Source organism: Sitophilus oryzae, unplaced genomic scaffold, assembly GCF_002938485.1.
Source record: "Sitophilus oryzae breed Bouriz unplaced genomic scaffold, Soryzae_2.0 scaffold_1246_pilon_pilon, whole genome shotgun sequence".
Classification (NCBI taxonomy): domain Eukaryota; kingdom Metazoa; phylum Arthropoda; class Insecta; order Coleoptera; family Curculionidae; genus Sitophilus; species Sitophilus oryzae.
The window spans coordinates 431,021-499,578 of NW_022145889.1; the positions used below are offsets into that span (position 1 = coordinate 431,021).

The following is a 68,558-nucleotide window of genomic DNA, read 5'->3' on the forward strand; positions in this document are numbered from 1 at the left end:
ATTTATCATCACTATCACGCATACAAAATTAGATCATAATTATACAAGTCCACCTGGTGTGGTGAAAAGCCATGGTTCAACGTTTGTCTTTGCTGAGCATCCTCCAAGTTTAAATTAATTTCTTGAAATTATTAGCTGTTTTGTTTTCCACTTCCTCTTGATAACACATTCTGGCATGTCAGTTCTAGAACACATCACATTTTCGGTGTATATAATGTATGTACATTATTTATCAAACTAACTGTGATATACATTAATTTACACCTAATTATACACGTACACATCACATCCTAGTTCACTTTAAATTAGACGAAGGTAACATAGAAAGAATCTTTTCTATTTCCGCCATACTGCAACGTTTGTCTTTGCTGAGTTTTCTCTGATTTTGAATGAACTGCCTTAAATTTTTCGTGGTAATCCAAATCCTCTTGAGCACGCACTTTCGCAGGTCGATACTAGAACGCACTTTAAAACAGGTGTCCGAAATGACTTCGTCATATTCTTCACATTTTGATTTTACACTATCATTCTGTTCTACCGTGCGAGATGTTGGAGCCATTTTCGATAACTTTTAAGAACTATATGTTTCTTTTAACGCTGACTGCTCTAAACTGCATTAAATTTTCATGTTAAGCTTACTTTATGCGTACCTAAGACTGTCTGTCCCACCCACAGGTGATTAATTTTATTATTATTTAATATTTATAAAAGATATATAAATAACATTTTACCACCTTTATTATTGCCTAAAGGGAGGGCAAGTTTATTGCAGTAATAAATTTAGACTTCAGGGCTGACCGGCAAAATATAGAGATAATTGAATTACTTTGGAAAAGTAAATATCGTAAAAATAAAACCATTCGTGTATTTAAAGAAAAAAGTGTATGCCTAAAAAGTTTATTTAAAAGTTTTTATTATTTTTCACTAATACGCTTCAATACGTATAAAATCTATTCGATACTTTTTTTATAAGAAATTTTGGGTAAAAGCTGGGTAAAAGCTTCGGTTAGAAGTTTCTATGGAACTATACTGTATCTAGATATTTGTTTTATTCTTTGAATAAGAAGACTAAGGAAGGAGCATTATGCTATCCATGTATTCATGCATGGTGGGCGAAAAAGCCACCATAAAAGGGGCTCTCTAGGGTGGGGATCCTTGACAGTTCTGTTTGACGATTCATTTGACACATTTGAATTTGATTTGAAATTTTGTGGATTTGTCAGTCTTTATGGAGCTTATTTTATGTTATTTATTATTCTACTACTGATAGTTGTATAAAGGTAGTAAATCTAGATGGAAATTGTGGCAGAACTTAAATTAACAGTGACACTATCGCGATTTATCGAAAAAGACTCTAAAATAGTTGGTTGTGTAGCGTGCGGTAGATCTCGGCAAAAATTGAGTGAAATAATGGAACAACTTTTCGCTAGTAAGTGACTATAAAATATACATACGTGTAGTAAACCGATCATTTATGAAATTCAGTTAAATTAACTAAATTATATATTTTTCTTGCATTTTAGCTTTTATTTATTGCTTGTCAAAGATTAGATGTCAAAGAATTTAGATACGTTAATTTGACTTACCTGCTTCAGTAGCGTATCGGATGTTATACCAACATTTATTCACAACGTAAAATAAAACTACAAATTATTGAGTCTACCCCACGTCTACCCTACATCATAGTTTTACATTTTTTAAATAAAATTAGAAGGACACTGATAAACCGGAATTTAAGTCGGCCATATTTGAGGCCCATCGCGGTGTACCTAAGATTTTTGATATGCTCCTTCCTTAGTCTTCTTATTCAAAGATCCTCCGCTTCAAAATATAGTTAGTGATTAACTTTTCAGATTATTCGATAAAATGTTAGTTAGTGACTTTGGGCAGCAATAGGACGATATGTTGTTTGTAGGCATCCGGTTTTTTAAATAATTTTAGTTATTCCAAAAAAATATACGCCAAATGTACCTGATATGGCTTACAACATTTTTTAAAAAAGGAATAAGTGAATTTTATGACTAAGAAGTCACATTGACTAGTGCTCTATATTCCTTTTAAGAGAAAACTTCATTCTTAAGTGTCTTTTTGTATTAAAAAAAATATTTTCAATTTTGACTAGGAAAACTGAACAAATTACTATTTTAGTAGATATTGTAAAGTGGTGATAAATCAATACTAGATTTTATTTCAAAAACCAAAAATAGTGACTATTGAAATTAGCAACATTTAGTACGAGTCAATAATACAACGACCTTTCCTAAGTAAATACGCATAGGAAATGTGTTGTAAATTATGTGGTATTTCGGTTGAGGTCGGCATAGGGTTGTTTGGAATGCTCGTCATCCTGTGTTTGATTGTTGCCAATTTGGTATGTCGGAAACACCTCAACGCTTTGTTATATCGTTTAGGGCGAATTAGGGCAAACAATGTGCGAATTATTAAATTATAAACTTGAAACTGAAAAAAATAAAAAACAGTATACTGGGTGACCAAGAAATCGTTGCACAAACCTCGATTTAATTTAACGCCTTTTTTATCGAATAAATTTGAATAGGTTATAGAGTCTGTTTCAATGGGCGATATGACGTAATTTCATAATTCCGGCATATCAAATTCCTAAAATAAAGCTCCACGATGCCAATTTTGAAAAATAACGCCAACAGGTGATTCTAATATCGTTTAAAATAATATACAGGGTTGTTCACCACATACGACACGGAGTATTGTGGCTAAACGATGATATTTTTACAAATTGTAAGTTTGGGGTTAAAAATTATTTTATATTTAATTACAAGATACAGAGTGTCCCAAACAAATAAAAAATATCAAAGTTGTATTTTTTTAAATGGAACACCCTGTATATTATTACATTTTTAGTTTCTACGATTAAAATAAAGTTAAATTTGATTAAGGTTTATTATACTTAAACCTTACCGTTTTTGAAATATTTTCAATTTTGTGAAATTGCAGTAAAAATGTTAAAGCTTCTTCATTTCTCCAAGGGTATCAATGGTTTTAATACTAAATATTTAATGAAGTTTATTTATTGATCAGTTATTGTGTTGCAATAATTAAAATAATACTACCTTATACAGAGTGTCTAAAAAATTATTTTAAATAATTATTAGCTTCAAACGGCAATAACTTCTTTAATTTAAATAGAATGCCCTGTATATTTTAGGAGAATCAGATGTACAATTAAATTGTCTATCAAATTGTATTATACCATTTCTTACCTATTCCTTCAAGTTTTCGTAGAAAATGCATTTTCTTATAATTTAGACCTCATTTATCAATATATCCATGGAATATTGACATTTTAGATTGTTTTTAAAGCAACAAATGTACAAAATATACAAACTAGTAATATTATCGTTTTTAGCAAAACGATAATATTACTAGCCCATTTGTATGCAAAAAGAAAACTATTTAAATCTTTATAAAAGAGTATACCATTAATTAAATATAACACCATTATTTCCGCCCATATACTAATTAATTACATACTTAATTGTGTTCGTTAATAAATTATTATAAATAAATGTGGATTTGAGTCAGAAATCAATATAATAATAAGTTATCAAATTAAAGTCTCTGTTGTTATAAATAAGCATTTATTAAAAAATGAAATATCATTTTTAAGGTGTTACTTTTTATCACACTGTCTAATGCCCATACAAAATTCAGTTTTTTAGTATTTGAAGCAATTATTATTAATCAACGCAAACAGTCAGTTAATGTAGTTTGAATACTGGAATCATATTAATTGGTCCTCTTTAACAAACAATATTTAAACAGTTTTTTTTTATTTTTTAATGAAATAAGCGAACTATATCGACAGTAGTAGTATCTGTACTCTTTAAAAATTTGGTACATCTTTAAAAATAATCTAAAATGTCAATAGTCCATGGGTATATTGATAAATAAGTTCTAAATTACAAGAAAATGCATTTTCTACGGAAACTTAAAGAGGTAGGTAAAAAATGGTATAATATAATTTGATAGACAATTAAATTGTGCATCTGATTCTCGTAAAATATAGAGGGTGTTCCATTTAAATTAAACAAGTTATTGCCGTTTGAAGCTAATAATTATTTAAAATAAATTTTTAGACACTCTGTATAAGGTAGTATTATTTTTATTATTGCAACACAATAACTGATCAGTAAATAAACTTCAGTAAATATTTAGTATTAAAACTTTGATACCCTTGGAGAAATGAAGCCTTAAAATTTTTACTGCAATTTCACAAAATTGAAAATATTTCACAAACGGTAAGGTTTAAGTATAATAAATCTTAATCAAATTTACCTTTATTTTAATCGTAGAAACTAAAAATGTAATAATATACAGGGTGTTCCATTTAAAAAAATACAACTTTGATATTTTTTACTTATTTGGGACACTCTGGTATCTTGTAAAATTATTTTTAAATTGTACCTCTAATAGTCCTTCATCGAACCCAAAACTTACAATTTGTAAAAATCTCATCGTTTAGCTACAATACTCCGTGTCGTATGTGGTGAACAACCCTGTATATTTTTATAAAATGCTTTCAGTTAACCTACATATGCCGCCAAAATTTCATTTCGATATAAACTACCGTTCTCCTTGGAGCTTCCACGGCGTATGAGAGGCGCCACCCTGTATAGTGTAAATCAGTCCGCAAGTTATAGCCAAATCTTGCTTCATAACCATGCAAATTTGTTTTGCTATCACTCAACCTGCAATGTTTTCTAATATATAGAATACAAGCACATATATATATCGAAGGAAACGTCAAAATGTCATACTTCTGGAAATGTATCATGCACGTTTGCATTGGTTTTTAAATCAAATATTAATCTTAAAATCTTTTTCTGGGGCACAAAAACCCGATTTGTGCCAGTTGAATTGCCCCAAAGAATAACGTTATAAGACAAAGCAGAATTAATAAAAGCGTAGTATACATTTAATAAACTTGGAATTTCTATTGTCTTGAGCACCATTGTCTGGAACTGCAAGATTGCATAAAAACCTGAATTTTTTTTACAGACATATTCAATATGAATTTAAAATTCCAGTAAAATGTCTTTGTTATAATGAAATAAATAACTCTGGAAGCCTTGAATCCAACTTTTCGACAAGTAATATTAGATACTTGAATATTAATAAAGGTCAGTATTGGAACAATGAAAGTTTATGCAACTAAAACCACTATAAACTCAAAAGCGTCCGTAACCACTGTAGTTTCATATTACCCACTGCTATTTCGTTACCTGCCTATTGTTTTCTTTATATAGGAAATCCCTTTGTTACTATAAGTATCCTCGTTTTACAAATACGCATGTAAAATAATTCATACTACAACCCATCGTATTGGATTTCACCTGTGGAAACAGTAAAGTTTCAGGATAGATATTCCTACAAGAATTTACTCAATTATTAACATATCGCAGAGGCAACAGGCACATTGGATCCAAATTGTTTCTCGAAAAAGGGAAATTTACAATGCATGCTATAAATCCACGCGATAATAAATTTTCTAAAAAAAGAACTAAGAAAAGATAAACGAACTCAAAATAAACTGTGTCGTTCATTTAAGATCTGAAAAAAAATGAGAGTATAATACACAGACTAATCAGCTGCTATGCATCCTGTAACACACCAATTTAAAATATACTTCCTTTCTTTTCTGATATCTTTGTCCCAAATTATATAAAAAATGACGCTTAATATAGAGACTTGAATGTTTTGTATGAATAAGTATAGTTTAGTCTTAAGGTACTTTTATAATCTCAATGTAATGTAGGAAAATAGACTGTATGTAAAAAAGTTATAGAATAATTAACTATGATGACAGAAATATTTGTTTATATAACAATTTGCCCTAAAAAATTATACTAATAACAAATATACTTGGTGTTTATGTAAAGAAGTCATTATACATAATATAAATTAAGAATTTATTTATTTATTGTACAGAAACAATATCTATGTTATTATCTTTCAATTTATGAGCCCATCTTGAAAGAAAATAACACACATTGCACAATGTAGTTAGGTGTTTAAATATTTATTAAAATTTATAATAATTATTTTCGTTATACTGGATATTATGTACGCTTGGCTATACCTATTTTGAAGCATGCTATATGTTACAATAATTAAAATGTTATGAAACTCTATATATTAAACATTTTCAAGACGACTAAAAATGGAAAATATTTAATATAGGAATATTTTGTAATTATTAAAAATGTTAACCTTTTGTATATATACTATACTGTTTAAATGTTAGCTTTCATGTCATATGTATGCAAACTGTCAATAACTTATTTAATAAAATATTATGCGTGTTAAGTGTACTTTGGTTGTTTTATTTTTTTTTGTTTTTGTGTCTTCAGAAAGCTTTGTTTTAATGACTGTATGTTCAAAATGGTACCCGGTGGCGTAGAGGTATATCAATCTCTCTGATCTCTGATTATTATTGATGGCACACTAGTTGTACCTTCAAGCTGTGAAAAAAACTTAGGCATATTGTTGGATAACCAACTTAAATTTGAAAATCATGTGTCCAGCGTTCTACAAAAAGCTTATTATAAATTAAAAGTACTTTACATGCATGCAAATATTCTATCTACTGATATTAAGTTAAAGTTAACTAATTCTTTGGTGTTATCTATGATCTCGTATAGTGATGTTTTATTCTGGCCAGCCATTACACAAAGAAATAGACATAGCCTACAAAAGCTTCAAAATGCCTGCTTAAAGTTTAGTTTTGGCAAAAGAAAATTTGACCATGTCACCCCATTGTTAGAGGCGTCCAACTGGTTAACACTGAACGAACGATTCAATGTCCACTTAGCTACTCTTGTTTATAAAGTTCGTCACAGTCAACTCCCTAAATATTTGTATGACAAATTAATTACTAATAATAATATGCACAGTCGGGCAACACGTAACTTCCGAAATTTTGTTGTACCTAAACATAGAACTTCCAAGTTTCGAGGCTCATTTAGTTATTCTGCTGTAAAAGTATTTAATGGTTTACCAAATAGTGTATTATGCAGGCCCTCTGTTGGCTCATTCAGGAAAGCTGTCAAGCGTCATTATATGAATGAGAGAAGTATTTAATTTCGTCGAGAATATGATTTTAAAATAACTTATAATTATTTCAGTTTTTAGTTTGTTCATTTAATGCTCGCCTTTGCTATCATATTATTGTTTTCTATAATCTCTTAGTATCATTAATTACTGCTCACGAAAAAACTTAGACTTAGAATTTAGTTGTTAAGCTTATTAGCGTTTTATTAAAATCATGGGGTATCTACTAGATACACTACACGAGAAGATATACTTACTATATTGGAGAGCTCGGAAAATTTGCCTGAAGGTAAACTAATTTAAATATACACAGGAATGCCTACATATATTTAGTTAATTATTTTTAGTTTACTAATTTAAATATACACAGTAATACCTACATATTATATTTAGTTAATTACGAGTATTTTCACTATTTATTAAATCAGAATCTTTTTTTCCCTCGTTATTTTAAAAAATTTACTGATTTACTGTTTAAAGTTAATAAATATATTTTTTAATACTTTAGTATAATTTACATTATTAAAAAATATGTCTATTAACTTTACACAGCAAATCAATGATTACAGTTGAGGGTTGGAACCTTTGGTGTTACACAGCAAAATAAAACACTAAATCACCACAATACACCAAAACACTTAAATTAATTAATTATATATATACTTACATTAATTAATTAAGTGTTTTGGTATATTGTGGAAATCAATGATATTAAGAAAAACTTATTATTTTCAGAGAAAATTCATAGTAAATAAATTACACATTTAGTAAACAATACCATTTATTTTTTAGAGCTGCGATTTATATTACAATAATATTGAAATATAATATTTTTTAACAGTGAAAAAGAATATTTTGGAACCTAAAAAAGAAAGATGATCAATTAATGACAAATTAGTTCAAAATACATTTTGCAAATAACTAGTGAATTGGAAAGATAAACATGCTATTAAAATAACATTTTAACAGTATATCTATTTACTGATAATACATAATACATAAGTATATAATAAATAACATGCATAAGGCACTATGATACAACTACCTAGTAGTTGTACCTAGTAGTTATATTATATAGTTTATTCCAAAAGCAAAAAAACTAGTACACCAAATAAATATAAGCTGAATAAAACAAACTAAACCAACGTGCATAAACAACCAAAAAATGCATCAAAAAATACTTTTATCAAATCATACCCTTGAATATATTATGTATTTTATATATCGCACATCCCGTTCAAAAGTTTACTAACTCAAAATAGGGAACATTGTCAAGAGAAGTAAAAGAAAATTTAAGTTAAGACAATATGCTCCTTTTAGCATATTAATGGCCAAATAATGTTGATTTAATAAAATTTTATTGACAACCTTCTGAGGTATAAATCAGATTAAAAGGACATTGTTTTTGTAATAATTGTTTGTTTTGTAAACATTTTTTGGAAACATTACAGTTTTTAACAGGCTGTGCAATATAAACAAGGATCTTTCTAATATTTGAGGTTAGATAGTATTTAAATAATATAAAACATAATCGAAATCATTTTTCACCTTAAATTAAAGAGGTACTTACGTGTTTTGATATTATTATCAGGAAATTTTACGTTTAGTTGAACAGGTACGTTGCCAGGCAAGTTCTATCGGTGGGTCTTTGCAAAAGTTGAAATCTAAAATGAAATTTCAAACTTAGTTAACTGAATAATCGCATTAAATACATCCAAATGGTAATTTAATATTCTAAAAAAGCAAAATTGTTTTAAATCACTTGCCAGGATAGCCGGCCAGCTTCCAAGTTGGCAAAATGACCGCGGTATCATGATTTAAGCAATGCGAGTGACAAAGAAAGCGAATGCCTGGCAGATGTTGCTTTCTTTGTCGTTTATCCTGGCACGTTTAAATTCACTGTTGCCTGTTTTCCCATACAAGTGACACCCCCGTGATCCAATCGTTCAAAAATTTCATTGTCGAATGTCAAATGTCATTTGTGACAATTGACACGTAGTACGTACGTACGTCATTCATCATATGTCGTAAACATTAAACTCAATAAAATGTTATTATTTATTTGTTTTTCGTGTTTTGTGGTTTAGTCCATTGGCATTGGTCTGTTCTTTGGAATTTGGATTTGTTTGTTTGGGGTTCAATTTCGAGGTTATTTTTACTGTTTTTATTTTAAATTTGTGTTTTTAGATCCATGATTTGGGCAGACTTTTTTTGAAATGCCGCAAAAATTTCGAAGAGTGGTTGCAGGAGCCGAAATTTAAATCATGGTTAACACCAATACAAAGTTCTACTGGTATTTTACCAAAGTGTAAATCATGCCAAAAACTTTTGTCTAATAAACATTCAAGTTTAGTGAGACATGTTGAATCGAAAAAGCATAAGGAGATGTCTAAAGTAATTCTTTCACAAAGCCAACCAAAAATAAATTCTGTCATCAGGGACAATTTCAAAGAAAACATTGCTGAAGCCAGATCGTGCCTATTTATTTCGGTCCATTCTTCTATACAAAATATAGATCATCATCCACAAAACCACGGCAATTATTAATAATGTAATGGGACCATACTTCAAAAATTAGCTGCAGCCTACCGATGTGCCCTATAGCATATTAATAGACGAATCCACTGACATATCGACAAAAAAAAGTTCTGGGCTTTATCATCATGTATTTTAGTAAAAAGAGAACAAAGTTTGACACTACATACTTAGGAATATCCCAATTAAGTGAATTTAATGCATCAGCAATAGTCCAATAAATAAAAGATGTATTGAAAGAATATAATTTAAATTTGATGAAGATGATTGGTATTGGGTCTGACAATGCATCTGTAATGGTGAGAATCGTTTATTGTTGTGTTCATCTTTCATCTATGCATTGTGTTTTTTTAGGTTGCTGTTAATAATAGTGTTTATGCCAAGCTCAAAGTAGAAATTGCCCATCTTTTATCAGTGCGTTGTGTCTGTCACTCCTTACAATTAGTAGTCTCCAGTGCTGCCACAAAATGGCTACCAAGAAGTGTTGAATTTTTAATCAGAGAAAGCTACAGTTGGTTCTCACATTCAAGCTCAAGACAAAACATTATATCAAACAATAAATGATGGTCATGAACCATTGAAAATAGTGAGATCCTGTGAAACCAGATGGCTTTCAATTGAAAGTGCTGTGAAAAGGATTTTAGATCAGTGGATAGAACTAAAGACACATTTTGAAACTGCACAATCAGCAGAGAGATGCTATACATCCCAACAGCTTTTCATGCTATATTCAGATGAAAAAATCCATGCATTTTTGAATTTTCTTCAAAGCATACCGTGTGAGGTGCAGCATGTGAATAAGTTATTTGAATCAAATTTGGTTGATCCCACAAAACTTATAAATGAAATGCAGAACTCAGAGATATTCTTGTCTCAAAAATCTGTGATCCAAGATTCAATAAATACAATATTTTTAAAGAGAATATCCGAAATTTTATTAACGAGAAAGCTTATTTGGGGTACAATGTTGAAAACACATTAGATACAATAAGAGAAAATGGCAAAATTCCACCATTTGAAGAAAAAGAGTTTAGAGAGAGATGTATCAATTTTACATTGCATTTAATTGAAGAGATCAAGAACAGATTTCCAGAAAATATGGATGTTTTGAGTAAAGTGACTCACATTGGAGTAAATAATACTCTTAGTCAGTGGCGTCGCCAGATATTTTTTTCAGGATGGGCCAGTACTGGGGCCAGGTTTTATTCGGGTGGGCCAGATAATTTACCATATCATTGTTGTTGAGTAGTTTTCATGAAAAGCTAAAAAAAAAGTGTAAATACCCTTCAATAAAAAAACGACGTCAGGGGTGATGTGGAGGTGAAGATTGCTGTTATTTTATAAGTAAACTTATATCGGGAATATTATCGATCGTCATTTCTAAGCCAAATGGGCGCAATTTTTTTTCGATCAGACGGTATAATTACAATCAAAAGTTATTTATGCTGATTTAGATTTTTTCAGAAAGTAGTATTTTTTTTTTAATTTCATTGTATTTAGAAAATTCGACTTGAGAAATCATGTTGAATTTTCTTTATTTCTATAACTTCTTGGATCTCTACTTACAACTGTCTTTTTCGAACTTTTTAGATTAACCTACTGCTTTGTAACTTTTTTGAAAACAAATATCTCCTATTTTTTAAGGATTCGATTAACTACGATTGACTAGAACCTTCAACAAACCATAAAAAGTAAACAATAAACTGAGAAAATTAAAGTTATTTTTAGTTATTTTACATTAGTTGACCACAGATAAGGAAATTGATTAAGGCTGACTTGTCTCAGCCTAAATATTTACCGCTGAGAATTTTGCACAGCGGCTTACTGTTGCTGTTCGTCAGAATAGACCGTTTAGGGAAATCGCTTACTCAGCCACTCAGCCGCTGGCCGTCCCTGAACGCGCCTAATTAAAAATAATCATAGAGAAAGTTTAGGGCTTTTTGGTTTTACCTTATTAAGTACTTGTTATCAGGTAGAAATTGTTTATTTTGAAGTTTAACTTGATATAATGTCATTTTAACAAAACGTCAACGATTTTTGTAGACGTATCTGTGTTTTAAAAAACTAAAGTGTTCTCGAACAGTTGAATTTAAATATTTTAAATAATGTTTTCTTTATTTTTTGTATTTTTTTGCTTCTGACGACGGAAAGGGATAAACTTTCCGAAACTTTAAGCGTTTTTTTGTTCATTAGGCAAATTTGTATATCTGTAAACCTAACTTCTGACAAGTAGTTTCCGTTTGGGATTAACGCAGAAGTGTTTACAAAAAATAACTATTCTATTTTGTAGATTTTTTTGTAGATAGGTATTGCATTATATAATTTTATTACAAATCGATGAAAGTTGACGGTATATTTTCCGGACATTGCGCGGGTGGGCCACTAGTGGGCCCAAGCTAATCCAGGGTGGGCCACGGCCCACCCGGCCCCCCCTCTGGCGACGCCACTGCTCTTAGTCCGGTTTACAAAACTTCTTTAACAAGTTTGTTGATGCATTTCAATTATTCTACTCAGGAGATTGAGAGACAGAATTGAACAAAAATGAAACCAAATTCATCTCCTGTCGTGGAAAAATATCAACAGCACTAAAGATTTCTGGATAGAGGTATATAAATTTAAAGATGCATCAGAAGAGAATCCATTTCAAGAGTTGGCAAGCTTTGCGATGCTTTTACTAATTGTGCCTTGTTCAAATGCAGATGTTGAACGCCTATTTAGTCAGATGACTCTAGTCAACAGTAAACTCAGAAATAGATTGCTTCTTCCAACAGTAAATAATATTCTCCATATTAAATATGGTGTGAAGCTAAATGACCTATGCTGCCATAATTTTCCATTTGATAGTGAAATTCTTTCAAAAATTAAAACCAAAGCCTCTTATTCTGAATTCAATACAATAGCTGAACATGTTTTAGAAGAAAATGTATTTGATCTCATAACATAACTTGTGGATTTATTTTTATATGTACCTACTTTGTTGCACTTTTGTTTCATTTTTATATGTACTTGTTTTTAGTTTTCTAGATTTTAAGAATAATTTATTTCTACGTTTTTCGACGGTTTTGAAATGTGTATTTTTATATTATATCCCCCCCCCACATACTTAATATTTTGTTAATATTATTAATAGGTATTTCAGTTTTCTTAAGTTCCTATATCATGAGTTCCTATTTGTATTTTGAATTATTAATTATTTATATTGAATTAGTATTAACTTATTCAAAATGCACATGAAGTTTGAGGTTAGTATTTAAAAACATAATAGAAAATAGCTTTGTAAGCCTTCAACGATGTTGCCAAACTGATTAGTCAATTATTTATGACGTCAATAAAAGATGGCGCTTCAAGTTATGAATTCGCGCGTTTTATTGGCTGCTATGGCGCGCTCGATGGTCAAAAATTCGTAGTGACCAGTGAACACGTTAAGCCGGAGTCTCATGCATCCGAAATCCGATGGTACGACATCCGAAATTTGAAGTTATCCTGTGAAATAAAAAAAGCCTGTCCCATCCGAAAGTTCGTTCCGATATTTGACACTTTTGACATTTAGACCTGTCATTCCTATCAACAGTATCAACATAAAAAGATCAACATTAATTTTTGGTTATAGCAGAGACAATCCTGGTTATTGTTATGTTTCTGTTTATACAAAACATAATAATTTCCATTTTCAATTTGTATTTAAGATAAATAGTTAGCTAGCTAATTTACCTGCGATTTAAGTATATGGAAATTCGTAATATAAGTATATGGAAATGGACTCTCAAACTGAGGAAGTAGAAAGTGAGTCCTTAGAGGAATCCGAGGTAATTCTTAAACAATCATATGATGGATACATCCATACGATCCATACATACATACGATGGAAGAGCTTCTAATTAATTGTGCGTCACTTTGCATGCTGGATTCAGAGAGAAAAAACTTGGAGCGGATAGTGGCCGACAGATTGGAGCAATACATCGATCCTCAACTTTCTGAATTCCAATTCGGATTCAGGAAGGGGAGATCGGCCATCGACGCACTGGAACTCGTCACGAACATCGCAAAGGAAGCCATCTCAGGAAAGAGATGGAAAGGCGGTTCCAAAAAGTACTGCCTCATCGTCACCTTGGACATCAAGAACGCGTTCAACTCAGCCCGCTGGGATCGCATTTTGGAGGCTCTCGAGCACATGGGTGTACCCTACTACCTACGAAGGATGGTCAGATCATATTTCAGCGATCGACTTCTGCTTTACGAGACGGTGCATGGGGTCACGGGAGGGGTACCTCAGGGCTCTGTCCTGGGGCCACTCTTGTGGAATGTTATGTACGACGGTCTGCTCCACCTTGAATTACCGGCCAACACAACACTCGGGGCTTTCGCGGACGACGTGGCGGTTGTCCTTGTGGCGAAATACTTGGAGGAGCTGGAAGCTGCATTATCCATCACCATCAGGAGGACAAGACAGTGGATGCAATCGGCAGACCTGTCACTGGCGGGGCATAAAACAGAAGCACTCCTAGTGAGTAGCCGGAGGAAAATGGAGACCATCACCATCAGAGTAGGCGACCATGATATCCAGTCGCAACCCCATATACGGTACCTTGGAGTGGTCTTGGATGAGAGGCTCAACTACAAGGAGCATATCTCCAGCGTTAGCAAGAAGGCGGGAGCAGTTCAGGGCGCACTCTCACGGATAATGCCCAATATCGGAGGCCCCAGGCAATGCCGGAGACGATTACTTGCAACAGTAGTTACCTCCGTTCTGCTATACGGAGCAACGGTGTGGTCAGAATCGCTGGAACTAAAAACATATCGCAGGACAATGACATCAGTCCACCGACTCTCAGCGATCAGAGTGCGTCAGCATACCGGACGGTATCACAGGATGCCGTGAGTGTTGTGGGATCATGCCTGCCTATCGACATCTTGGCGGGAGAACGCCAGCGACAACACCGTAAGAAGAAAGCCGAGCAGCGACAGGTCTTCTGTGAAGAAGAGGGGCCTGAAAGTCATCGTCTCTGGCAAGTGAGACGAAAGGTCGGTGGACACATCGACTAATCCCGGATGTCACCAAATGGATCACCCGTGTGCACGGGGAGGTTGGATTCTACATCACCCAACTCTTGACTGGGCATGGATGCTTTCGAGCATACTTGCACAGATTCAAGAGAAGTGACTCCCCGAACTGTCACCATTACTGCGTGGTGACTGAAGATGCGGAGCACGTGTTCTTCCGATGCCCTCTATATGAGGAGATAAGGACGGAACTCGAAAGAAATCTAGGCTTGTCCATCAGCCCAGAAAATATATAATTAACTGCATGCTGAAGAGCCAATCTGCATGGAACAAGGTAGCGGAATATGCTGAGACCATACTCAAGGATCTTCGCACCACATACAAAAAATAGACAGCAGTAACACCAAATAAGAACGCCCCGGCGAAGTAGTATTTACAAAGAGTGCCGCCGGGGAAAGAACGTTCCTGGAGAGAGGACAGAGGTGTAGGTTAGGTTTTAGTGAGGTAAAAATCCCACATAACTCGTCTGGCACATAGTAGGTTTTACCAGGCGCCAGAGGTGAAGGGGGAAACCTGTGTGTAACCTCTTAAATCTAATTAATTCTGTGTAACCCCACTTTGGGACTCTCGTCTGCCTTTATTAGAAGGAAACAAATCTATCAGGGATAAGCTGTGGTTAGGGATATATACAGAATTTGGTGAGAACCCCGAATTTTCCGTTAATTTTTTTATGAAAAAAATGGCGTAATTTGCGAGATACTTACGTCAGAATTAAGAATGAATATGTTCCTAGTGGTTCAGGTGCAGGTTGCACCAAAAAAACAGAATGGGGATATTTTGACGCTATTTTGACGATATATGTCCTTTTAAAATAATAGCATAGCTTACCGACCTATAGTCTCTAATGTTGTTTCTCCAGGACTAAGTAATAAGACTAATAAGTCTCACATCACCATCCATGTCACCCCAGCCCCAGATCTTTTTAAGTGACAGTGAACTACAGAAAAATGGAAGAGAAAAAAAATGAAACCAAAGAAAATAGAAGGAGGTATAATTGCCTTAAATTTTGATGTATTGAGTTGAGGTAGTAGCGGCAACGGTGTAAGACGTATGATCGGTTTTGCTGTTGTTTAGAAAGGAATTAAAGAAATGATTGAATGTTTTAATATACTCGATAAAATAAAAATTCCTGCTAAAATGAAAACACGTGGTACGAGGTCGGCTTACCTTGGAGGGTTGTAGTCTTCTCCTGGGTGGCCACCCTGTATCTGGATCAGGAACACTACTCGTACGAGTAAACGGTACCGAATTGGTAGGAACTTTTGAAGAATTAAAACAAAAGTTATTTGCGGCGGCGATTAGCACGTTGTCAATCGATATCTCGTTCGATGCGGCTCATGCAGGATCTTTCGATCAACTATTAGCTGGAGATGATGTTAAGATACAGGAACTGGATAAAGCTGGTAAACAGGACATAGTAAACTGGACCTGTATACGGGTGGGGAAACAAAATATGAAGATTAGTGCTATTTACAGACCACCATCATACAGTGACATTGACTTCATGATAGTGTTGAAATCACGTATTTTTCTTTATTTTAATACTATATTTAATTAAAATTATGTAAATGTAAATCTAAAGAAATATCAATTGACCATACAATTCAAAAAGGTTTTTTTATATTTTTTATTTGTTCGACAATGTTTCCTTTGAAGCAACCCTTAAGTCGAATTGAGATTTATGGCCGTCAGAAGTAACTAGTTGGCCTGAGGCCTGTTTTGGGACGACCAGGAAAAGAAGCTTTTAAGCGCTCTAGTAGAGAGCATCGTTAAAACACAAAAAATTATGCAGCACCTTAAACGTAAAATTATACATTACTTTTATGAATCAAGTAATAGTTTTATAATTCAAGTGAATGTTTTTCAATCAACCATTGTCTATTTACTGTAAATACGTGTAAATATTATACGGATTAATTATTCGAGTTTTATTATTCAACATCAACATCAACAAGTCAAAAAATAATCCGAGGAATTATTTCTATACGTCTTCAAACAAGTGTCAAAACATGGTCCTTCGAGCCGGATATTAGGCAAAAGGTGAAGTTCATCGCAAACCAAGGCTTCAAAGAACGAGTACCACACAACCAAAAGGCTGCAAAAGTAACAAGGGTGAGTGAATCTCTATTTTAATTCCTCAACTAATCCCAACTTTATCCTCCTGTGGTTTAAAGTGTGAAATAGTTCGTAAACGTTTAAGGTGAATTTACATATCATATTATTTAAATATTATTGTATAATTATATTTCAACATCCAATCATTACTTATGACACATTACTTATTAATCGCAATGTAGTTTCGCTGTTCTTGTGTTTTACCACGAGTGTTTAAAGTAGAAAAAACAACGTTCTCCGCCACTGTCTACCTCTACTCGGTATTAGCAGCTATATAGTGTGACCAACGGATCTGTAGCTACGGGGTATCGGCAGGGGAACGCAGTTGTAAACTAAACACGCCCAATTTCATTCATAAAATAGGCATGGGCGTACGGTGTTATATGAAAATAATGTGTATCATAAATATAATACTCAGATTAATAATTTTTTTCAAAAAACTTTATGCTGTTTGAATCGTTACTGTTGAGTTAGCAGATAAACACTAAAAGCTTTTATTAAAGCTCCCTTAAATATTTTGAATCATTTTATTATTGTGTTGTTAATATAATAGAAGAAATAATTACAGCTGGGGGTTGGAACCTTTGGTGTTACACAGCAAAATAAAACACTAAATCAGTACAATACACCAAAACACTTTTAATTTTACACTGGACGCACGTTTCGCTAACCATGTCTGCCATCAGCAGATGATCAAGACTGAGTCTTGAGGTATATTTATTTATATATCTGTACTAACTATATTTTTTTCTATAATACATAATTTTAGATATAACTATTTCCAGCAAAAAAAAATCTTGAAAATAGTTAACTTTGGAAGCGCAAACAAAACATAATTTTACTCATCAGTAGATCTGATATTGCCTATTACACCAGATATGGTATCGCTCCGCCAGCAGTTTTTAAAGGTTAGGTCATTGTCTACCCATATGTTACATCCAAATAGATAATACTTGGCTATATTTTCGAATTTCGCGTATATATATTTATATCTCTCTCTGCAATATAATGGGCCGCTCCATTAATATTTATCTGTTATTTTAACATTTACGCCAAAAAAATTCATTTGATTTTAATAACCCCCTAAGCGTTTCCCTGCAAAAGGAAAATTCGATTCTTCCTGCAATTTTTGCAAAAGCTTTCTAATTGTGGGGACGAGTTTGAATTCGAGATAAAATCTATTTATCAAATTCCTGACCACTTCGAAAAAGTCGTTGAGCTTTTCGACAGCAGTCTCACGTGGTCGTTTCTTTCCAGAGAGGATATCATTTTATCGGGGTTAGTTTTCAGCCTTTTTTTTATCTTCTGTGTGAATTTTTTTATAGCCGATACGCTAACTCCGGTATAAAGAAATATCCGCTCAAGTTTACGTTTAAGCGGCAACTCAAGCGAACTCTCTGTAGCTTCTTCATCGCAAACCCTATTATGAACACAAGGAAATACACCAAATGAGATTTCATCCACGTTATTATTAACTTACCTATATAAATTAGCTATTATTTCTCTTGTCTGACTATGTAGCGTCTTACCCTTAACAAATTTATTCGTTTTAAAACACAAATATACGATCAAACTTGATATTAATAATTAAAAACTACGAACGAAAAACATTATAACAAGATAACAAAACAATAAAACACAACTTAACTATCAAATATACTAAAAATATAGGAATAAAGTTTAGGATAACCGGTATAAAATAATGAAATAAAGTAATAATGATCAAAAAAATGACACCGCCACTGGATATTTCAATAGTATTCAATATTCCTACTCTTTTCAGAAGAGACCGTGAAGTTGGGGATAAAGCAAGCGAATAGGAAAGGCGTAAAAGCCATGGCAACCGCGTGGTAACAAATCCTGTGACGTACTGCCAATCATGTTCGATGAATAGGCGGCCATGCGCGGCGATGCCGGTTTGCCAATGATATCGTTGAAAATCTTCAACTTTCATAATAGGCAGATTATACAGAATGAAAGAAATAAGTTATTAAATAAAACATATCGAACAATATGAACTACGTTAAAATTCCTTAGTAATATACGTCAGAATATATGCTAAACACATTATATATAATAAAAATATATTAAATTTATAGTTCATGTCTGGCAATTTTGCAATTTTATAGATAAACGTGGCAATATCGATTTTTTTTTCTCGCATTCCTTCCGTAGCTACAGATCCGCTGGTCAAACAGTATCTGTTGTCATTCGCTTTCTCGTGCTCGCCGCGTGTGGTTCGGTGAAGACTTTCTCACCGGTAAGTACAATAATAATCAAATAATATTATTTATTAGATATGGGAAACAATAGAAAAGAAGACAACGTTCTTGGAGTAGATCTAGAAATAGCTCTCCTAAAAATGAGCTATTAAAGCACATAAAATATTTGGAAACTATAATTGTCGAGCGGTCGAGGTCACCGTAGTTACGGCGACGTCGCCGTTCTCGCTCACGCTCCATGCACCGGCGTAGTGGGGACAAGGATAGAAACATACGTAGCCGGACACGTCGGCGCGACTCCTCCCACTCGCCCATCGCCCGGTACGGCATTCCGTATGCACAGTGGCGGCGTGCATAATAATCGCGCTTCTTTAAGCGACGAAAATAATTTGAGACATAAATATTCTTTGTCGATCTCTTTAGATCAGCCCATACAATCCTCTTTAGGACAGCAATCCCCTTTAGAACGGCAATCCCCCTCTTTAGGACAAGAAGCTTCTTTAGAACGGCAGTCTCCTTTACGACAACAATCCGAGGTTTCTTTAAACCTCACGCGAAAGAATTCTTTCTCTTAGGATGCTAATAATGAAAATGACTTGGCTTGAAATACACGATGACTCCGTCTTAGCGGAGGAATTAAGAGAGGTTTTAGAGGCGAAGGTTTAGATAAACCTATGCCTAGAGATAAATTACATGACGAAGTAGCTAGGTATTCGATGGAACCATGTTTGCTCGAATGGTTTTAGCAAAGAAACACAGGATTCTTTGCTTAAAAAATACCATATATAGAAAATTGTTTAGGTATCCGGACACCTTGTTTATTGGCCTGATATTAATATAATAAAAGAGATTGAAAGTTTGATTAAAATATGTGAGTGTTGTCAATTAATGACAAGTAATATACCTGACGCACCAGCAACATCATGGTCATGGTGTCCTAAAAAGTGGTAACGTTTACATTTAGACCTGGCTGTAAAAGACGGTGTAAAGTTCCTTGTATTAATCGATTCTAGTAGTAAATGGGTTGATGCTTGGATTTTGAAATCAACTACAGTTAGCGATGTTATTACCTGTCTGAGACAAACTTTTTCAGTATTTGGGTTACCTGATGAAATTCAATCAGACAGTGGCCCGCCGTTTAGTTCTGAGGAATGTATGTCATTTTGTAAATTTAAGGGCATAAACGTTATAAAGTAACCACCAATACATCCAAAATCTAATGGAATTACTGAAAGATGTATTCAGATATTTAAAAACAATCTGTTAAAACAAAGTTTTAATAAAAATACAAACAAAAAATCTATTCCTGTAAGTCCTGTAACATATATTATTATGGTAGTTTAAGGTTGTGCAAGATATGTGCATGTGGACGATTTAAGGAAATGCCATATAATTAATAGTGAAATTCCGTCTCAAGAAGCTCGTTTTCCAGTTGTTTTAGGGCCATTGAATGGTACACGTGAACATGCTATGCTAGATGCTCTATCAAATTTAAATGTATCAAATTCACTGAATATGTCAAATTTACCTATTGTAACAGAAAGTTTAGCACTGGATCAAAGTTTTATTGATAAAACCAGTGATTCTGTAAGTTCTGAAGAAATGTGTTCACCGGGTAACAAAAGTGCTAGTGAAGTGAATGCGTTACGTAGATCGAATCGTGTTATTAAAAAGCCAGCAAGATTTTTAGATTGAATGTGTGGTGATATGACATTCAACTTTAAGGGAAAAGGAATGTTGTATCATTGCCTATTGCCTATAACTCTAGCTGGTGTTGGTACTCCACATTATCCTAGAAAAGGCGGTACGGCGTATCGGCGTAACGACCTTAAAACGATTTCCAGTAATTCTATTTAGTTAGTGTCTCATTGTTCCCCAAACTGCATAAATATAGAAACGATTTAAAGTTTTATATTTAATTTGAAAAGCTCTTCTTAAAAAAAAAAATTGGTGACATTTGAGTTCTTAAAAATAATCTACTCAATTATTAAAAAGTATTGTAAATGAGGAACCTTCTACAAATATTAATACCGATGATAAGAATGACGATTGCAATAATTATGATCCAAATGATAATTTTATTGGCGAGGAGACACTTAATTCTGAGGAGACAGGAGTGAAACACAGGTTCAGTTTGAAACTCAAGAAAATGAAGGATGTTAATTATATATGTGCATATTTTAGCCTCTTTATATAGAGTCCACCCTGTGTATTATTGCTATTAGAGACTTATAGGTCGATGGAAGGAACCCTTAAAAGTGGGAAATGATCCAAAAAAAAAGTGTGGGAGTCAATAGCTCAAAAGCTTATTGAAAAAGGGTATCATGTAACTGGAGGACAATGCTCATATAAACTGCGAAGCCTAAAAAAACATAAAAATCTATAAAGGATTATCATAACAAATCAGGGAATGATAAAAGGAGTTGGCAATTTTTTGAAGTTAGAATATAGTTTTTAATATCCATAGTTTTTAGATATAATTAACTTTTCTATAAATTGCAAATAAATACAGTTTAAATAAATAAAATAAAGTATCTAATTAATATGCCATATTGAATATAATGTATTGTATACTTTTTCTAGATAATGGAAGAAATCTTTGCCAAAAAGGCATGGTGCAATCCAGTGGCAGTTGCATCTTCTACTAGTCTTTCATCAAAACAATCAGAAAGTAACAATTAATGTTGGGGCTGGTCAATTGACCACTTCTTATTTGACCAGTCAAATTCGCTCAATGTCTTAAATAACATCTTACAATCATTGTAGAATGTTATCTATTATTATTTAATAATAATATGGTATTTTATAATTATTATGCGTTTGTAATGTTCAATTTACCTATAACCGTCTTCAAGGAATACGATACTTTGCGATTCATCAAGCCATCTAAATATACGAACTTTATGCAAAAAAATGTGATAGTTTTTTATAACATTCCCCCCACATTGTAGCCACAAGCTACAGCGCTTGGATGTTTCAATTTTTGGACGGCCAATGAAAATAGATAGAAACGGCCAATGAAAATAATTCTGGTATCTGTGAGAGTGACACAAGCCACGTAAATGTTACTAATGCTGTTGAAATTGAAACAGACGGTGATGGAATAAACAAAAAAGGAAGATACAAGAAAGAAACGAGTGAGTGGTTTGCCATATTCAGGTTACAAACGTTCCAAAGATAAGGTTTTGAACAACATAGTAATAACAACATCCTAGGCCTGCACGAACTATAAAAGCAAAAAAATCTTCTCACAAGTTGAACAAAAAAATACTGCTTTCATTTTCTTGTGCTTCTTTCATTGACGAAGATCGTACTGAAGCCTTTTCTCACTTTTGGAAAATTAAAAGTTGAAAAGAAAAACGAGCTTTTATCAAACGGTTAGTCACCACGAGAGGTATCAGAAGAAGGCGCAAAATATTAGATGAAGGTGGTGTTACAATGCGTAAGAATGAAGGACATGTTACTTTCTTACAAAAAAAAGAATGGGGAGAAATTAAGAGTATGCCGATTTTTTTTCTTAGCACTCTTAGCCCCGGTGAAGACACTTTTAAGAGATGGATGAAAGGTGTTGATAGACCGAACAGTCATTCAAATCCGAAAGAATCAGAATCCGAAACAAATACTTCAGAAAATAAAGATGGGACAAATAAGAGCGTAAATGAAATGAACAATGAAGGTACATCGAGAAAAAAATTACGAGACAATATTAAATTATGGCTAGGACAACTACCGAAGGTGCCTAGCCATTATTGTCGTGCTTCTTCGAAGAAAACTTATGTTGAATAAACCTTCAGATCGAAACTCTATATGTTCAGCATTTACAAGGACTGGTGTATTGCTCATGAGATAAAACCATCCGGTAGAATACTGTTCACCAAAGTAATAGACGATGAAAACAATGCAATACATATGTTGTGGTTTTAAAGTCGGAACGATTAGTCAAGACACTTATGATAAACATATAAGAAATAAAGACAGTTCTAGGGAAGCAAAACACTTGGCAAAATCACAAGCTTCAGTGGAAAAAATAGTTTTAACTATTGTAACAGTCAAATCTCCTCGTTACGACCTCTGTGTGCTGACTCATAAATTATCGCAAATAACTATTATTTTTGCATCATGTTTACTATAATTTTATTGTTCAATATTATTTTATTTAGTATTTTACCATTATGCAACCGAATATACACCGCGATATTATCCAAGCTACAGCTCAACTACCTCTACACTCCATAAGCTCAACAATATTGTCACTAGAAACGGCTGACCCGCAGTAGGCTTTTTGTCCATCTCTCTATATCTTTGATCATCACTTTTGTCCGTCACTTGTCACTGTCAAATCAAATCAGATGTTTTTGGATTTATTTATCCTTTGTTTTGGTTATTGAAATTTTATAATTATCAGATAAAATTTCGTAGTTAAATTGGTTATTTTTGATGTGGATCGCAGTGTGCAATTCGTTCTTTTAATTGTGGAATTTCTGAGTTTAGTTCGTTCATTGACCGGATATGGAATATGGCTGAGGAGAAAACATCATTTTTTATTTATGCCTTTTTGTGAGTTGGACTAGTTAAGATATATAGTTCTCTATCTATATCCTGGAGGGAGATTTCCGGTTGAAATCTGATTTTGTGAAGGAAATCGAATCCTTGCATCACTTCTTGTGTACTCCCCGGCTGAAGAGTGTCGTCGTGAAGAACTGGCTGCCGTTCCGTGAAGCATTCCCTGTTAGTGATTAGCAGGTCTTCCTAGTGAAGGATTAAGTCTTCCGGAACACATTTGGTCAGAAACGTGGTTGGATTTTGTTGAATTTCCATGGACCACCGACCAGTTTCCATAATGGGATTAAAATAGCCTTTTTCCGACCGATATTCCGATTCCACGTGCCCAAGAAGTCCCCGAATAGTTCCAAGAGCAAGAAGACCGATCCAGACCGTACAGCACAGAACAGTCCAGAATTCCATCCGTTCCTGTTGCCCGTGTGTAGAGTTACCCGTTGGACATCATAAACCCTCGTTGAGGGTTATGTTCACCTTTTGAAGTCCTACACCTGGCCGGCATCCGTACGTCTGCTGACATCCGTGGGCTCCAGTGACAGTACACCGAGTTGCTGTACACCGTCGTAGCCACCCATAGCTATACACCGTAGCTCAGCCAAACGGAAAAGCGGATGTCAAACACCTCCAAAGAAGAACAAGCTGCAATTAGAGAACTACGGAAGGACGACACAATTAAGATTTTACCAGCGGACAAATGTAAGGCCACAGTTATATTGGACGCCCATGAGTACGATAGTAAAATCGTGGAGACTCTAGCTAAGGACAAATATAGCTTAATATCTAATGATCCTACTAAGACAATTGAAGAAAAATCTACCCAGCTTTATAGAAACATAAGAATTGTATACCTGATAATTTAAGAACATCGCTTACACCACATCAGAGTAAACCACCACATCTTTGTGGGTTACCAAAAATTCACAAAGATGGTGTGCCACTGAGACAAGAGTTCAAGAGATTCAGCAACTAGCAATTTAAGTAGATTTCTCCTTCAAATAGTCCAACCATTGGTAGGAAAAACATCTTCATTTGTTAAGAACTCTAAACATTTTATAGATATACTTAAGAAAGTAGAATTAGGTCCTTCAGACAAATTTGTCAGTTTTGACGTAGAGAATTTATACACCAACGTCCCTTTAGAGGAATCGTTAGACATCGTCGAGGCTAGATGGAGGGATGACGTAACATTTTCCGAAAGGACTTCGCTGCCTTTTGGGGTAGTGATGGAGCTCTTGAAGTGCTGTCTGCATAATTCGTATTTTCAAGTTAAAGAAAAATTTTATGCTCAAAATGATGGTTTACCATCATTGCAGATCATGCGTGGTCCAAGCACCACAATATGAAATGGTCGGAAGCCCGGGTTGTCCACAAAGAACCCCATTGGAAAAAGCGCAAATTTAAAGAGGCCGTATTCATTTCTAACAATAATAAAATCTTAGTCAAAGACAAGATTTGAGTTGCTAGAGATAGAAGACACATACACTGTCAGATTAGAATTGCGTTGGCGCAACTAAGTTCAAGTTGGCCGAATGTAAAACTTGGAAAATAAGTTTGTTATAATAATGCTTCTATTCACTATTCTAATAAAGAATAGGCATTTCTTCGGAAACTCTCTATTTATTTATCTAGTAATGCTAAAACACTCTATTTGGAAGACGATTGGAGAAAATAGTAAGATTCATTGGCAAGCAATATAAATATTTGTGATCAGGTAAAATTGTGATGTAAGAGGAGGCTTAGCTTGCCGGCGGCGGGTCAGTAGTAGACAGACCGGCCGGCTGTAGTGTTTTGTTTTGTCATAGAGCTGACATTTGGGGGTTGCGAGTCTTTTGACTATAAACGTTGCATGTACTGTAAGGCAACGGGTCGTTTGACCATTGAGAAGAAAACCTCTTGTGACGTCTTGCCTTCGAGGTTGGTCTTGAGAGTTTGAGGTCTTCCTTGTCTTCTCGATTGACACGATGCGGCGTTGGGGTAGTGAAGTACCCCAATTAGCCTATTCGATTGGGATGCGAATCTGTCTAGCGGCAGATTTGCGTCCGGGGGAAGCCCCTATACTATTTCAGGTGACACTAGCTAGTTGTTGAAGATTATTAACCAATAGATCCGAATAATATTTGAATTAGATGGAAGATATGGAATGGGATATATCAAATAGAATGTCAGTGATGGCAGTGGCTAGGAGCGGACTAACCGCCCGGGGGTACGTATTTAACTATCAATTTTATCCAGATCAGTAAATGTTTGTTTTGTTATTTTTATGTACAATGACAGAGTGCTTGCCAATGACCAACTAAATGGATATTTGAGGTGAATTTGCATTGTGAGACCCGGTTGAGTAAACCCAAGAAACAAGCGATTTTACAGTATAATATGAGTATTTTACAGTATAATATAATAAACTTCCAACTTCGCTTTGGGCGACCCCAAATTGACGTTTGTTCGATTTGTGAGGAACTAGAAACTAAACTAAGAAATACAAATCTAAATGACAACGCTAAGCGGGTAGTGGCAGCTGAATTAGTAGTTCATAAAAGGCGAGCCAAAAAATTCTATAAGTTACAAGAGATTACAAGAGATTACAAGAGAACTTATGTAATGATAACCCGCCTATAGTGGCTATAGAATCACATTCCATCACATTCGATTACATGCAAAACCTACCACTTCCTAATATCCCTGTACAAGAGATTTTTTACTACAGGCAGCTACGGGTATACTTATTTGAGATCCACGATCTAACGGACTCCAGTGGATACTTTTATACCTATTATAAAGGAGAGGCCAAAATGACGCCAAATGAAGTGTGTACTTTTCTACACGCTTATATACAAAATCACATACCAGAAGAAATTCAAGAACTGCATATTTTTTCGGACCGTTGCCCTGGACAGAACCGAAATAATATTATGGTTCGATTTTTGTTGGCCCTTCAGGAAACCGGACGCTTTTCAAAGATTTATCATTATTTCCCAATTCGAGGACACTCCTTTCTTCCCTGTGACCGGGACTTCGGTACATTAAAAAGGGCAGCAAAAAGCATGACAGAGCTTATCTCCCAGAAGAATACGAGAGCATGATTTTGAGAAGTAGGATCACCAATCCATTTCAGTTTAAAAGGGTCTCTTACCAGGATGTTATTGATTACAAAAACTGGTGGCCACAGTATTACAAAAAAAGCTGTAAGCCTGTCGAAAAGGGTAACAACAATGTTTTTAGTGTTTCAAAATATCGCGAATTCTTTTTTGACGCTTCAATTCCCGGGCATGTAACAGCTTCAGAGTTCATTGGTGCGATCTCCTCCATATTTAAACTGATTAAACCAAACGTAAGGCCAGAGCTATCAAATGGCAGAGTCTATTCCGAAACTGTCCCAATCAACGATAAACAAATCCAGGATTTAGAGTTTTATTACCATATAGTTTCATGGAATGTATCCACTGCCGTTGTTGAATAAAACTTTTTTGTAACACCTTGTATATATTCTTTTATTATCCGTTATATTTTATAGACTGAAAAAAAAATTAAAAAAATAAACAAAAAAAGAACATTTAAAAAAATCTGAGTGGAAGAAGGGTCCAAAATCATCAGATATTTTTGGCAAAAAGTCCTATTTCAGATAGGATAATAAATCTTATGTTTCTATGAGATAACTCCAAGTAGCATAATAAACAAGTTTCCTGTGCAGACCACGCAACACAAAATTATCATTCCTTTTTGAAATAATTGTTTTTTTTTCGTTTCCTGTAAAATATGTGTTTCTCCACTTGGACCATTCTGTACCGTATTGACAAAAGGGACAAACGGTACAACATCCAACCAGCATGCGGCGCACGCATCCACACGGACGTAGAGCGCACGACACCGAAACGAAGGAGAGTCTGCAACCGCCCGCCAACGTAGAAGTACTGCTCATACCCATGTTGTACCTTTAATCATTTAAATACCTAATTAATAATGTAAAAGTATTCAGATCAGTATTAAACCCATTCAATGTGAAAGTTGTTTAATTAATATAACCACCGGACATCACAATTGGCGACGAGGAAAAACAGGAAACGCGAACTCGGGTCGGCGGCAAATTCCTTCACCTTCAAAATGGCGTCCAGCATGCATTTCAAAGAATATAATCCAGCAACGGATTGTTGGAATATCTACTCAGAACGTTTGCAGGAGTGTTTCAAAGCAAATGAAACGAAAACGGAAAACCAACTGGCATTTCTCCTGAGTTTATTACCGAGTGAAACCTTCAAACTACTACGAGATCTTTGCTTCCCAAGCCATCCGAATACGAAGAAGATAGATGAGCTGATCGGCATTATTAAAACTCCAATATTGCCCAAAAACGGTAACATGGAAAAAAAGGAGAAAGTTCCATGAGGCTAAACAGGAAGATGGGGAGACGGTGACCGAATGGAATGCGCGCATTCGCAGCATCGCCGTCATGTGCAACTTCACCGGAGACCTGAAAATCTTCCTAAAGGATAAATTCGTGACGGGTTTGAGGAAGCGTCCTTTATTCGATCGACTATGTGAAGAAGATGAAAATACGCCATTGGTAAAAATGTTGGAAATTACGCTCAGGAAGGAAGGGGACGCCGATAGAAATGAATTTCGTCGGAAGATCACACCAAGGCGAAGGTAGGTCGGGTGAACCACGACGTCGAGGCCCGGAGCCAGCCGATCCGAGAAGAGGGAAGCCGAACAGACCTGCCTTCAGTGGCAAACTGCGCGGAGGGCGGAACAATATGGCGGCCCCTAGGGAAACGTCAAACTGGAGGTCAGATGTCAGATAATAACAGCTGTCAGGTTTGTAGTAAACAACAGCCATATACGTGCCGGTTTAAACATTTAACTTGTGATATTTGTAAAAAATCACAATATTGTTCGTCATTTAGATGTTTTGAGAATAAATTTACATTTATTTTGCTTTTTATTGCCGAATTTGTATAAATGACCGCTAATGCCCCATTTTACTCCACGAACAACTGATTATAAAACTTCTTGGCATTGTTTGAATATGGACTTTATAATGTTCCGTCTTACGTGCCTGTAGCCACGACCTGTTAGACAGATGTCATTCAGACATGTTGTTGTCCTTGTCTATTATCGAATAGAAGTTGATATGTTTTGTTAATTTACTTTCACTTTAATATACGTTTATTAAAATTAGTAAGACCTTCATTTAGTACATAAATATAAACCCCAAAACGTAAAACAGGCATATGTTATCAGTCCAATATAAAAACTGAAGATCATCTGCAGTCAGAAAAAAATTGAAATATTTTCTTTTTTCCAAACGTTAAAAAATGGAATCAAACAATTAAATGTTTACTCAAAAAACAATATGAAGACTCAGCGTTAAAGGGATGCGCAATAACTGGCAAGCAAAGTTTCGGAAATTTACAGAGATATCCAACTGGATATTGAGAAATATTATAAGATCCGATTCTGCTTTGTTTCGTAGCTACAGGGGGTTAAATTCTTAATTTTTTTCCATTTATTATAATTTTCTTCCAAGTGCTTTCAGCGATTCGAATGAAATTTTGGGGGTAATGAGGAATCTCCCCACGAGATATAGCAGGTATTTTTGAAACACCCTGTATATTGAATGAATATTTTTAGAAAATCACTAACTCTTCTGATATTGTTTAGGTGCATGATATTCGATTGAGTAAAAATGTTAATAACTAGTCCTTTTTAGGGTAGATATTTGATACAGAAAAATATAACATCTATATCTTTAAACTTAATTATATTCCTTCATTATAATCAGAAGAACCAAAACTCCAAAACCTTCCTCTTTTTCTGGTACCTTGTTTGTCTTCGGACGTTGGTTATGTTTACAATCCGTTGGAACTTTTCTTTATCAAATCGGCTGCCGCGCGGATAGTTCTTCGACAGTTAGACCAAAACCAAACCAATTTGTACTAGTAAAATCTATAGACTTGAAATAGGTAAATAGAAACAAATTTTGCGCCTAGTGCAAGTTAAATAGTGAAATGTGTAGGTCTATTATTTATGTTAATAATAGAGGTAAAAATAGAAATAGCAGTAAGAGAGGTAGTAGATTTAACATAAAATCGTTCAGCTATACAGAAATAGCTAAATAGTTCAATGACTTTAGTAATAAAAGAGTTAATACAAATTAAATAAACCAGTAATAAAAGTGCATAAACAAAGCGCTTGCTGCATATTGCAGCAAGTACCATCCATGTCAACTCCATTGCTGAACATCTATGTCTCCTTATTTAAATGAATTGTAGACTTAACCAGATGTAATATCAATTTGAATAATTTACGGCTAAAATTTTTAAGATATTTAAACTACATATTCAATAAATCAGGAAAAGGAACAAACAGATATTATTGATGAAAACAAAAAATTCATATATAGGGAAAGTTATATTTATTGTCGGAGTATAACGATATTTTACACTGTTTTGTTGGATGAAGCGACCAGTTAGAGGCCACTTGGTGGTCAATTAAAATATACAGAGTGTTTGTAATATTTTCTGTATTTTTAAATGGAACACCCTGTATATTATTAAGTATTTTTAGTTTCTACGATTAAAAATAAAGGTAAATTTGATTACGATTTATTATACTTAAACCTTACCGTTTTTGAAATATTTTCAATTTTGTGAAATTGCAGTAAAAATTTTAAGGCTTCATTTCTCCAAGGGTATCAAAGTTTTTAATACTAAATATTTACTGTAGTTTATTTACCGATCAGTTATTGTCCTGCAATAATAAAAATAATACTACCTTATACAGAGTGTCTAAAAATTTATTTTAAATAATTATTAGCTTCAAACGACAATAACTTGTTTAATTTAAATGGAACACCCTGTATATTTTACGAGAATCAGATGCACAATTTAATTGTCTATCAAATTATATTATACCATTTTTTACCTATCTCTTTAAGTTTCCGTAGAAAATGCATTTTCTTGTAATTTAGAACTTATTTATCAATATACCCATGGACTATTGACATTTTAGATTATTTTTAAAGATGTCCCAAATTTTTAAAGAGTACAGATACTAATATTGTCGATATAATTCGTTTATTTCATTAAAAAATAAAAAAAAACTGTTTAAATATTTGTCGAAGGGGACCAATTAATATGATTCCAGTATTCAAACTACATTAACTGACTGTTTGCGTTGATTAATAATAACAATTGCTCCAAATACTAAAAAACTGAATTTTGTATGGGCATTAGACAGTGTGATAAAAAGTAACACCTTAAAAATGATATTTCATTTTTTAATAAATGCTTATTTATAACAACAAAGACTTTAATTTGATAACTTATTATTATATTGATTTCTGACTCCACTGAAAAATCCACATTTATTTATAATAATTTATTAACGAACACAATTAAGTATGTCATTAATTAGTATATGGGCGGAAATAATGGTGTTATATTTAATTAATGGTATACTCTTTTATAAAGATTTAAATAGTTTTCGTTTTGCATACAAATCGGCTAGTAATATTATCGTTTTGCTAAAATATTAACATGTTATCGTTTTGCTAAAAACGATAATATTACTAGTCTGTACATTTTGTACATTTTTTGCTTTAAAAACAATCTAAAATGTCAATATTCCATGGATATATTGATAAATGAGGTCTAAATTATAAGAAAATGCATTTTCTACAAAAAACTTGAAGGGATAGGTAAAAAATAGAATAATGCAATTTGATAGAAAATTAAATTGTGCATCTGACTGTCTCAAAATATACAGGGTGTTCCATTTAAATTAAATAAGTTATTGCCGTTTAAAGCTAGAAATAATTTAAAATAAATTTTTAGACACTCTGTATGAGGTAGTATTATTTTTATTATTGCAACACAATAACTGATCAATAAATAAACGTCAGTAAATATTTAGTATTAAAAACGTTGATACCCTTGGAAAAATAGAGCCTTAAAATTTTTACTACAATCTCACGAAATTGAAAATATTTCAAAAACGGTAAGGTTTAAGTGTCATAAACCTTAATCAAATTTACCTTTATTTTAATCGTAGAAACTAAAAATGTAATAATATACAGGGTGTTCTATTTAAAAAAATACAACTTTGATATTTTTTATTTATTTGGGACACTCTGTATCTTGAAAAAATATTTTTAAATTGTAGCTCTAATAGTCCTTCAACGAACCCCAAACTTACAATTTGTAAAAATCTCATCGTTTAGCTACAATACTCCGTGTCGTATGTGGTGAACAACCCTGTATAGTTTGCAATAATAATAAATGATCCAGCTTTAACGGATATGGGCTATGTATACACATAGAAATAATTTTGGATTTCTTACAGAACAAACCACAATAGATAGCTAGAGATCAGTATCAAGACTTTTATTTAAAATAAAAGCTGGGAGTTAGAGATTTAAAAATATATCAGTCTTCTGCATGCGCCTCAAACTCCTACCTCAGCTGTATTAGTCAATATATCAAAAGACAAATGTTTTTTTTTCTCATCTATTCTTGCAAATGTAACATTTGTGAAATGCTACGAAGTTGAAATAAAAAACAAAGAAAAATTCTTATTTATTAAAAGATTACTTGTCTTATCAGAATATGTATAGATCTTTGTAAATTTAATATAAATAATAAATGTAAAAGAAATAATGTACCTAATTTAAAATAAGCAATATAATATCACTGCGATCCCTAAATAATTGGTAAATTCTACAATATAATTAATTATAATACTACAACCTACAAAAATAATCACAGTTGTATTACCATGCTATACTTATTAAATTCAACGTTTCTTTAATTAGAATGCTGTACTGTAGGCACGTAGTTAAAATAAATTGCTATTAATACTGCAATTTGTTCTTGTTTTTAGTCTCATATGCATAATTGACGAAATCACTGTAAAAAAAGTATATAATATAAACTGTTTAATAAATCCTGTAATATGATTTTTATTATTTAATCAAAAAATAAATTTTTACCTTTGAATAAGAAGACTAAGGAAGGAGCATATCAAAAATCTTAGGTACACCGCGATGGGCCTCAAATATGGCCGACTTAAATTCCGGTTTATCAGTGCCGTTCTAATTTTATTTAAAAAATGTAAAACTATGATGTAGGGGTAGACGGGGTAGACTCAATAATTTGTTATTTTATTTTACGTTGTGAATAAATGTTGGTGTTACCTATTAAAATTGTTATAAAATATATAATTCTAATAAAATAGGTGTTATAATAAGTAGTTATTAACACAAACATCCGATACGCTACTGAAGCAGGTAAGTCAAATTAACGTATCAAATTCTTTGACATCTGATCTTTGACAAGTAGTGCAAATAAAAGCCAAAATGCAAGAAAAATATATAATTTAGTTAATTTAAGTGAATTTCATAAATGATCGGTTTATTGCCAGTATGTATATTATATACTTACTAGCGAAAAGTTGTTCCATTATTTCACTAATTTTTGCCGAGATCTACCGCACGCTAAGCACAACCAACTAGTTTAGAGTCTTTTCGATAAATCGCGATAGTGTTACTGTTAATTTAAGTTCTGCCACAATTTCCATCTAGATTTACTACCTTTTATACAACTATTCAGCAGTAGAATAAATAATAAATAACATAAAATCAGCTCCGTAAAGACTGACAAATCCACAAAATTTCAAATCAAATTCAAATGTGTCAAATGAATCGTCAAACAGAACTGTCAAGGATCCCCACCCTAGAGTGCTTTTTCCGCCCACCATGCATGAATACATGGATAGCATTATGCTCCTTCCTTAGTCTTCTTATTCAAAGATTTTTACCTTATTTTATCAGGCAAATCAGTAGCCCGGCATATATATTTATGTCCGAACTGATACTTCCCATCAAAAGAATGGAAAAGAATATCTCCCTGATGATCAAGTCTACATTCTTTGGCAGATTTATATAGCTACAAACAAATAGATCAATTGTATCACTTAATGTTAACTGTTTGTTAAATTGTAAGACTACGCCCCCTAGCGTCTAAGTTAAAAAGCTAATAATAATTATTGTTTATACGATATAATATAAAGAAAGGAATGCTCTTTTAGACGATCTTCTCGTTTATTGGATCCAAAGTTATAAACATTTAAATAAAAACAGATCTAACCTTCCCCCACCACTTTATTGCGCTTACGCGTGTTTTGGTTTCACTCTTTTGTTTTGTTGTTTACAGCGTGTTTTGATTGCTAGAGCTATAACTAGCAATTGCCAATACCGCCGGCGGTAATTTAGCCATTTGTTAAACCAAAATACCAATCAAACAGATGAAAACGAAAGTGTCAAACCATACCAATCCAACCCAAACCAAAACCTGGGAATTTGGTATAAAAATAAAATAACAAATTTTAGTTTGGATATGTGAAACGTGTTTTTCCACATTAGATATTAGTCAAATAATCCAAGAAGTTCATTTTAAGGTAACATAGGCTTCATTTTCTAAAAGAAATTTGTGTCAGGATAGTTCACCGAAACCATGAAGCTATTATTTATAGTACCTAGTACCCCTTATCTAGGCTAAATTTTGTAAAAAATCCATTTTCTTATTTTCCATAGCGATTGCGCCCTCTAGCGGCCGTTATACAAACTTGAAAGTAATTTCCAGCAAGTTCTCATGGCCTCATTAGTTATAAATACCGTATGATCGAATAAAAACAGCGTCCGCGATGGCTATTAAATGACAAATCGATGACATTTCCCATATAAATTTACATAGAAAATGACAGCGATCTTCATTTCATAGCCATCGCTATGACGCCGTTTTTATTCGATCATACGGTATTTTTTTCGCAGGCCCTACGGTTAAATTTTATGAGATACAGCCGAGAGCTATTCTTAGTGGGACACCTTGTACAGTAAAGTAGAAAATTAATAATGGTAATATAAGAAATACAAGAGAAATGCAGCCAATAAAAGAAGGTGGGTTTCGCGTCCTAAAAACATTCATAGGGTGTATCAAAAGAAACTGAACAGGAATACATTTTAATTAAACATTTTGTTTTATATTTTGAAATTTTATTGCTCCAATAAAGGTAGATTGCATCAGATGGGGGATATTGTCGATTGCATCTAAACATGTGAAGGAGGTTACACCATAATTGGAAATGGTTGAATAAGCTGAGAATGATGATGTTACAGTTGGGTCAACGGATCTTTGCGTGCACGTCACAAAACTATGATTAACATCAAATCAATTCCCTTTTATACGCTCTCTTTCTAACTTAAGCAAGACAATTCGAAGAAATACTGAACGTATGTCTTCATAGTTATCCGACATACGGTCGGAGCTAAAGTTATGTGTAAACGTTCAGTTACATTGCTTACAACTATCAGTAGTAGAATAAATAATAAATAACATAAAATAAGTTCCGTAAAGACTGACAAATCCACAAAATTTCAAATCAAATTCAAATGTGTCAAATGAATCGTCAAACAGAACTGTCAAGGATCCCCACCCTAGAGTGCTTTTTCCGCCCACCATGCATGAATACGTTCATTCATTATGCTCCTTCCTTAGTCTTCTTATTCAAAGATTTTTACCTTATTTTATCAGGCAAATCAGTAGCCCGGCATATATATTTATGTCCGAACTGATACTTCCCATCGAAAGAATGGAAAAGAATATCTCCCTGATGATCAAGTCTACATTCTTTGGCAGATTTATATAGCTACAAAAAAATAGATTAATTGTATCACTTAAAAATTAAATACATGCTAATAATAATTATTGTTTATACGATAAAATATAGAGAAAGGAATGCTCTTTTAGACGATCTTCTCGTTTATTGGATCCAAAGTTATTAACATTTAAATTAAAACAGATCTAACCTTCCCCCACCACTTTATTTTAGCAGATAGGGGAAAATTGACAAAACTAACAAGATCTAAAAAATTAACCATTTTTAGTATAGTTTTAAATTAAAAAATGCACTAGATTTCAAAATATTTTATTATATTTTTGGTGTTATTTGGGATCCGTTTCACTTTATAGGGTCCTCGAAATTACCAAATTTTCTATAAAATGTTATATTCTAATGCTGTTTAGACAAAACTAAAGAGCTTGAGTTGAGGAACAATGCAACTTTTGGTAAAATAAGAGAAAACATTTTTCTATTCTCAAAAATATGCTTGCGCTTACGCTTGTTTTGATTGCTTTGGTTTCACTCTTTTGTTTTGTTGTTTACAGCTTGTTTTGATTGCTAGAGCTATAACTAGCAATTGCCAATACCGCCGGCGGTAATTTAGCCATTTGTCAAACCAAAATATCAATCAAACAGATGAAAACGAAAGTGTCAAACCATACCAATCCAACCCAAACCCTAAGAGCTATTGCTATATTTATTATAGGAACTAAGACGCACTATCGCCGGACCCTGTATGCTAATAAAAAAATGTTTGCCAAGTACACGAGTCGTCAGAGTCGGCCTTAAGATAAGTGAGTATCGAAGTAAGTACGAGTAGCTCAGGGCCGATACATCGTTTTACATGGGTGACCTTCAACAAATTAGAGACAAGCAGCAATTTTGCATGGAGCTTCATTTTGTATATCTTTAAACATCCTGAAATCCCAGCGATGAACCGTTGAGCCCGTCATGCCAAAACCACCCCTACGAGGGGTAAAAATGGCCATTTTTTTACTTTTTCTTCAATACCTCTAAAACTACCAATTTTAAGAAAAAAAAGTCAAGAGTAAAAAATTGAAGAGAAGAAAATTTCCTACCACATAGGTGAAGAACCAAAATTTTTAGAATTTCAGTGGCGCAGGTACGAATTCCTTAATTTAGGAGGATTGTTTTAATAACCCACCATTCTGTGTTTAACTTCAAATGAAAGTATTTTTGAGATAAATCTCGAGACCAAAAAATTTATTAGGATACAAGTTCCTATAAAAACGATCTTTTTAATAAAAATAAGTTACCAGTGGCGGAGATATTTTTTTTAAATGTGCGTTTTTTACATTTTAAAAACATTGAATAAGAGAAATTGCAGTTTTACAAATAATTTCAAATGAAATAGGTATATTGAAGAATTTACACGTTTAATAACAAAATAAGAAAATCCTTAGCTCAAAAATAGGATAACTTATCTTAAGGATAGTCCTCATTCATTTCCACATTTGTTGGGTTCATACATGTAATGCCATTGCATTGACCACATGTCATGGTGCAAGTGAGTCCCATTCGCTTGCATGTACATGCTTTTTTACAGCCTCCCGAAGAGCAATTGCAAAAAATTTTCTCTAAAACCCAATATCAATCAATAAAGGAAAGATTAATTTAGTGAACACCATCCAAAAGAAAAAGTTATGTGAGCTATTAAAAGAATTTTATAATCCCGAGGCTACAAAGGAGAAGTTAGAAGAAGTTACATCTCAGTTTTTTATAGCAGCATGTGTTAAAAACTCGACAAAAAAAGTAGATTTGGATAGTGCCAGATACATTCTTTATCAACAGTACGTAGCTAAACAAAGTCTTAATACCAACTTCAACTTGGCATCATTACCACCTACCTCCAATAGTGCGAAATATCATGGACTTGAGTTTTTCATCAGGTAAGTTAAATTTATGTTGCATTCAAATGTTAAACTAAATTCTCATTTTTAACTTACAGGTACCAGGCTTGGTTAAATAACAATTTACCACCGCAAGATTGGGGTTAGAAAATGAAAAATCGAGAGATGAATCCAATACATTCAGACCAGCCCATTGCTCCTACATGGATTTTAGAGAAAACATTTTGTAACTGCTCTTCGGGAGGCTGTAAAAAAGCATGTACATGCAAGCAAATGGGACTCACCTGCACCATGACATGTGGTCAATGCAATGGCATTACATGTACGAACCCAACAAATGTGGAAATGAATGAGGACTATCCTTAAGATAAGTTATCCTATTTTTGAGCCTTTCGGTTTTTCTTATTTTGTTATTAATTATTATTAAAAGGTTTTTCTTATTTTGTTATTAAACGTGTAAATTCTTCAATATACCTATTTCATTTGAAATTATTTGTAAAACAGCAATTTTTCTTATTCAATGTTTTTAAAATGTAAAAAACGCACATTTAAAAAAATTATCTCCGCCACTGGTAACTTACCTTCATTAAAAAGATCGTTTTTATAGGAACTTGTATCCTAATAAATTTTTTGGTCTCGAGATTTATCTCAAAAATGCTTTCATTTGAAGTTAAACACAGAATGGTGGGTTATTAAGACAATCCTCTTAAATTAAAGAATTCGCACCTGCGCCACTGAAATTCTAAAAATGTTGGTTCTTTACCTATGTGGTAGAAAATTTTCTTCTCTTCAATTTTTTACTCGTGACTTTTTTTCCTAAAATTCGTAGTTTTAGAGGTATTGAAGAAAAAGTAAAAAAATGGCCATTTTTACCCCTGGTAGGGGTAGTTTTGGGGTGACGGGCTCAACGGTTCATCGCTGGGGTTTCAGGATGTTTAAAGATCTACAAAATGAAGCTCCATGCCAAATTTCACCTTGTCTCTAATTTGTTGAACCTCGGCCTCTATAGGCTCTGAGGTAGAAGTGTTCCATGTAAATCCTCGTGAAATGACTAGCTATCTAGTGAGTAAGCTGTGTTTAGAACATCAGTTTAGAATATTAAGAAGAATTTAAACAAGTAATAAAATTGACAGCTTTGTATTTAAAGAATAAAAGTTTGCATTGTTATTGGAAAATCCGCTATTATCAATATACTGCATGTATAAAATTTCAAAAAACTATCACTACTGGTCTTTGTAATATTTAGCCGGATCTAGGCTACTTTTTGCTAACCCGGTATATTAGTTAGTATTGCTACCTTAGATCTTATAAAGTTATTGGAATTCGCTTAATTTTTGTTGGACTTGGCTTCATTTTTGTCATTGACACTGACCGACGAATCGTCTGTTTTTCTTTTGGGCATATGTCATTTTTACAAAATAAATTAAAATTTTAGCTCGGGAAATATATGAAACAGAAAATATAGAAATATATTAAACAGAAAAAATAATATTGTTATTCGTATGGGCTGGCAAAGTTTAGTATTGGGTCGAGATTTCCGTATGTAAGAAGAGTACAATGCGTTTATAATGTACCGAACAAAGAGAGAACAGTAAACACGTTGCCAAACGTATGAAATAAACCGAGAAACTGTGCACATCGCTAAGAGACGTGGAAGGGGATATAGCAGATTTGTCGCAGTTGACCGGTCGACCCAATCAATACCTCTGTCAGTACTTAAAGTTCTAGGGAAAGGTGTTGCGTTATGCGTTCAGCTTCACGATTTAATTACGTCTCGTGATACTTACTTTTATTTATTAACGAGTCGTTGTAATTTTTCTATAGCTTGAATTTTTTTTAAGTGCAAGCTAGAAACACTTGCATTTTTGGTAAAAATAAGTGGAATTGAGTGGGTGTTCGATAGTGGTCGCGCTATTAGAACTCTGAATTCAAAAATCGATATCTGGAAATCTATTAGAAATAATAGATTGTCGTTTTTTCAAGAACTTTGTTAATATTTCTGCTGTATTTTCTTTGTAGACAGTATGTGAAAATTTTTATCAATAAAAAAAATTACACGATTGCTGAAAATTGCTATCCTCTAAAAGTAAATGAATGGATTGTTTTGTTTCTTATGTATACATATTGTAAAATATCCGATCTTGAAAACAAAAAAAATCAATATCTAAAGTGGTTCTTGAGTTATGTCCTGCCATGGTCCTGCTAATTGGTTTCAAAATTGTTATTCTGAGTTGCGCTACGGGAACGCGGTCCCACTCTTTACCATGAGATTTATCAGTCTCCTTTTATTTGTTTGTCTATGGTTTTGACATGGTTTTGACTTTTCAATGTTAAAACATATTTTAATGTTTCCCTGATTACTGATTCCATGTGTTGCCCACTCATCATAGCTATTTCTTAAAGTAGTAGAGGTATTTTAAAATATTTTTAAAAAAGAATTTATAGCCTAGGTATATGATTTAATTTTGGTTTAAATTTATATAAAAAGTCTATTGAAATAATATAACAAATATTTTCAAAATAATAAATACACGTGTCAGTTATACCGTGCTGGCAACTGTTACTTTTTGGTCGGCATTTACATGTGTGGAAGTAAATCGCATAGGGATCTTATTAAGTCGGAGTGAGAGAAATACGACCGATCAACGCGACGCGCGACGGTGTGCTGTTGCGGCGTTGCCGATACGCTTTTCCCTATCAAGTAAAGTAAAATCACGATCGCAAACCGCTTATTTTTAAAAGACTTTTTTTCAAGAGATAACTAGATAAAATCATTAGACATGTTTCTGAACATCTGAAATGGAATTATAAGGATATCGTTAGGTGTCATTTTTTTTATAACGAGAAACGTCAGTAATCGCGATAATTTAAAGACTCAACTTTTAACACATAACAGGCCATAACTCAAGAACCACTTTAGATATTGAAACTTTTTTTTATTTTCAAGATCGGATATTTTACAATATGTTTACATAAGAAAAATTCGATAAGGTTGTTTTTTCCATTCAAAAATTGTAAACAATCCATCCATTTACTTTTAGAGCATAGCAATTTTCAGCAATCGTGTAATTTTTTTATTGATAAAGATTAAAGAAAATACAGCAGAAATATTAACAAAGTTCTTGGAAAAACTACAATCTATTATTTCTAATAGATTTCGAGATATCGATTTTTGAATTCAGAGTTCTAATAGCGCGACCACTATCAAACACCCACTCAATTCCACTTATTTTTACCAAAAATGCAAGTGTTCTAGCTTGCACTTAAAAAAATTCAAGCTATAGGGAAAATTACAACGACTCGTTAATAAATAAACAAATTGAGTATCACGAGACGTAATTAAATCGTGAAGCTGAACGCATGACGTACACCTTTCCCTAGAACTTTAAGTACTGACAGAGGTATTGATTGGGTCGACCGGTCAACTGCGACAAATCTGCTGTATCCCCTTCCATGTCTCTTAGCGATGTGCACAGTTTCTCCGTTTATTTCATACGTTTGGCAACGTGTTTACTGTCCTCTCTTTGTTCAGTACATTATAAACGCATTATACTCTTCTTACATACGGAAATCTCGACCCAAGACTAACCTTTGCCAGCCCTTAGCATTATCTTGATTAAAAAATTTTAAAGGTCCATATTTTCAGTAATAATTGTTGTCAACGCAGCGAAAAAATGCCCCAAGTTAGCATTCACGTTTAATATCATTCTGCGCATGCTCAGTAGCTATAAACAGAAAAATGCACGTGGAAGTCCCGTAAACAAAGTCGTGTGTAATATACATATGGCATGGCTTTATCCACGAAGTTTATAAGATCTAAGATTGCTACTCTCCCCATAGTAACTTATATCGCTTACCTTATGACCTAATTTAAAAGGTACAACTTTATCGTCTTCAGCGTGGAGAATCATAATTGGAATATTGATCCCACAAATGTACTTATCAGTAGTAAATGGAAAGTTTTCCGCCATTGGACCAACGACAGTTGCGCCAAACCAAGGTAAATGTTTAAATAGCTACAAGTAGTTCGTAAATTAAATGTAAAGAACTCGGTTTGATTTACACACTTATTACCTGAGCTAAAGGAAACTCGCCTACTTCATCTCTCATATTATTAAATGGAGATTCTAGAATTAGTCCTAATGGCCTCTCAATGGATAAATTTTGAATCTTTAATACAACATGACTAGAAATACTGGTTCCTAACGAATGGCCCCATATAAAAATATTGCTTTTTGTTCGATTCCGTATCCATTGATAAACAGTTAGCACGTCATTGACCACAGCTGATTCGCTCGGTGATGCTCTTGTAGAATCGCCATATCCTGTACAAACACAAAAAATATATCATATGATGATGAAAAAAAAACGGCGTTCGAGTTGGCTTGAGAAGATCGCTATTATCTTATATATAAAATTATATATGAAATGTCGCCGACCTTCATATCCAAGTAATGAACTGTGTGACATATCGAGGGCTAAACAACAGGATTTTACAGGAGCCAATAAAAACTTCGTACAACTTCCATTATTAAAAATTAGAAATTAGCGCCGCGCCGCGCCGTCCCGGTTACAGTTCATCATCGCATTGAAATAATATTAAAATCGTGGTTTTGTCACCGGATCAGGCGCCACCCTGTATAATTCTATATCAATCAAAATTTTAATGATCAGAATATAAGCAGAATAGACATAGCTTCAAAAAAATCCTTTATGGGTATTTCGCCACTGCACTGCAAGAAAAATCTACAAAATAAAATAGTTATTTTTTATAAACACTTCTGCATTAAACCTAAACGGACACTGCTTGTCAGAAGTGATGTTTACAGTAATAAAAATGTGCCTAACAAAGAAAAAAATGCTTAACGTTTCGGAAAGTTTATCTCTTTCCGTCGTCGGAAGCAAAAAAAAAACTATTCGAGAACATTTTGCTTTTATAGTTTTTTTTTTTATAGTATCTTTTTTCTTTGTATTTTTTTGCTTCCGACGACGAAAAAAGATAAAGTTTCCGAAACGTTAAGCATTTTTTTCTTTGTTAGGCAAATTTTTATTACTTTAAACATCTTCTGACAAGCAGTGTCCGTTTAGGTTTAACGCAGAAGTGTTTACAAAAAATCACTATTTTATTTTGTAGATTTTTCTTGCAGTGCAGTGGCGAAACACCCATAAAGGATTTTTTTGGAGAGATAAATCCGCCACATAGGTATAGACATTTTTTAGACATAGCTTATGTACTGGATTCATTTACTACAATAAATATATTAGAAAAAAAAATATTGAAAAAAAAATCAGCTAAAAAGGGAAAAACTAATAGTTCACTAAAATTAGTAAAATGAGAAATTAAAAGCAAAACGAAAAAATGGGTAAACATTTTAGTATTTTATCTATAAAACACAATACAAAAGGTTTCATATTAATATATTCAAAGTAACTGAATTCCAAGGTAAACATCTCCGGGCACTCCATTAAAAATTTTGCATATTTTCGTTGATGTCCTAGGGATTTTTTTTATTAATACTAATACCTATTATTATTCAACAACTCAACTCTAAGCCCGCTCCCCTTCGCTCCGACCTGGTTCATTTGTCAAAGCTCCTCTGCTGGGCGGGAGTGACAAACGTTTTAACTCTAGATGTTTAAGGCAATGCGCGCACCAAGGTGGTAAGTAAGTGACGTGGCAGCGGCGTGGTAATCGAGTGGCAAGTGGATCTGCCAAAGCCTACGCAAAGAAACGCTGTCGCGCTAATAAGAGTGGAGTGCCGCTGGAGCGGTCTTTTGTAAGTGGCGTGGCATCAGTCGGGTGCCACCAGTCTTCGAAAAGTTTAATTTTCGACTGGCAAGCGTGATGATCACGTGAAGTTTGAATTGCAACTGCCTTTTCAGTATGTAATTATATTATTTAAATATTTTTTTACTGTGATCTAAAATGTGAATTATATTATTCTTTGTAACTTGCAAAATATCACTATCTTCATTTGATAGAAAAGTTTAAACTTTTGGTCGTCCAGATTCAAATCCTTTTTATAAACGTTATTTTAAAAATACCAAACGTTTTATTTTTCTGTCACAAAAGATGAACAATATTATGTTTTTTCTTCTTTTTTTTCTCCTTTTAGATCATCCTCTGAGGCTGATGACATTTTCGATAATAATAAAATTACTGATGAGGTGAAGCAGTAACACCAACGTCGCTTGCTACTGCAGTGCGATATTATATTACTTCACTTTCATGTCACTTCGCCGCTATTCCAGTGCCACGCCAGTTAATCACCATTCCCAGGCCTCACACCATTCCTTTGCCTCACCGCCACATCACTTCAATGCGCACCTTGCCTAAAGCAAGGCGCTCACCAAAACGTGGCACCGGTGTGGTAATCGAGTGGTAAGTGGATCTGCCAAAGCCTATGTAAAGAAATTCTGCCGCGCCAATAAGAGTGGGGTGATTAAGTATTGGGATTACCAATTGATGCAAATAACCATACCAGGAAGGGAAGACTGGAGTAAAGGTGTACCCATTCAAGCTGAGACAACCTGGTATACAGACGGCTCCAAAACGTCTGAAGGCGTAGGAGCTGAGATAGTAGGGCCGAAGCAAGGGAGATCCTTCCACGTAAGCCTATCTGAAGATGTCACAATTTTCCAGGCAGAAATAACGGCAATTCACTATAGTGTAGAAGAAATAATACGGCAGCAATGAACAAATCGCTCTGTGGCCATCTTCATAGACAGCCAAGCGGCGCTAAAGGCACTCGGCTCCGCGGAGGTCAATTCTAGACTAGTGTGGGACTGTGTGCGTGCTCTGAATACTTTGGGCGAACGTAGCACTGTTACGTTGGCCTGGGTGCCAGCGCAGGAGGGTCACAAGGGTAACGAAAAGGCAGATGAAAGGGCCAAGCAAGACTCATCGATGCCATTCATGGGCCCAGAACCCTTCTGCGGCGTTGCAAAGGCGGTCACGAGAATGGCCACGGAGGTGGCCAACAAATCTCTAGAATGGTGGAGAAACTCACCAGAACAGAGACAGGCGAAAAGGTTCATTGTAGAACATTCGCCAAAATTCACGGTAGATTTGATAAGCAAGGACAGAAAGACAGTCAAAGCTGCAGTAGGTCTACTAACAGGGCATTGTAAGCTAAATAGGCATCTAAAGCTGATGGGACTGACAGACGAAGCTATGGGTTCTGCCAATCTGAAGAAGAAACGTCAGAACACATTTTATGTCGGTTTGACAGCCTGGCAAATGTGCGGTTCTCGGTAATAGGCAATGATAAGCCATTGCCAGGGAGATACATGGAGGGTTCAGTCTCCAAGTTGCTAACTTTTGTGAAAAGAATAGGACTGGAGAATGTAATCAGATCAGAAGAGGACCATAATAGATCTGAGAAGGTCGCAGTGGATCAGGCCGAAAGCCACCTCTAAGAATCTAATCTTATCTAAGAGTGGGGTGGCGATGGAGTCGGGTGCCACTGGTCTCCAACAAGTTTAATTTTCGACTGGCAAGCGGCTGGTGATCACATAAAGTTTGAATTGCAACTGCCTTTTCAATACGTAATTATATTATTTATATATGTCATCCAGGTTCAAATTCTTTTTATACATATTTTTTTTAAAATACCAAACGTTTTATTTTTCTGCCACAAAGGATGAATCCAATAACGATGTGTTTAGTTCATCCTCTGAGGCTGATGACATTTTCGATAATAATAAAATTACTGATGAGATGAAGCAGTAACACCAACGTCGCTTACTACTGCAGTACGCATTACTTCACTTTCATGCCACTTCGCTACTATTCCAGTGCCACGCCAGTTAATCACCATTCCTATGCTTCACGCCATTCCTTTACCTCACCACCGCCACATCACTTCAGTGCGCGCCTGGCGCACTACCTACCTTTTTAAAATTTTAGTTCGAATAATATTTCAGAACAGCGATAAATCGAGAAGAAAAATCCAGTTAGAAAGAAACATAATATAACAAATAAGAAATTAGGACTACAAACGTACGAAAAAAAGAATCAGATTTCCAAAATTCCAGACGATTGGAAATCTAACTAATATGCTGGCAAATGGTACAAATCGATCCGAGCCAAAAGGATAGAGCTTAAAGCTCCTCCATAAAAATACTACTATTACAAACCTCAATTTTGAATTAACACAGAGATAAATGAAACAAGTTTAGATTAGAAAGTGCCCATAAGGACAATGTAAACACTATTTGGCGCTTATCTTGCAACGGTCGCGACCCAAAACTTTTGAAAATTTCGGAGCGGTTCGGCTTTTTCCGGAATTATATCGTCAAATATTGTTTATTCAAATTTATTATTATTTTCGTTTAATTTTATAAATAAAATACAATGTGTTGCATACAAGAAACTTTATTTTATATAAGGACACGTATGAAATACCTATGGAACGTGCCACGATCCACGATGGTTTTTGCATGCAGTTCACAGTTCACAGCACAGCTTTTTAAGTTTTTAATGCCACTTTTTCACAATTATCACCGGTTGGAGTAAATAAAACTTGAATTAAACTCACAAGATAGCAATATTAATTTGAAAATGGACGCTATAAACACTTTTCGGAATTTCTTTAATGAGAGCGGTTTAGATTTTGAAAGATTATTATGATTTTTGAAGATTCCGACTTTGACAAGAGAAAATTATTTCTGTTTTTGTTTGCCGTTGTTCTTAGCGACCGCTATAACAGCGCCAGATCGCGTATAACGGTCGCCACCCAAAATAATTTCGCGACCTAAAATTTTTACGGGCTTTCCAATCTAAACTTGATTAACATCACACAAATAAATGACACCTGACAGCTGATTATGTCATCTAAACATATCTGCCTTTGCGGAAAAAATCATGGAAAAGAGCCTATCGTAATAACCGTAACGTGTGGAAAAACCTACATAACAGGCATAAATTCAGGAGAAAATGGTAGTCCCATAAGTGAATGCGACAAAACCCATCCGGAGACACCAGAAACGACAAAAGGTAACGAAGAGTCAAATTATAAACCTGTAGACAATTCAGCAAAAGAACTTAAACACGTTGAACACAAAGATGACGCTACAAATCAAAATCAACATCTAGTTGACGAGGAATTCAGTGACAAAAACAATAAAACTGAAGAAACAAAGAACTTTGATGACCATTTAGAAAATACAAATTTAACATCTCCCGAAGTCAACGATACACACGCAATGGACAGTAATGATACAGACGAAATCAAGTCTAATAAATCTAGTAAATCTAATGAATCTAATAAATCTAATAGATCCAATAGATCTAATACATCTAATAAGTCTAATAACGCGTCAATACACTCTACTGATGTAGATAATAAAGATTCAGAATTTCTTGATGCCGATGGAAATGATTTAGAACAGAATGACATAAATAAAGTTCAAGAAGAACCAGTAAGTGACGAATTAAATAACGCCGAAAGTGATACCGAAAATAAGGTAAATGAAATCTGAAGATAGTTCATCGATCTCGGCAGTTATATATTAAATAATTATAGCTAAACATGTACGCAGGTCTAATAAATCAGCTTAAATTATATTTCTTTAGAACCGAGTGTTATTTACTTTAAAGTAATTTGAAAACTATCTCAGCTTAACAAGCTTAAGTTTATTAAAAAGTAAATGTAAATCTGGAAAAATGTATCACAATCATATTTCTGTATATTATTGTATGTAAACTTTTTATGTAAAATCTCGGATGAGATCACATATCTCGTAAGAGTCGATTTAGACATCGCTAAACCGATAGGCCTATCGCTAAACCGATAGGCCATTATGGACTGAGGGTCACAATTCGGAATCCGCGTAAACAAAAGACACCGTCCAGATTAGCACTGAGTGTCTAAAAGAAACGTCAACTTAACATACTTTGTAAATCAAAAAATATAATAATTTAATTGCTCTATGATCAAGAAATTTATAAAAAAAACTAAGATTTTTATGTTTTTTTAGGATGGCCAAAATCAAACTGTAATGCATATGACAAACATAGCGATAAACACAAAACCTTTTTTTGATAGTATATTTTTAACAAAAGATAAATATCCAAAGTCTACTGAAAACGAATGTGAGGCATGTATGGTAGATATACTGGTTCTGGGCAAACACGTAAAAGGCTGCAAGTATGTTCTAATAATAGTATAAAATAAAAATTCATTCGTCCCATTATTAAACATTTCTTATAATTATAAAAACAATTGAGCGTCCAGATTGCACAACGACCTTAGCACGTGGCCGCGGGCAGCTCAGTAGGCAAACGAGACAGCGACGCGTTATTGCGCGCCGATTTAACAAAATAAATAATTTTAAACCTGCCGTCATTTCTTTACTAATTATCGTATCGTGTTGATTTTTGCATAGAAATACTCATGAGTCTTTAGCGCTTCCGACAAGCCTAAATAACTGGATTATTTTTTATATTTTCGATTTGTTTACATTGCCCGAGCATATTATAACTTTGAGATAAAAATATCTGTTATAATTTTTAAAACTGACAGATATGAATACTATCATTTAATTAGTTATACATTTGGTTACAACATATTCAGAATTTAGGTCTATCGGTTTATGCTAGCAGTAATAACGAGTATAAATAAAAAATGGTCAGTACAACGCTCGCCGTTTTTAGCGCATGTTCAGCTTTGGTTTTAGTTTAGGCGCTATTTTTACATAAAATAAATTCTGAACTTTGATCAAATGACAAGAACATTATCATTGCCGATATCTCCTGGTTGTCATATAGTTCTTTTTTCAAAATATTGCATTGTTTTAGCTTTAAAAAAAACTTGAATTATGCGGCTTTTTGCGAGAGCTACCGGCGCTGCGTTAATGAAGAGATGGCTATGTACGTCAATCGAAAGACAGTATTTGCGATAGTCTTTTGTATACACGGAGTATAGAAAATTTTTGCCACAGCTTGTTTACTACCAGTAGTATTTGTGCCTTTTTTTAAATTATTTATTATTAAATAGAGAGAAATACGATCCAAAAGAAAAGTCAAAAGTTAGTAGAAATCCGGATAAATGGAAGCACTATTTCCAAAAAATCTTGTGACGAGGTAAAATTAGTCTATTGTGGCTATGATTGACGCAGCTCCGGTAGTTCTCGCAAAAAAGCCGCATAGTTCAGGTTTTTCAAAAATTTTCTATACTCCCTGTATACAAAAGACTATCGCAAATACTGTCTTTCGATTGACGTACATAGCCATCTCTTTATTAACGCAGCGCCGGTAGCTCTCGCAAAAAAGCCGCATAATTCAAGTCTTTTTTTAAGCTAAAACAATGCAATATTTTGAAAAAAGAACTACATTATAACCAGGAGATATTGGCAATGATAATGTTCTTGTCATTTGATCAAAGTTCAGAATTTATTTTCTGTAAAAATAGCGCTAAAACTAAAACCAAAGCTGAATGTGCGCTAAAAACGGCGAGCGTTGTACTGACCATTTTTTTATTTATACTCGTTATTACTCCTAGCATAAACTCATAGACCAAAATTTTGAATATGTTGTAACTAAATGTATAACTAATTAAATGATAGTATTCATATTTGTCAGTTTTAAAATTTATAACAGAAATTTTTATCTCAAAGTTATAATATGCTCGGGTAATGTAAACAAATCGAAAATATAAAAAATAATCCATTTATTTAGGCTTGTCGGAAGTGCTAAAGACTCATGAGTATTTCTATGCAAAAATCAACACGATACGATAATTATTAACGAAATGACACGACGGCAGGTTTAAAATTATTTATTTTGTTAAATCGGCGCGTCGCTGTCTCGCTTGCCTACTGGGCTGCCCGCGGCCACGCGCTAAGGTCGTTGTGCAATCCGGACGCTCAATTGTTTTACAACGGGGTAGCTGTGGCAACACTGTCGCTACCACTTCTCCTCTCGCGCGTCACGTCCGTCTCGCGGCCGTCATTCAAGGCCGAGTGTCACTGTCTTGAATTTTTACTCTCAACGCTTAAGTTGATAGAACAGACCTTATGCTAAGTGAAGAAATACCTAATTGATTTCATTAAAAATTAAAACATAAGTCAAAAATGTAATACATACAAACAACAGTCATTGTGAAATTGAAATAATTGATCTTTCATTTATTACAGCTTTAATCTACTTATAAATAACATTTGTATAGAAGATTTTATAAGTAAAATATAACCTTCAATTTTTTAGATATTGTTTGCCACGACCAAAATTAGATTGTTCATTTAACGATGGGAATGCAACTTTTAAAACAATTGGAACAATATCGTTTCCTACAAATTGCAGCGACATTGCACCTGATCCAACTAATGCTCGCCTCAGTTGCATCTTTAACGGTCCAGAATCTAAATATACAGAGCTAGACAATTATTACTGGACTTTGTTTAGAAAGCTAGAAGGACATATTAAAACAGATATACTGCTAGACAAATTGAACAAGAATAATAATGGATTATATGAAGAATATAAACAGAATAAAAATATATTAGAAAATAACAGCAATCAAGATCGCATGGAACAGTTAGAAGAAAATAGCCCACACTGTAGTTTTGCTGTAGATTCTCCTATGCAAGTCCAAACTGTAAAAATGACTACCTCTCGTTCAGTACAAATTGTACCTATTGGCTCTAAAACCAAAACTAGATGGTATAATTTATTATTGGCTTGCTTTGGAACAAAGAATGATAATGAATCTACATATCATAAGATTGAAGACAAATATTCAACACTATCGACTTGTGAATTATCTAAATATTTAAAAATATAAATAAATATACATAATCACGGTATATATCTGCACTATCTTATTAATGTTTTGTAACGTTTTTAGTTCGTTACATGTATTTTTTATATATGATGTCTGGCGTATCGTCACCGGATTCCTTATCGATCAGGCCGGATAATTTATTTGACGCGCTTGGCGTAATTTTTACGTTCTCTAGTCCACAACCCTGTTATCGTTTGACACAACCCTGTTATCGCTCTGTGGAGGCGCTGTCAACATCGCTTCGGTCAACTTTCTGTGCTGACTCTCTGACTGTCTGACTCACTTTTGCTTTTAGCGCTCTGTAGCCTAACCTAACCATCCCGGCTTTTAGAAATGGTGATTATTTAAATCTTGCTGTATAATCTGAATCAGGTGGATGACACTTCTTATGGGAGAACTGGAAATGGTTGAAAACTTGAATACAAGCGATTTTCTAGGAATCTTCCTTACCGATAAATTATTGACAAGAGTGACAGATAAAACCTTGACATTCTTCCAGTATAACTGTTCATCTCTTTTTCTTTCTAAAGTGTGCGTTGAAAGGAGACAAAAACAATTTTTTGCAACCCATAATTTGTTATTTGAACACCACTTTTCTCCTTGTCGGGTCGTTGACGTTGACTTGTCGCCATTTTATTTCTTTTGTTTACACGCTGCAGTTTGCTTTGTAAATTGAATACATAAATTATTTAGGCAAATATAGGTTTTTGATAAAACTCCTTGGACTAACGTGTAGGTAAGTGTTGATAAATAAGTTTTTTTTCATCTTAACATGCTCATTGTCATTCTCCTGATTTAGGTGACAGAAAAGGATCATCAAATGAAATTGAATTTTATATTTTTTCATCCCAGGACCGATAATAAAATATATATTTTATGGATACCTTCCTAAATATCAACGAGATGAGCCATCGGAAGAAAGGGACCATAGTACAAAACAGAAAGGTGATCTTTTTTCTTTCCACTTAGGATATTGAAATTATTATATACTGTAGTCGTGTTTGGCATTATGCTCTTAGAAATATAGGTAAACAAAGAAGAACAGATATAAAGCATCCCAGAGGAAAAGAGAGGCAATACCTGTACTCTCTCTCTGATATTTGTGAAAGTTACGGCAAAGTATTGTTGTAAATGTCATCTTTTTAATCGACCTGAAAACTTCGAGCAAAAAGATGACACTTTCAACAAAACCCTGACAGATATCAGAGACGATACAGGTTTTTCCTCTCTTTTTCCCTGGAATACTTTTAATTTATTATTCTTTGTTTATCTAGATTTCTCAGAGCACTATGAACGAACTCAGCTTGTATGTTTGAAATAATCGTCCAGTTGGCTTCAAAATGATGATCGATGACATTTCCTATATAATTTTACTTTCAAAATTATGATATATATCGTCATTTCTAAGCCATCTATGACGCCATTTTTTTCAGTTTTGTTATAATTAATTTTGTCTCTTGATCTACTTGTAACATTATTTTTTAATTTTATTAATTTATTTTGTTGAAATTAATTTCTGTTGTATATTTGATAATGATATTAAACATATTTTTAAAAAATGGTGTATTTTTTGTGTTTTTATGTATGTCATAATTAAAAATAAATGAATTAAATTTTTTTCTTTTTTTAAAGTTCCCGCCAGGCGTTACAATCTAGTCCGTAGTTCCTACAAGCGATATTGGGGGCGCTAGTAGCAGTAGACTTGTCAACAGTGTCAAATTTAAACGTCAATTTCACTTTCCAATATTTAGCAAGGCGCTCGCACTTCTCCTTGTGTATGTGTTTTGTGATCTGAATCAGCTGCTATTTCAAAGCAACAGGTAAAGATGAAATATTATCCTTTTAGATTCGATATTATTACTGCATATTTTTAGGGTAGAGTTTTGGATGTCCCAACTTAACTTGTATTTGTAATGGCATGGTATTTTGCTGGCACGTTGGCGTCCCTTTTCTTTTGTCCTCCAGAATGTTACATGGAAGAAAGGACAGTTTCTTTGGTTATTATTGAGCCCTCGGAAGTGTTTCGAGGTAGGTTTATTTTGTTTATTAGATCTTATTTGGTTCTAAACAAGAGTTTCGTATTTTTAGGGTCTTAGGACGTACATTATCTTATGGACGTACATTGTTTTATGGACGGACTATTTACAAGGTACGGGCATTATCCAAGGTCCTAGTAGTATCCAAGGTACGGGTAGTGGTCAAAAACTAAAGTTTTGTCATATAAAAGTACTATACAACCTTTTGTAATTAATAACACTACTATTGACGTCGTGGACTCTGTGAAATTCTTAGGACTTCTTGTAGACAACTCGTTAAAATGGGACTTTCACATTGAAGCTCTATCAAAGAAACTAAGCGCTGCCTGTTTTGCGCTAAGATCAGTTTCTAAGGAACTTAACTTCTCAACCTCTAGAATAGCCTATTATGCCCTTTTTGAGTCACATCTTCGTTATGCCCTTCCATTCTGGGGTACTTGCTGCGCAACAAAATTTGATCGTGTTTTCATACTTCAAAAGAGAGCAGTTCGATATTTATTGGGACTGAACAGTAGAACTCACTGCCAGAATTTCTTTAAAAATTTGAAAATACTGACTCTTCCTTCTTTATTCATTTTTGAATCCGTTTGCTTAATCCGCAAGCACATATCTGCTATTCCCGAAAGGCCATCTCATAACTATCCACTTAGGAATGCAGAGCACGATCTTTATCTGCCAACCCCGAGCTCAGAACTAGTTAAGGGTTCAATACTGTACAATGCCAAAAAAATGTACAATCATCTGCCTTTGAATATCAAATCGCTTTCATTCTTTCCCGCATTTCGCAAGGCTCTAAAATCATACCTACTGGAGAGAGCCCTCCATATGCGGTAAACGACTTTTGTTGATGTTTAATTCTGAACAATTTTGAATTTTAAAATTTTGATCATCTCACACACTGGTCAAAGGTCAAGTATTTAATATTCTATAACCTTTAAAATTATATCTATTTACTGCTGTACTGTTCTAAAATTGTCCATGTATATTCTTTTTTGTAATTTTAACTCCTCGGAAGTGTTTCGAGGTAGGTTTATTTTGTTTATTAGATCTTGTTTGGTTCTAAACAAGAGTTTCGTATTTTTAGGGTCTTATGGACGTACATTATCTTATGGACGTACATTGTCTTATGGACGGACTATTTACAAGGTACGGGCATTATCCAAGGTCCTAGTAGTATCCAAGGTACGGGTAGTGTTCCCCTGTACCGTTATCTTATGGACGGACTGTGTCCAAGGTACAGGCATTATCCAAGGTCGTAGTAGTGTTTCAAGGTACGGGTAGTGTTCCCTTGTACCATTATCTTATGGACGGATGTCCCGTGGACGAGTGTCCCCAGTAGGAGTGATTTATCTTACATATAAAGTGCCCCAGCGTGGATGTAGCTTGAGCCCCATGCTGCTTCGTTCCCATCTATAAGCCAGTTAGTAGTTACGGCTGTATCAATTCATGGTGTCCTCATTCTGGCCCCTTTTGTTGTATTGGATGGCCGAGTGCAGAAATGCGAGACCACCTCACGCTGTTACTGTTTGAAGCAAGATTACATAAAGAACAGCTAAGCGTAGATTTAAGTTCTAGTTTTACATTTAACATTTTAAACATTTTCAGTCTTAAACAATAACGTACATCTTAAGTAATATCGTACAGACTATGTCTAGTGGTTAGATTGTTAAGGAACATTCATGTCGATTTAATATTTAAAATATGTTTTAGATCTTAGGTTTCATTACATTACGTCTTGTAATGGTATTACTTTTATAGATATTTAGTACAACTCTTAATACTATTTTTTTTGACATATAACCACTATATATTTATTAGAACTCTACAATGTCATGTACCAGCAAAGAACATCATGAATAAATATAGTCATTAGTTTTAAGTAATATACAACTGTGTTTTCTTTCTCTGCACATGCCTGGCGCCCAATATCTGTATTTTTTTGTTTATTGTTATTGATTAGTTTTCGCTCTAGTAAAATACCTTACCCACGACTGCTCTCCGATGAAAAGCTGCCGTTCGCAGTGGTAGTGTTTTAAAAAAAACGCTACAGTTTTCTACTAAGGTTAATATTTCCCAATGCAGTACCGTAAAATGGGGTGAATAGAAACAGTTTCGTAGGCTATTAGCGATATACCGGTTGATAAAAATGTGGTATTATTTTCCCGAATATTTTAAAACATGGGTCTTTGTTTGTTCTTTGCGCATACATATAATTTGATTTTTGAAAAATATGCGTATAAATATTAAATAAAAATAACATTTGTGTTTCTATTCACCTGCTATTCGGGAGAATAGAGACACACATTGATGTTAAAGTTTTTATCTATTCTACCTTCAACAAGGTGATTAGAAACAGTAAATTATTACATATTTAAGTAGGTTTAACAATCATTAACAATACATATAATATAACAACTTAGATGTACCAGCTTATGTATTACTTTAAAAATAAATATTTTATTTACAAAGTTTTCGCGCCATACAAAATAGGTGATAAATCAATCTCACATTTATTGATCAGGTGATTGACGGAAACAGTGCTGCCACAGATAAAAATATAGTTTTTACATTTTATTGTGTATTACCAATGATAGCAAAATTAGATATGTCGACTCTTTTTACTTTGAATATTTTTAATCGTGATTTGATTTTTTTCAGAAATTTTGTTTATTTTCACCACTATGTTTCTATTCCCCCCATTTTACGGTACTTAGGAATTTAGAATACTTCAACTATTTAAAATTTTAACAAAAAACATTTGGTTTGTTTTTGATTTGATCCAAAAGGAACATTTTTTGGATCAATGTTTATTTGACATGCCAAAAAAATACTTAATTTTTGTTTCATGTCTATTTCTAAGTTTAAAATACTATTATACCGGGTGCGTCTCAAAAGTGGTTCACCCTTATAACTTTTTTATTTTCTCAGATAAAAAAATCGACATTTGGTATATTAATATACGACATAAATTAGGATTCATTGACGTATTCAATTGTTTTCTGTCACTTCCTGTTTTACCGGAAATTACTACAATTTTCGATTTTTAAATGACACCCTCGGTATATTTCTACTTTATTCGATAGAAAATGACACTCTGAATAGAATGACGTATCATATGTCAACTTTTGACATTTTCGAATATGGTTTATTAGAAATTGCAACATGCGATAAGGATAATTTGACTCGGAATACCAAGTGTGTGGTATCAAATTATTCGTAAAAAATGCTTTTCCCAAATATGCTAATGAGCCACCCTCGTTCCATTTCAAAAAACTGAGATATGATTAAAAATACGATTTGATTATCTTTTAACCGACCTGGACAAGACACCAATAACATTAGATGATCAAATCTATTTTTCCAAGGCTCCTTGATTAAAAATTAGTGTTTTTAACACAGCCATGGCACTCTAGATTGAAATTTAAAATTCAATTTTGTTTGAAGCAAAAATATCAAAAGTTGACATATGATATGTCATTGTATTTAGAATGTCATTTTCTATCGAATAAAGTAAAAAAATACCGAGGGTGCCATTTAAAAATCAAACGTTGTAGTCATTTCCGGTGAAACAGGAAGTGACACAAAACAATTGAATACGTCAATCGATTATAATTTATGTCATATACTAAAATACCAAATCTCGTTTTTTATCTGAAAAAATAGAAAAGTTATAGGGGTGAGCCACTTTTGAGACGCACCCAGTATAATCTTGAAAAATATATTAATAGAAATTCTTACCTCTATAATCAAGTGCAAATACATGAAAATACTTTCTCAAAACTTGATACATTTCAATTCTATGGCTACTTAGTCGAGTACCGCCATTACCGTGACTATAAATGATAATATCCTGTCCGTTATTTATAACCTTTTGAAAGGAAAGTTCATCATTATCATCATTTATTTGCGACGCATTCTCTGGTAATATCTGCCAAACCCCAAGATCCACACCATCATCTGTACTAATATAAAAATTTCTAGAATTCTTTAAACCATAATTTTGTGGATTCTTATAATCAGCATTTAATGGTACATGAACTAAAATTCAAAGAATAGTTGCAAATAAAAACACAATCAAACTGTCTATCAAACTCACCAAATGTTAGGAATACTGCATATCTTTGTAAAGTATAAGAATATTTGTATATAATAGGAAAAATTACAAAAAGAAAGAAGAAAATCGACAAGCTGACTTTAAATACACCAAATGTTATTCTGAAACAAAATATAGAGTCTTATAAAATTATATTATTTAGTCTCCCTTATGAGTAGTGTTGTATCATGCTTGAGAATTTATTTTTGGAGAACATTCTCCAACAAAAAACAAGCATAAACGAGCAAATGTAGAGAATTTATAATTATTATCGCAAAGAAAATCGGTTGGAAATTCAATCAGTTACTTTTCTAAAATTTATTCTTATTTTCTAGTTTTTTCTTGATAGTGTCCAAAAATTTTAAATATTTTTTTTCTCAAAAACGGTTAATGTTAGATATAGAGTGTTTAATATCAAAATTCATAAAATTTTACAGAAAATTTAAGTATACAATAAAAAATGGGGTCACCCATTTAAAATAAGAAAGTTGCTGTCAACTTCCGGTATTTCCGGAAGTGCCGCCATATTGAAAATATTTTTAATCGATAGATCTCGTTGTAAAACAATGATGTGCAAATCGCCGATCTAGATATTGTCGATCTAGATATTGTGGTTCTCTAGAAACTTCTAATGCGCGCTCAGCCTGGGACACCCTGTATATCAACACTACATATACTGCAATTTGCGAATTAAAACGACAACTCCGTAGCCAAATCTATATAATATTGAATAAAAGCGGCGTCAGCGATGGCTATGAATTAACGATTGATGACATTTCCCATATAATTCTACATATAAAATGACAGCGATCTTCATTTCATAGCCATCGCTGATGCCGTTTTTATTCGATCATACGGTATAATATTACATATACCAGGTACGTCTCAAAAGTGGATCACCCCCTATAACTTTTTTATTTTTTCATATAAAAAAACGAGATTTGGTATGTTAGTACATATATGCAAGTTTTACTTTATTCGATAGAAAATGACACTCTGAATAGAATGGCATATCATATGGCAACTTTGATATTTTTGCTTAAAAAAATCGTATTTTAAATTTCAACCTAGAATGTCATGGCTGTGTTAAAAACACTAATTTTAGTCAAGATGCCTTGGAAAAATAGACTTGAGTGTCTATTATTTTTCGCGTCTTGTCCTGGACAATTAAAAGATGCCCGAATTATATTTTTAATCATATCTTAACAAATGGAAAGAGTATAGCCCTTCTCATTGGCATATTTAGAAAAAGCATTTTTTTACGAATAGTTTGGTTAAATGACATATTATATCATTCTATTCAGAGTGATATATCAATGTTTACAGTGTAGGTACTTTTTGTAACTTTTCATAGCGAATATAACTGAGAATATTTAGGACAAATCTCTGAAGAAGAAATCATAATAGATTTGTCATATTGTGACATAACTTATGACTGTTTGTTTGATCAGGACCGCATTATTTTCATTTTTCGTCTAATTTAATATTTTTGTATCTCTCATAACTCAAGAAAGAATTTGTACTTATAATTAATATTATTTAAACTCAAAAATAAAGAATCGCTTTAAAAAATGTAAAAACTATTTATAGGGAATGTTCTTGTTTCTGCTTATAAATGCTTCTTTATGCTCATGCTTGTTCTTATAAAGAAGAACTTTCCCCCATCACAAATGGGAATATTCTCTCTATTACAACTTACAACACTACTTATGAGTAATCTGATACCCTCTATTAACAGTAATTTTTAAAGAACATTATACAAAATATGCAAAGAAAACAATAAGTGAACAATAATACTTACACATCAAAATAAGCCAATAAAGCAAAAATCACTGGTAATAGAGGTAGAAGTAATCCACCAGTAAAAGTTGCTATTGACTCAACAACTTCATCATTACTATGACTCCTGAATGATTCAGTCATTATTGAAAACTGTTTTCAAAAATTTCGAGAAAATTAAATATACCAATACAATGTCGAAATATTTAAGAGATAATCAAACTAAAAAGTATTCAGATATATAAATCTACCAATGTACATATATGCATCACTCACCTTCGTATAAATCTCCTTTTTATCAATAGCATAATTTTAAATATTTAACCACTAGATAAGGTAGGTGAATATATCTAAAAAGGAATAATTCTTAAATAAACTTTAATATATCTATTTGATTATGAAAGCATTACTATTTCAATATAGATTATTAATAAAGTAAAAACAGGCTAAATATAATTATACCACGAAACAACATGACATTTTAAAAAACATAAAAAATTGCTTAAGGACAAGGCTTACAGTAAATACCTAAAGTGTTTATCCCATGTTTATCCTACTATAAAAATAAAATTTCTGAATTATCATACCTTTTTCTAACTTTTATTTTTTATTCTTTTTGTTATGATTGTTCTACAGGATGGTTCTATCCACTGACCACCGATCATAAACATGTATCTTTGCCACAGAACACACTAATCTCTGCCACTGGAAAAAGTGACACCATAGATTGAAAGTTATCTGGGATGGAACTTGCAGGGTTGTCAACCGTACGGATTTCCGTTCAAAGAACTAATAAACAGGGTTGTTAAGTAGTTTATGAAGCAAAAAACTACGCCAGAAACTACGTGTAGTTTCTTGTTTTAACTACGTTTTAAAATTTTAAAAACTACCTTCAAAAACTACATAAAAACTACATTAAAAACTACCTACAAAAATATAGTAAAACATAAACAATTTAGATTTTAAACAAAAATCAAGCGAAATTCTTATCATGGAAGTATGAAGTTATACCGTATGATCGAATAAATACGGCGTCAACGATGGCTATGAAATGAAGATCGCTGTCATTTTATATGTAAATATAATAACATTATATAAGGATTCTTGCCACTTAACTGCTGATATAGAAATTTAATTCTACTTTGTGTTTGTCATAATGTGGATCAACCTGCTCTCACTACCGGTTTCGAAGCCCTACTCCATCATCAGGTGAGCTTGGGCAGATCCACAAAATGACAACCACAGCGCACAGATAGTTAATTCGTCGGAATCCACTATTTAAAACTGATTCAATAACTACTCTTCTGCATAGCTCAGTCCATTCATAGCTAATGCCGTATGGTCGAAAAAAAACGGCGTGCAGTTGGCTTGGAAATGACGATCTATGACATTCTCCATTACGTCATTGCATGAAAAAAATTAACGCAACAACCATCGGAACAAACATTTTGGTACCACAGTCCTGCAGATATGGCCACTGTCCTGATCTATGATGTTAATGATTACTCAAGGACAATCTTCTTTTTCTGCTCTTTATTAAATGCCAACAGGCGCTAATAGAGGATCAAATTGTAGGTAAAGGAGTAATTAAACGTATTGCAATTTAAGAAGAAACCTTCATACCAAATCCATAGACATGAACACATGGGACTATTTTTTTTTAATTAAAAGAATAGTTCAGTCATTGGGGATTTTTGCTTGGAAAAAAGTCCGCAAGTTTTGCAACTTTGCAGGTTTATAGGTTTTGGGATCCCGAACTAAAATCCATAAAATGTACATTTCCAGACTTAGACCGCTGGCGCCGACATCTTGCCATGATAGCGCCCAAAATCGGTATTTTGTGAATATCTCGAAAACTATGCGTTTTTGGCGAAAATTTGAGGAGAGCAAAATTAAAGAGAATAAAATTTCCTATAAAAAATGTTTTATAAAAATTTTCGCTAAAGTCAACCGTTTAGGCACAAAATCCCTGGAAATTTTACAATTTTGTGTAAAATATGATATATTATGTATAGTCGATTTTCCGAAATCAAATGTCGATTAGGGTTCGCTAAAACTAGTTTTAGTTTAGTTTCTTCAATTTTGTCATGAAACAGTGGCGTATTATTAATTAGCAGAACATTTTCCGCGGAATTAATTATCTCAGTGGGGGAAAAGATACCCTCACACTTCAAACCACAAAGAACTTCTAATTCTTGTCTAGATTATACGGGTAATTTAAAAATAAGAATCTTTATTGTTTCTCAAAGATAAAAATCCACTAAGGATAACAGGCACTAAGTCCGGCTGCCTCGACGGCCAACGGCTGGAACCTTGGTTAGCTATTCAATTATTCTCGAAATTAGCTGCAAAAATTTGCTGATAACTTCAGCGTTATGTGGCGGTGCCTCGTCTTGCTGGAAAAATATGTTTTCAAAGTTCCATTAGGGGCAGATCATCAATAAGGGGTCCAAAGCCTACTTACTATTTAAAAGTGGCTACTAAAACTTATAAAAATTCTATATTTCGAAGGGGACTATAACAAAATACCAAGTGTGCTAAATTTTTGGAAAGGTAATTTTAAGTTCTTTTCACTTTATTAAAAATATATAGGGTGTCCCAAATAAAAAACCAATTTTTCTGTTGATAAATCTTAAAATTATTAATTTTAAAAAAATTACACTTAAACCATTAAATTCTAGGTAAAAAGGTGCTTTGGATGTTTTCATAAACCCCGTAACTCCGAAACAGTACAGGTATCGATGTGCGGTTTTCACCATCATGTTTTTGATAAAAATTGAGCTCCAGACACCGATATTATTTTTCGTCTATCTCTAGAAAAGGGTGTTTCCCTTTAAAAGCGTCCAATTTGACCCACCCTGTACCTCTGCGTATTAATTTCAATGATATTGAATAATAAAAATAGGAATATGTTTATTAAAACAATGTGTTATATAAATAATACTTTTACTTAAAAAGAAATAAAAAAAGGACAACCAATTGCAAAAAACAATGACCTCGTATCTATTTATACACAGAGAGAACTTCTAATGTTACTTAATATAAATATAAGTTGCAATTTACAATAGCTGCATTATATACATATTGTAAACAAAACAAAAGTCATCCTATAGTGACGTGATTATTTGGTGGTGTGTAATTTTGAAAAGTTAGAAAAGAATAGTTGTACAATAAACAAACATTCTATGCCAAAAATAATTATATTGTTTTATTAGGAGTAAAAATGACACTTCTTGTGGCGAGGCTGTTGAGGGACGAACGTTAGTTAGTCCGACATACAGCCGAGGCACAAAAAGTCAATGAACGTGCCATTTTTTTCAAACGCCACAAATAATTTTTTAAACAGTTTCTCAAACGTTCCAAATAATATAAAAAGATTTAAGTTATACCTTCTATGTAATTATATATCAAGAAACTATAGTTACGCTCGTTGAATTTGACACTTTATGTCAGTTTAATATATTTTCGTACTTTTATGCTTAGGCGTTAAAAATTTTTTATATTGTTAATCACGTCGCAAAAATTAATACTTTTGTGACGTTTGAAAAAAATATATTATGCTAAAGTTCAAACTAGATTCAAAACATTTGCCACTATATGTATTATATTATATTTAATGATATTTCACAGAAGTTGAAAATTTAATTTAATGTACTCCAACCTGAAAACGATCAATGCCCACATATTAAATAAAAAGATGAAATAAATAAAAAATAAATATTCAATGACTGCCTACTTATTCTTTCTTCTGCATGCTATTCAGAGATTGTCATATTGTTATCACTTTTCATATACACAAATCGGTAATCGCTAATCACAAATCGCTCTTTGCGAACGATTACAAAAATGGCGTCCGATTACCAATCGTCGATTAGTCATCGGAAATTTTCAGGTGCGTTCAGCACATGATCAATAATCGATTACTAATAGAGGACGTCTGCTGAATGCTGCCATTATATTGTTTTGTTAGGAGTAAAAATGACAATTTTTGTGGCGAGGCTCTTGATGGACTAAGGTTAGTTAGTCCGACATACAGCCGAGGTACAAAAAGTCACTAGAACGTGCTATTTTTTTCAAGCGCCACAAATAATTTTTTAAACAATTTCAAACGTTCCAAATATAAAAAGATTTAAAAGTTATACCTTGTATGTAATTACATATCGAGAAACTATGGTTACGACACTCGTTGAATTTGACACTTAATGTCAGTTTAATAATAGCTTTTTTCGCTTTCCTGTTATTACCGATCAGGGGCGGGAAAGTGAAATAGCAAAAGCGGTTCCACCGTTTCCACCGAGATTTCAAATAAAATAGTTCCAGCCTCAGGCGCTAGGTGGTAGTGCAATTAATTTTTAGGTTAAGAAGTTGCTACTAGTTATTGCCAGATGACGTTAAATCATAATTTTTTTGTAGTTTCCATAGTTTCCAACGGCCATTGTCATACTATTGTCAAATTCTCAAAAAATATTGTCGTTGTCATAGCCATAGATAAATGCAACAAGTTTAGATTGGAAAGCCCGTAAAAACTTTAGGTCGCGAAATTATTTTGGGTCGCGACCGTTATACGCGATCTGGCGCTGCTATAGCGGTCGTTAAGAACAACGGCAAACAAAAACAGAAATAATTTTCTCTTGTCAAAGTCAGAATCTTCAAAAATCATAAAGTCATAGATAAATGCAACAAGTTTAGATTGGAAAGCCCGTAAAAATTTTAGGTCGCGAAATTATTTTGGGTCGCGACCGTTATACGGGATCTGGCGCTGCTGTAGCGGTCGCTAAGAACAACGGCAAACAAAAACAGAAATAATTTGCTCTTGTCAAAGTCAGAATCTTCAAAAATCATAATAATCTTTCAACATCCAAACCGCTCTCATTAAAGAAATTCCGAAAAGTGTTTATAGCGTCCATTTTCAAAGTAATAATTGTTATCTTGTGAGTTTAATTCAAGTTTTATTTACTCCAACCGGTGATAATTGTGAAAAAGTGGCACTAAAAACTTAAAAAGCTGTGCTGTAAACTGTGATCTGCAAAAACCATGTCGTGAATCGTGGCATAACGTCGGTTTCCAATGTTTCATAGGTATTTCATGCATGCGTCCTTATATAAAATAAAGTTTCTTGTATGCAACGCAATGTCTTTTATTTATAAAATTAAACGAAAATAATAATAAATTTGAATAAACAATATTTGGCGATATAATTCCGGAAAAAGCCGAACCGCTCCGAAATTTTCAAAAGTTTTGGGTCGCGACCGTTGCAAGAATTAGCGCCAAATAGTGTTTACATTGTCCTTATTATGGGCACTTTCCAATCTAAACTTGTTTCATTTATCTATGCATAAAGTCTTTCAAAATCTAAACCGCTCTCGTTAAAGAAATTCTGAAAAGTGTTTATAGCGTCGATTTTCAAAGTAATTATTGCTATCTTTGAGTTTAATTCAAGTTTTATTTACTCCAACCGGTGATAATTGTGACAAAGTGGCATTAGAAACTTAAAAACCTGTGCTGTGAACTGTGAACTGGAAAAACCATCGTGGATCGTGGCATAACGTCGGTTTCCAATGTTTTATAGGTATTTATACATAAATATACCTTATATAAAATAAAGTTTCTTGTATGCAACACACTGTATTTTATTTATAAAATTAAAAGAAAATAATAATAAATTTGAATAAACAATAGTTGGCGATATAATTCCGGAAAAAGCCGAACCGCTCCGAAATTTTCAAAAGTTTTGGGTCGCGACCGTTGCAAGAATAGCGCCAAATAGTGTTTACATTGTCCTTATGGGCACTTTCCAATCTAAACTTGTTTGATTTATCTATGGTCATAGCGCCAATCATAATATTATCAAATGATTATCAAAACGTTTTTCAAAACTATAATTTGTTATATGTGTTTTAATTAGACAATTCCTTTTGTTTGTGGCCCTAAAAATATAATGTAAGTCTTTTATTTTTGTCATTTAAGTACAGATTTATATTTACTCCATTTACAAAACTTTGGGCGCATTATGTTGGTCTTGTTTTATTATAATAAACGATGTTTAAATATTTGATTTATAAATAAAAACTTTAAATAATAAATAATATTTACACATGTTTGGCTTTAATTTTATTTAATAATTGTATAAATCTATATTAAAGAATCTTATTTTTTACACATCACAAATAATACTTGTTATTAGTATTGTTGAATTTGTGTAAAAATAAGATTTAATAATCAAATTTAATTATATATTTTAGAGTAAATTCAATAAATACGCTCATTTAAAAAGCCCGCGCTACGATCCATTTAAAACAAGCCCTACTCAATAGATGGCGCCACTTCTGTAGGACCATTTTTCAGTATGGCAGAGTCCATTCTTTTTCTAGCTAGATATATTCTTTGTTACCGATTCTAAACCGTCCTAGAACTGTGATGCGTATGCGCAGAAGGAAATATGAAGACATTATTTCATTTGCGCATGCGCTGCAGAGGTCTAGGACGGTTCAGAATCGATAATAATAGGAAAACGAAAAAAGCTAATATATTTTCGTACTTTTATGCTTAGGCATTAAAATTACTTTTTTATATTTAGTGGAGTGCTTTAAGCCCTTATGGGATACAAACATCGGAATTCATTTACTGTGAACGAATTTTTACAAAACTTTTTGCATTGAATTGTTAATAAGATATATTTATATATAATATATTTACATTTCAAAAATATTTTTATAGATATACAGGATGAGTCAAATATATATCATTTATTTATTCGAGGTCAGTGAATTTGCTTAAAATTCCGGTTCCAAAATAAATGGTCTTTGAATTATGACCACATCCATGAGAACGTCAATCTAGATAACCTTCTTATGAGAACTTCTAATTGAAACGATCGACTTATTGTAAGTTTATCGCTAAAAAAACGCCGTTTGCCAGCTTTTCAAATTGATAATGAATTGCACTTAAGGACCGTACATATTAACTAACGGACTATAAGAAGAAGATTAAATGAAGCAAATCTTATGTCAAGAAGGCCTGCTTCGGGACCAGAACTTACTAGATGTGTTGACTAGGCCCAAAAGCAAAGGCATGGTCTTAATGAAAAAGTTACGAAAAAATGTTACGAAAAAAGTGCCTTCTTTAAAACCGAATATTTCCAACAAAAATAAGGCTAATGAGATGAACCAAAAAACAAACCATCGAGAAATGATGTATCTAGATGATAAAATGATTTTCAAGTTTCTTGCTGTTTTATATTTCACAGGGTGTTTCAAACTTTCACGAAAATATCAACATTTTGTTTTTCCTCGTATAATTAACAGATGGGTTCCATTTTTAATTTAGAAAAAGATACTAAAAAGTCAAATAATTTCGTAACACACTGCTTAAAAAATCATCAAAATCGGCCCATTAAAATAAAATATATTAAATCAAAGTTTTAAGGTGCCCATTTTTCGTGCTGGTGAATGTATTTCAAAAACTATACATTTTAGTAATATACTTTTCTAATGAAACAAACCCTTATTTTTTTACTAAAATCCAAAAATCAATTAATATATAGGGTGTTCCATTACAAAAAACATAACTTTGATGTGTAACTTTTTTTGGGGACACCCTGTAGAACTCTACATAATTTTAAAAAATGCTTTAAATTGACTTACATAAGCTCACAAAATTTCACCTCAATGCAAACTTTTGTTCTCCTTGCAAAAACCGCGCCGTGTATGACGCGCCACCCTGTATAATTCGATTTCAATCTAAATTTCAATGATTAGAATATAAGCAGAATAGGTATAGTTTATGCATTAGGTTTATTTATTTCAATAAATTTTCTTAGAAAAAGAATTAAAAAAATCAAAATATTAAGAAGGAAATAATTAAAGAATTTAATAAAATTACTAAAATAAAAAATTAAAAGCAACGAAAAAAAATGGGCAAACATTTTAGTATGTTATCTATAAAACACAATACAGAAGGTTTCACATTAATTCATTCATATTTAAATTCCGAGGTAAAAGTCTCTGGGCACTCCACTAATTGTCAATCACGTCGTAAAAATTAATACTTTTGTGACGTTTGAAAAAAAGTATATATTACACTAAACTTCAAACTAGGTTCAAAACATTTGCCAATATATTATATTGAATGATATTTCACAGAAGTTAACAATTTAATTTAATGTACTCAAACCTGAATACGACCAATGACCACATATTAAATAAAAAGATGAAATAAATAAAAAATAAATATTCAATGGCACTGCCTACTTATTCTCTCTTCTGTAAAATATTAACTAATAAAAAATAAGGATGACTTTGTGCAAACAAATTTGCCTATATTATTCTTTGTTTTATTTTGTATAAAAAGTCTAGTATCAACTTCTTAAAATAAATTTCGTAAGTCAATGAACACATCGAAGCTCAAAATATTCAATATTTAAAAGAAATGACACACCCAAAAAATTCTTAGACATTCACTCAGAACAGCATTCGTAACTATTTTTATGTACACACACTTATAAATATCTAAACAGCCTATCTACAATGAAATCTCTTCAGGATCACTAAATGCTCCAATTCTGTTATGGACATCGACCGACCTCACGGCAAAGTAATACTTGTTTTTATCCGCGAACTGAGTTAATGTACAAGCCATTGGTAACGCCAATGCTTTCACATCACCCACTTTACGCCACATATCCGTATTAGGGGCGCACTTGTTTCTTGATATGCGTATAACCGATAGCTGGCAATGTTCTCGTATAAGCTTAAATTATAGGGCATTTTCCATTGAAGAATTATACCAATGTCGATTTTCTTAATGGTAAGATGGGGTTTGGGTAACAGCGGTTTCAAATTACTATCGATATTTATTCTAGGAACTGGCGGTAGAGGTGCCGGATGCTTTTTTCGAACACTCGGAACTGTTTTTAGCGTCATCGTCTGGCCTTGTTTATTTGACATTACAGACACTGTCTGACCATTCAATGCAGCAGCTATGAAAACAAAAAAGAATGATAATTTTACTTATAATCACAGAATACCTCCAGCTACGCAACAGAAGCCTCGTTACATGTAAAAAATCGTAGGTCTCAAAAGGAGACAGACTTTTAAAGCCTGTCTCCAAATCAGATATTTTGATGCGGTAGTTTCACTACTACATAACAGAGAACGATAAATTTAAAAGAAAACAGTTTTCTACAAACGAAATTTAAAAGAATTTTATGCAGTGTTGCCATTGTGTAATTTATATTGTAATACTTCCTGATAAAGCCTCCGTTCAAATTTGCTACATCATTTAAACATATTAAAATTGATTAGAGCTCTTTTTTCAAACGTTTAAGTATTTAACTTGCCATGTTAGTTAGAGTTAAATCTTACGAGCTGAATTAAAATCACTTCCTGACGTTTGATTCTAACTGAATCCTAAATTTTGATTGTAATTCGGCGACAATATAATAAGTATTGTTCTACTATTATGACACCACTTCCTGACGTTCAATTGTGTTCATACCGTATGATCGGGAAAAAATGGCGTTAGCTATGAAATGAAAACCGCTGTCATTTTATGTGTAAATTTATATGGGAAATGTCATCGATCGTCTTTTCCCAGCCAATTGGACGCCGTTTTTTTTCGGTATCATACGGTATTTGATATATACTTGCGTATTTTTCATGACATTGCAATATTATGGTACCATGAAGCATATCAAGTGATACCGTAATATAGTACCATATTACGATACATGGCGTTCGATTGGGCTTAAACTTGGTATATTACATATCTTCAGTGACATTGTAATATTATGGTACCATGGAGCATATAAAGTGGTACCTTCTATAGTACCATATTAGAGAACAACGGCATGCGGTCGAGTCGGCCTACAAACACGTAAACGTTTACGTACGCATGCGCATTTCTTATATTTTTTATTTTTTATACACGTAAAAGATTCTTTACGTCTACGTATACGTCCCAGCAGCGGCCGACTCGACCGTATGCCGTTGTTCTCTATTATAATACCACTTCCTGACGTTCGTTTGGGCTCATATTTGATATATACTTGCATATTCTTGATGACATTGCAATATTATGGTACCATGAAGCATATCCACCATAATAGTACCATATACGATACCATTTCCTGGCAATCGATGGGGTTAACTTGGTATACTACGTATCTTCGATGATATTGTAATATTATGAAGCACATCGAGTGGTACCATAATATAGTACAATATTATGATATCATTTTCTGGAGTTCGATTGGGCCCAAATTTGATATATGTACTTGCGTTTCTTTATAAAGATTTGTTTAAATAATAATTTTAATTTATTTTACGAATTTTAATTTATTGTACGATGTCGTGACAGCAACTTTTATGCCGAACTAATATATTATTAATTGTACCTGTGTACTTTTTAAAATCTACCTAGGTCTATATAAATAACGTGGCAAACAGAAAAAAATTGTTATTATAGTATTTTTTTAGTCAATTAACATTTTTGTACTGCATTTTAATAAATTATTTCCATTATAATTAAACGTATATTTCATTACTAACGTTTCAGCATTAATAAATATCACTATCAAACGCCCTGTATATTATTAATTTCAAAAGTAATTAAAATTATTTTACACATAATAAAGTTTCGTTCACAAAATAGTGTATATTAAAAATGTATGTTTTCTAATAATATACTTAAACTTAACACTATTTTAAAAGCCAAACGAATAATTAATATAAGTGTATCTGACA

At 33.2% G+C, this 68,558-nt stretch overlaps 2 protein-coding genes across 7 annotated transcripts; one reads left to right on the forward strand and one right to left on the reverse strand.

The window, feature by feature from the left end:
- Window positions 1-32,080: 32,080 nt before the first annotated feature.
- On the reverse strand, window positions 32,081-58,533 carry LOC115874238 (lysophosphatidylserine lipase ABHD12-like). 6 transcript variants are annotated; one of them, XM_030889336.1, is made up of 9 exons: window positions 58,404-58,533; window positions 58,093-58,166; window positions 57,839-58,038; window positions 56,041-56,159; window positions 55,683-55,982; window positions 41,198-41,448; window positions 40,981-41,139; window positions 35,152-35,279; window positions 32,081-32,482 (listed from the first exon to the last, which is right to left on the reverse strand). In XM_030889336.1, the coding sequence occupies exons 3-9, from the start codon at window positions 57,958-57,960 to the stop codon at window positions 32,428-32,430; spliced, it is 1,134 nt and encodes a 377-aa protein (XP_030745196.1). In that variant the 5' UTR covers window positions 57,961-58,038; window positions 58,093-58,166; window positions 58,404-58,533; the 3' UTR covers window positions 32,081-32,427. The 6 variants fall into 6 exon arrangements, with proteins under 6 accessions (XP_030745196.1, XP_030745195.1, XP_030745198.1 ...); XM_030889335.1 differs by having other exon boundaries at window positions 58,345-58,467; XM_030889338.1 differs by lacking the exon at window positions 57,839-58,038 and having other exon boundaries at window positions 58,404-58,511.
- Window positions 45,915-49,930, forward strand: LOC115874237 (myb-like protein X). Its single transcript, XM_030889334.1, has 3 exons — window positions 45,915-46,591; window positions 47,105-47,274; window positions 49,332-49,930. The coding sequence occupies exons 1-3, from the start codon at window positions 45,953-45,955 to the stop codon at window positions 49,906-49,908; spliced, it is 1,386 nt and encodes a 461-aa protein (XP_030745194.1). The 5' UTR covers window positions 45,915-45,952; the 3' UTR covers window positions 49,909-49,930.
- Window positions 58,534-68,558: the final 10,025 nt, after the last annotated feature.

What these genes read in the sequence shown, in the direction of transcription:
- LOC115874237 (XM_030889334.1), top strand. Translation starts at nt 45,953, where the DNA reads ATGTCATCTAAACATATCTGCCTTTGCGGAAAAAATCATGGAAAAGAG. An exon ending in AAAGTGATACCGAAAATAAG is followed by an intron (nt 46,592 to 47,104) that starts GTAAATGAAATC and finishes ATGTTTTTTTAG; the next exon opens with GATGGCCAAAATCAAACTGT. An exon ending in AAACACGTAAAAGGCTGCAA is followed by an intron (nt 47,275 to 49,331) that starts GTATGTTCTAAT and finishes TCAATTTTTTAG; the next exon opens with ATATTGTTTGCCACGACCAA.
- LOC115874238 (XM_030889336.1), bottom strand. Translation starts at nt 57,960, where the DNA reads ATGACTGAATCATTCAGGAGTCATAGTAATGATGAAGTTGTTGAGTCA. An exon ending in ATTTGCACTTGATTATAGAG is followed by an intron (nt 41,449 to 55,682) that starts GTAAGAATTTCT and finishes GTGTTTGTACAG; the next exon opens with GATATGGCGATTCTACAAGA. An exon ending in GATTTGCCTGATAAAATAAG is followed by an intron (nt 32,483 to 35,151) that starts GTAAAAATCTTT and finishes CTTTTTTTACAG; the next exon opens with TGATTTCGTCAATTATGCAT.